This window comes from Oryx dammah, unplaced genomic scaffold, assembly GCF_014754425.2.
Source record: "Oryx dammah isolate SB20612 unplaced genomic scaffold, SCBI_Odam_1.1 HiC_scaffold_2, whole genome shotgun sequence".
Taxonomy (NCBI): Eukaryota; Metazoa; Chordata; class Mammalia; order Artiodactyla; family Bovidae; genus Oryx; species Oryx dammah.
The window spans coordinates 57,497,242-57,569,330 of record NW_024070186.1 but is presented as its reverse complement, the minus strand read 5'-3'; positions in this window follow the sequence as shown (position 1 = coordinate 57,569,330).

Sequence of the window (72,089 nt, the reverse complement as noted above, 5' to 3'; positions counted from 1 at the left end):
GTGGACATGGAACAACAGACTGGTTCCAAATAGGAAAAGGAGTATGTCAAGGGTGTATATTGTCACCCTGCTTATTTAACTTATATGCAGAGTACATCATGAGAAACGCTGGACTGGAAGAAGCACAAGCTGGAATCAAGATTGCCAGGAGAAATATCAATAACCTCAGATATGCATATGACACCACCCTTATGGCAGAAAGTGAAGAGGAACTAAAAAGCCTCTTGATGAAAGTGAAAGAGGAGAGCAAAAAAGTTGGCCTAAAGCTCAACATCCAGAAAACGAAGATCATGGCATCCGGTCCCATCACTTCATGGGAAATAGATGGGGAAACAGTGGAAACAGTGTCAGACTTTATTTTTTTGTGCTCCAGAATCACTGCAGATGGTGACTGCAGCCATGAAATTAAAAGACGCTTACTCCTTGGAAGGAAAGTTATGACCAACCTAGATAGCATATTCAAAAGCAGAGACATTACTTTGCCAGCTAAGGTCCGTCTAGTCAAGGCTATGGTTTTTCCTGTGGTCATGTATGGATGTGAAAGTTGGACTGTGAAGAAGGCTGAGCGCTGAAGAATTGATGCTTTTGAATTGTGGTGTTGGAGAAGACTCCTGAGAGTCCCTTGGACTGCAAGGAGATCCAACCAGTCCATCCTGAAGGAGATCAACCCTGGGATTTCTTTGGAAGGAATGATGCTAAAGCTGAAACTCCAATACTTTGGCCACCTCATGTGAAGAGTTGACTCACTGGAAAAGACTCTGATGCTGGGAGGGATTGGGGGCAGGAGGAGAAGGGGACGACCAAGGATGAGATGGCTGGATGGCATCACGGACTTGATGGACATGAGTCTGAGTGAACTCCAGGAGATGGTGATGAACAGGGAGGCCTGGCGTGCTGCAATTCATGGGGTCGCAAAGAGTCGGACACGACTGAGTGACTGAACTGAACTGAAGTGAGTGACCATCATGGTTATCCAAGTCATTAAGACCTTTTTTGTATAGTTCTTCTGTGTATTCTTGCCACTTCTTAATCTCTTCTACTTTTGTTAGGTTCTTGCCATTTTGTCCTTTATTGTGCCCATCTTTGCATATGATTCCTTGTTATCTCAAATTTCCTGAAGAGATCTCTGGTATTTCACATTCTATTGTTTTCCTATATTTCTTTGCATTCTTCATTTAAGAAGGCTTTCTTATTTCTTCTTGCTATTCTCTGGAACTCTGCATTCAGTTCAGTATATCTCCCTTTTTCCTTTGCCTTTTGCTTCTCTTCTTTTTTCAGCTCTTTGTAAGACCTCCTCACACAACCTCTTTGCCTTCTTGCATTTCTTTTTCTTCAGGATGCTTTTGGTCACCGCCTTCTGTACAACATTATTAACCTCTGTCCATATTTCTTCAAGCACTCTGTCTACCAGATCTAATCCCTTGAATCTATGTATCTTTTCCACTGTATAATCTTAAGGGGTTTGATTTAGGTCATACCTGAATGGCATAGAAACGCTGGACTGGAAGAAACACAAGCTGGAATCAAGACTGCCGGGAGAAATATCAATCACCTCAGATATGCAGATGACACCACCCTTATGGCAGAAAGTGAAGAGGAACTAAAAAGCCTCTTGATGAAAGTAAAAGAGGAGAGTGAAAAAGTTGACTCAAAGCTCAACATTCAGAAAATGAAGATCATGGCATCCGGTCCCATCACTTCATGGCAAATAGATGGGGAAACAGTGGAAACAGTGTCAGACTTTAATTTTTTGTGCTCCAGAATCACTGCAGATGGTGACTGCAGCCATGAAATTAAAAGATACTTACTCCTTGGAAGAAAAGTTATGACCAACCTAGACAGTATATTCAAAAGCAGAGACATTATTTTGCTGACTAAGGTCCGTCTAGTCAAGGCTATGGTTTTTCCAGTGGTCATGTGTGGATGTGAGAGTTGGACTGTGAAGAAGGCTGAGTGCCAAAGAATTGATGCTTTTGAACTGTGGTGTTGGAGAAGACTCTTGAGGGTCCCTTGGACTGCAAGGAGATCCAACCAGTCCATTCTGAAGGAGATTAACCCTGGGATTTCTTTGGAAGGAATGATGCTAAAGCTGAAACTCCAGTACTTTGGCCACCTCATGCGAAGAGTTGACTCATTGGGAAAGACTATGATGCTGGGAGGGATTGGGAGCAGGAGGAGAAGGGGACAACAGAGGATGAGATGGCTGGATGGCATCACTGACTCAATGGACGTGAATCTGAGTGAACTCCGGGAGATGGTGATGGACAGGGAGGCCTGGCATGCTGCGATTCATGGGGTCGCAGAGTCGGACACGACTGAGCAACTGAACTGAACTGAACTGAATGGCATATATCTGGAATATTAAAATTATATGCAAAGAGAAGTAAAGCTAGCTTCTTCCATATTAAGTGAGGGGAGACCGTTGGACCTCTGTGGAACAGAATTTGAGTATCATTGTCTGTAGACAAAAATTATTCCACATTGTATCAGTTATTTACAAAGCACAGAGTTAATAGCTCCCATCAAATTGAAATTAGATAAGACGGGAAGATGTGTTTTAGATAAAGGCCAGCAACCTCCTGACCTCTGGTCAAATTTGCCCTACAGTTACTTTTGATAAGGCCTGTAGGTAAGAACCCTTTTTACATTTTTAAAGGGTTGTAAAAACAAACCAAAAACCAAGCAATAGCAAAAAAGAAAAATATGCTACAGAGGTATATGCGGTCCTTATAGAAATAGCTTGTTGATCCAAATTGCTGACCTTTGCTCTATTGCAGAGGCCAGCAAAACATGCCAGCCATCCAGATGGTTGCATGAGTTTTATGTCGGGTTTTATTGAAACATAGACACACACACACATGCATTTTTAAAAATTTACTCTCTATGGCTATTTTAGTACTACAGTGGCAGAATTTAAGTTACAACAGAGCAAAGCCAAAACATTGACTGTATGATCCTTGTTAAGAAAAGTTTGGCTATACCTCCTTAGACAATACATGGTTCTCCAATAAAACACGCGGTATTCCTCCTGGGAAGATCTTTTGTTTTTCCTGTTTCTATTTTTTCTTCTCTTTCTTTTACTTGGTTTACCCCATTTTTTCTTCCTGTCATCCACAGTTCTTTTTCTTATGTTTCCTCCCCTTTAACTCTTTCTTTCTCCATTAAATAGCTATAATGTGGAACTGAAATATAAAATTTTAAAAGTAATTTATGAAATGAATTTTTAGATTTCTTATTAAATCTAAAGTAAGAAGAGACCTTTTTCTCACCACATCTAATGCCCTAAGAGTCTAAAGTTAAGTGGAAGTTACTTTTCACTGTGATGTATACCTATGTCTATGGGTCAGTGATCCTTAAAGAAAAGGACCTCTTACTTGAGAAACAAGAATCGGGGGGTCCAGTTAGTTGCCTTCCCTTTTCCAGGCAAAACAAGGAACATTTATTGATGTTTCAGTGAGAAAGTGACTTAATAACATCTTTTTTGAATGGCTCTTTACTCCCACTGGTATGTACTCAAAGCAGTGTGAAGTTGAGATTGACTAATGATGGTATAATGTCTGCATTTTAAAATATAAATACATAAATATAATATAGATTATATCATAAATATACAGTGTAATGTCAGCATTTTTAAAACCACTATTCCCAAGCAGTGAAGAGATTTACAAGGAAAAGTTTTCTGTCCCTGTTGCCTCTGCTGATTCTTTTTTGTTTCCCTAATCTCTTCTAGATTTTCTTTTATTTTATCACTTAACTTCTATTAATGTCTTAAGTATCTTTTTTTCAAACTATCACCCTTGATCTTCTTTTATTTGTGCATATGTCTGAAAACTCACATTTACTCTTATTTTAACTACCAACTAATGATTCCCAGTCCGTATCTTTAACTGAGAAGAATAACTAAGAGAAACAGTGAGAGATATTATTCTCTTGGACTCCAAAAATCACTGCAGATGGTGACTGCAGCCATGAAATTAAAAAACACTTGCTTCTTGGAAGAAAAACTGTGACAAATCTAGACAGCATATTAAAGAGCAAAGACATCACTTTGCAGACAAAGGTCCATGTACAGATGTAAGAGTTGAACCATAAAGAATACTGAGTGCCAAAGAGTTGATGCTTTCAAACTGTGGTGTTGGAGAAGACTCTTGAGAGTCCCTTGGACTGCAGGGAGATCAAACCAGTCAATCCTAGAGGAAATCAGTTCTGAGCATTCGTTGAAAGTACTCATGCTGCAGCTGAAGCTACAATAACTTGGCCAGTTGATGTGAAGAGCCGATTCATTGGGAAATACCCTGATGCTGGGAAAGATTGAAGGCAAGAGGAGAAGGGGATGACAGAGGGTGAGGTGACTGGATGGCATCACCAACTCAATGGACATGAATTTGAGCAAACTCTGAGAGATGGTGAAGGGCAGGGATGCCTGGTGTGCTGCCGTCCATGGGATCGCAAAGAGCTGGAGACAACTGAGGGACTGAACAACAACAACAGATGCTACATGTATATATGCACGATGCTCATATTAAATGGTCGTCTCTAGTTCAGTGTTATTGGGTTGAGCTCAATACACCCCATAAACTTTTATTTATGCATTCTTCCTCATCAACATTAACTTAAGAAACAACCCAAACTCAATTTACCCACACTTTCAATTAATCTTAAATTTTCATTTTTATTGCAAGGGGATGTCTGCAACTTACATTGAAATACATTGAAAAAGGAACAACAGGTGAATGTACTGAGAGATGGATAGATGAATAGGTGTATGATAAAGAAGGTATAATGAAATGTTAATTGTAGAATTAGGTGATGGGTACATGAGAAGTGAAAGGCCAGGCAGGACGGGAAGGATATACCCAACAAAATGTGGAGTTCCAGAGAATAACAAGGGGAGATAAGAAAGCTTTCTTAAATGAACAAAGCAAAGAAATAGAGGAAAACAACAGAATGGAAAGACTAGAAATCTTTTCAAGAAAATTGGAGAGATCAAGGGGATATTTCATGCAAGGATGGGCACAATAAAGGACAGAAATGGTAAGGACATAACAGAAGCAGAAAAGATTAAGAGGCAGCAATAATACACAGAAGAACTATACAAGAAAAGTCATAATATGTCAACAAATTTGGAAAACTCAGCAGTGACCACAGGACTGGAAAAGGTCAGTTTTAATTCCAATCTCAAAGAAAGGCAATGCCAAAGAGTGACCACAGGACCGGAAAAGGTCAGTTTTAATTTCAATCTCAAAGAAAGGCAATGCCAAAGAATGTTCAAATTACTGTACAATTGCACTCATTTCACATGCTTGCAAGCTAATCCTCAAAATCCTTCAAGCTAGGCTTTACCAGTATGTAAACTGAGAAATTTCAGATGTACAATCTGGTTTTAGAAAAGGTGGAGGAACCAGAAATCAAATTGCCAGCATTCATTGGGTCATGGAGAAAACAAGAGAGTTCCAGAAAAACATCTACTTCTGCTTCATTGACTATGCTAAAGCCTTTGACTGTATGGATCACAACAAACTGTAGAAAATTCATGAAGCGACGGAAGTACCTGACCACCTTACCTGTCTCCTGAAAAACCTGTATGCGATTCAAAAACAACAATTAGAACTGAACATGTAACAATAGACTGGCTTCAGATTCAGAAAGGAGTATGACAAGGCTCTATATTGTCACTCTGCTTATTTAACATTTGCAGAGTATATCATGCGAAATATCAGGCTGGATGAATCACAAGCTGGAATCAAGATTGCCAGGAGAAATATCAACAGCCTCAGACATGCAGATGATACCACTCTGATGGCAGAAAGTGACGAGGAACCAAAGAGACTCTTAATGAAGGTGAAACAAGATTGGGTGAAAAAACTGACTTGAAACTCAACATTAAAAACAACTAAGGTCTTAGCATCCAGTCCCATCACTTCATGGCATGGCAACTGGGAGGGGAAAAAAGTGGAAGCAGAGACAGATTTTTCCCCCCTTGGGCTCCAAAATCACTGTGGATGGTGACTGCAGCCATGAAATTTAAAAACGCTTGCTCCTTGGAAGAAAAGCTGTGACAAAACCTAGACAGCATATTCAAAAGCAGAGACATCACTTTGCAGACAAGGGTCTGTATAGTCAAAGCTATGGTTTTCCAGTAGTCATGTAGAGATGTGAGAGTTAGACCATAAAGAAGGCCGAGCTGAGCATCCAAGGAAGAATTGATGCTTTCAGACTGTGGTGCTGGAGAAGACTCTTGAGAGTCCCTTGGACTGCAAGGAGATCAAATCAGTCAATCCAAAAAGAAATCAACCCTGAATATTCATTTTAAGGATTGATGCTGAAGCTGAAGCTCTAATACTTTGACCACCTGTTGGGAAGAGCAGTCTTATTGGAAAATACCCTGATGCTGGGAGAGATTGAAGGCAGAAGAAGAGGGCAGCAGAGGATAAGATGGCTGAGTAGCATCATTAACTGAATGGACATGAATCTGAGCAAACTCCAGGAGATAACGGAGGACAGAAGAGCCTGGAATGCTAAGTCTATGGGGTCACAAAGAGTCAAATAAGACTTAGCTACTGAACAACAACAAATATGGGTACTCACTGTAAGATACTAAACATTTTGTAAGTTTATTTTTATGATTGAATCTGTTAGAAAAGTCTTTCAATTTGCCCCAAGAAGTCTTTAGTTACCACCACTGCTTTACCTTAGACCCTCATCTCTTACCTAAACTATCATGTTTGCCCCTAGTGGGTACTCCTAAGGAAAGTCCCCTAAAATGCTGCTAATGAAAGAGAGGTTCACAGAGCAGTAATCACCCAGCACATCACCTGGGAGCTTGTAGTAAATGCAGGTCTCACCAGGCATATTAAATCAGAATTCACAGTTAGGAAGATATCCAAGTAATTTGTATAAACTTTGAAGTGTTGAGAAGCTCAGCTGTATATGATAACTTTAGCCTCCATCACTCATTGCCTGAAATGCTTCAGTGGGTTTCATTGTATACAGTGTGATATCTGAGAACTTCAGAGTGGTTGCCTATTTAGAACATTTCAAATATTAATATTTCCAAGGCACATGTGTTGTGTCTCATTCTAACTGCCCTTTCTCTAACACTCTCCACATACCTTAACACAACTTAATACTGTCCTCTTTGTCCTTCAAGATAGTTTAGTCCACATTGCTTTCTTATTATTTTGGCAATATCTTTATAGTACCCCTATATTTTAACTTTTTGGGGATAAGAAGATATCTGTTACTTTTCCCAATAAGCTGTGAACCTCAAAAACACAGAAAACGTATCTTATTCATGATTACATTCCCAAGTATTAGCACACTTCGTGTTGTGGATGTGAGTTATTTAAAAATGCTTATTGAACTTAACCCAGAAGGAGGTGACTGTTTCTGAAGCTGTGGAGAGTTGGTTCAGAAAGAGAGTGCTGAAAGGCGAGTAAACAAGGAAAACCAAATTTTACTACAGCTACATTCATTTAACTATATCTACCTATCTATATCTACTTTCCAGATCCTGAATTTATTCATAATAAAATAGCTATTTCATTAACTGTGTATATACTGAATTCAAATGATAAAGCCATATAAATGCTGTCGCCATATATTTACTGAATCTATTAGAACAAGGTTAGTCTTATTAAGATGTAATATTGCTTTTGTTGTACTTAAAGATATCTCCTAAATGCTTGTTTTCCAAAAGTTATAGCGATCATATTTATCAGTTTTCATGCATAATAGATGAAAATACAATGTCATATTTATCAACAAAGGCAATGAAGTGTTATTTAGATATTCATTAGGCAATCAGTCACCCATCAACAAAACATAATTCAAATCTCATTTTGACTTTTGCCTGTGAGAGTATTACAACTAAATAGAAAATTAAGTATTTTGTGTATATACCTTTGTAGTAGCGTAAATCAGAGCTTTAAGAAAAAAAAAAAGAGAGACTAATAATTCTTATCATGGACCATAAAACAAATTCTTGCAATTTAAACCCTAATTCCATTCACCCTCCAATCAAAAGCAATTTTAATCTTATTAGTAGAATAATAAAATATATTTTTTAAAAAAGTAAAGTATGTTGGCAGAATTAATCTAATTTTGAAATAATATTTTAGATGCCAATCACAAGAACTAAGTAAGCTATTTATTATTTTACACAGAACTAATAAACTGAGAAATGGAAATTCTTTTCCAATCTCCTTCCTTCCACAATGTTTATTGAATGGTTGCATTGAGCAAAACATTGTGCTATGCTAGGTTCCATGGATACAAAGATAAAGCATTCCTTTCTTCATTCCAGAAATATTCAGCACCTTCTCCATGCCAGACACTGTCCTAAGCCTTGACGATATAGCAGTGAATGGACAAAGACTTATGCTTTTGGAGTTTATATCCTAGTGGGTGAGACAGACAAGTAAACAAATGGTTAAGAGTACACTTACAGATAGGTGATCTGACAAACATAAGACGGGGTAATGGCATAGAGTATATAAGGTCGGGGAACAGGAGAGGATGCTATTTTAGGTACAATAGCCAGAAAAGACCATTCTGAGAAGACAGTATCTGAACAGAGAACTGAAAGAACTGAAAAAGTGAGCAATTTGAAGAATGGGACAGGAGAGGTATTCCAGGCAGAAGGAACAACAGATACAGAGACTCTAAGACGAGACTGAACTTGGGGTGTTTTCAGCAAAGAGAAAGGTGAAGCTACTGGAACTCAGGGACCCAGGTAGAGGCTGGTAGAACATAAGGTCAGGAGGGGAGACATGACCTGAGTGAGGATCACTTGATGAGTCTGGATTTTATTCAAAATATGCTGGGAAGCCACTCAAGAGATTTAAGCGGGGAAAGTTTGTGAAATGATTCTCTTTTTAGAAAGATCACCCCAGCTACCATGTGGAGAAATAATCACAGAGAAACAAATGGAAGCAAAGATCGGGCTAAGAGGCCATTACAGCAGTTCAGGAAATAAGTAGAAGTGTCTTAGTGTCTTAAATGTCTTTCCAAAGGTAGATGCACATGTGTGTGTCCTCAGTCATTTCAGACTTGTCCAGCTCTTTGCAACCCTATGGGCTGTAGCCCACCAGCCTCCTCTGTCCATGGGATTAGCCAGGGTGAGAATACTGGAGTGGGTTGCTGCACCCTCTTCCAGGGGATCTTCCCAACCCAGGGATCAAACTGGTGTCTCCTACCTTGCAGGAGGATTTTTTTTACCACTGAGCCACCAGGGAAGCCCCCAAGGGTAGATGAGTGAAGTTGCTCAGTCGTGTCCGACTCTTTGCGACCCCGTGGACTGTAGCCTGCCAGGCTCCTCCGTCCATGGGATTCTCCAGGCAAGAATACTGGAGTGGGTTGCCATTTCCTTCTCCAGGAGATCGTCCTGACCCAGGGATTGAACCCGGGTCTCTCGCCTTGTAGGCAGGTGTTTTATCATCTGAGCCACCAGGGAAGTGATTAAATTGGAGATATACTGTAAAGGTAAAGCTGATAGGAATTGTTTCTGATTTAGATTTAAGGGAATTGGAGGAGAATAATAATAATAGTAATAATAAAGACTTCTGTGTTTAAGTGATAAAGCGAATAGTGAATAGTGAGCTAAGATGGTAAGAGGAGGCAGAAGTCTGTGGAGAAATTGAGATGATATAAGAGGCTTCCTTCCCTGGTGGCTCAGTTGATAAAGAATCCGCCTGTAGTGCAGGAGACCTGGGTTCGATCCCTAGGTTGAGAAGATCCCCTGGAGGAAGGAAAGGCTATCCAGTCCAATATTCTGGCCTGGAGAATTTCATGGACTCTATAGTCCATGGGGTCACAAAGAGTCAGACAGGACCGAACGACTTTCACCCTCACCCTAGACATCAAAGTGGAAAGGCTAAGCAGGAAGTTTGATATGTACAATTGGAGCTCAGAGGACAGGTCAGGGTTGGGAGAACAAATTAAGGAGTAATCCTCACATAGATGACATTTGAAGCATAGGGGCTGGATGACATCACCTAAGGAAGAAATAAATGAAAGAAGAGGCTTAGCTCTGATGCAAGTCGTAATATCTAAAGCCAATGAGAGCCAAGATTGAGCCAAGATTGAGAAGGTGCAGCCAATGATATAGGAAGAAACCCAGGAAGCAGATCAAGCTTCTTGGGTGTGTAACCCATGCAGCACACAGCGATTTGCACTCAGAAGGGACCCATACTTGGTTGCTCAGCTGCCACAAATTCTTACTTATCTTTGATCTTATGTTTTGTAGGTGAAGTTTGATGGGACAATGGAGTGTTCAAGTGAGGAGAGAAGATACACACATTATGTATATAGGCCATTCCTTGACACCCCCATTAACATTCCTGATGTTGCATAAGCACAGAGTTCTAGGGGACCCATGATGCTTGGGTGTTCAGTGAGACTCAAATCAAGGACAGGTAAGCAAATTACACCCACAACAGAGCAAGTGGTGGTGCTGGTGCTGACAGCGTCTAGAGCGGTACTTTCTGTTCAAACCAAAAGTTGCTTTTAGAGCAGAAGATGGCAATGGTGACCTAAAAAGCATGAACAACCAAAGAAACCTATGCTGTCCTTTCTTACTTGTGTTACTGTTAACATTTGATGGGGTCCTGCTGTTCATCGCTTACAAAAGCAATTATTTTCTCACAAATGGTAGAAAGGAAAGGCTGAGGTAGACTCAGTGTTCCCTGCAAACCATCTCTGTAGATTCTGCTGGGCCATGAAAGTTTTAAAGGAATGGAAGGAAGTAATTTCAGCTAATCATTGAGATAGGGGGTCATCACCATCCCTCACTGTTGCAGACTTGTGTGCGGGCTTGTCACTCCTCAAGACATTCCTCTAGAAGTTATCTTGTTCACATGGTTTGGTCACACAATTTGTTAGGAAGATTACTGAAAGGGAAGCTAGGGAAGAGATCTAGTCATCTGTTCATTACTTATTCTTCATTTCTACTTTGATCTACAAAAAGAACCAACAGGTTAGGCAAGGCATAGTGTGAGTAAGAGATTTGAAAGGTGTGGTAGAGCCAGAGATGAGTAGAGGATGGTGGTGCTTGGTTTAAAAGTTAGTTACAGTATAGCTTTGTTAAAGTGACAAGAAAAGGCACCTCCTGCTGAGGGCTGTCTACTGCAAAGAGCTGCTTACATTACTTCTCTGTGTTAGCCAACCATTTACACTGGAAAGGGTAATGTAGCAAGAGTGGGAAAGACAGAAGAACCCATAGAGCCTTTTCCTTTCAGTCCTCCTTTTCTCATCTATTAGCCAAAGTAGAGAGTATTGATAGAATGAATGCATCACAAGAAGTGAAATAAAAATAATTGAATTAGTTCTGTGCAGCACTTCCACTGTTCTGGGAAAAATAAAAAATATATATGCATGCATGGGCTGCAAACTATGACCTGTGTAATTCATATGACTTAAATGCTCTTATATTTTCATTAACTCTGGCATTGCATATTGTAAAACTGGATGGTAAAATTCATGTTGATAATTTAAATTCTAAATTTTTCTTTATTTATGAACAACATTGAAAGGCCAAAAAAAAAAAAAATAAGTTGAGGGAGACACAGTGGAAGAAAGGAAAAAGCTTTTTTATGATTTATGACCTTTAGATATTTTTTTCCCTTGTTTTTTGAACAAGGAAGCCCACATTTTCATCTTGCTCTGGGCCCACAAATTATGTAGCTGGCGCCGCAGGAAGAATATGGTGTCCTGGAATCCAAGTGAAGAAAGTGTTTCCAGGAGGGAGGAGTCTGTCAACTACGTCTAGTGCTGCTGAGAACTGAATAAGGTAAGGACAGAAAATCGATCATTACTTTCATCATGCTGCTGCTGCTGCTAAGTCGCTTCAGTCGTGTCCAACTCTGTGTGACCCCATAGACAGCAGCCCACCAGGCTCCCCTGTCCCTGGGATTCTCCAGGCAAGAACACTGGAGTGGGTTGCCATTTCCTTCTCCAATGCATGAAAGTGAAAAGTGAAAGTGAGGTTGCTCAGTCATGTCCAACTCTTAGCGACCACGTGGACTGCAGCCTACCAGGCTCCTCTGTCCATGGGATTTTCCAGGCAGGAGTACTGGAGTGGGGTGCCATTTGCCTTCTCCGCTTTCATTATGGAGACTATCCAATTAAAGTCAGTTCTGTCAGAGATGGTAAAGTATTGCATATAATAGTTTGTGTGAGTAGCTAAGTCATGTCCGACTCTTTGTGACCACATGAACTGCAGCCTGCAAGGCTCCTCTGTCTATGGAATTCTCCAGGCAAGAATACTGAAGTGGGTAGCTATTCCCTTCTCTGAAGATCTTCCTGACCCAAGGATCGAACCCAGGTCTTCTGCATTGCAGGCAAATTCTTTACCATCTGTATAATAGGTTAACAATAGTAAAAATAAAGGGCAAGATTTATACACTCATTTTTATCTGTGATGTTTTTATTTAAATAGTCTATTTAGTTATGTTTCAAGAATAAATTAGCATTTGTTCAATGATAAAATGGAATCTTCCTAAAAGTGAAACAATTTAAGAAATATAGTTAAATTATTGCTGTTTATATCTTCTGTTGTGGCAGGTTAAAAAATGTTTATTTTTCTTTCTCTTCTTTTTATTTACTTTCTGCTTTTTTCCCCCTTTACTTTGAACATGCGTACACAAAGAAAGTAAATTGTTATTAGATCAAATTTGGCACACAAAAAAATAGTTTGTTAAAAATCTCTATGATACCAACAACAGAAAATGTAGACGAAATGCAATGACCAAAACCTTTGCCCTCCTCTATGTGCATGCTCAGTTGCTCCGCTGTGTCTGACTCTTTGTGAACCCATGGACTATAACCCACCAGGCTCCTCTGTCCATGGAATTTTCCAGCCAAGAATACTTGAGCTGGGTTCCCATTTCCTACTCTAGAGGATTTTTCCTGACCCAGGGATCAAACCCATGTTTCCTGTGTCTCCTGCATTGGCAGGAAGATTCTTTGATTCTTTACTGCTGGGCCACATGGGAAGCCACCCCATCCCCATATTATTTACATAAGAATAAAATTTTCTAGTTTGTTATGAAATTAAAAGACGGCTTGCTCTGTGGAAGAAATGTTATGACCAACCTAGACAGCATATTAAAAAGCAGAGATTATTTTGCCACAAAGATCCATCTAGTCAAAGCTTTGGTTTTTCCAGTAGTCATGTATGGATGTGAGAGTTGGACTATAAAGAAAGCTGAGCGCCAAAGAATTGATGCTTTTGAACTGTGGTATTGGAGAAGACTCTTGAGAGTCCCTTGGACTGCAAGGAGATCCAACCAGCCCATCCTAAAGGAAATCAGTCCTGAATATTCAGTGGAAGGACTGATGTTAAAGCTGAAACTCCAATACTTGGGCCACCTGATGCAAAGAACTGACTCATTTGAAAAGACCCTGATTCTGGGAATGATTGAAGGTGGGAAGAGAAGGTGACAACAGAGGATGAGATATTTGGATGGCATTGCCGGCTCGATGGACATGAGTTGAATAAGTTTCAGGAGTAGGTGATGGACAGGGAAGCCTGGCATGCTGCAGTCCATGGAGTCCCAAAGAGTCATATCCGACTAAGCGACTGAACTGAACTGAACTGAGTTCATTATGTAGTACTTCAATTCAGCCAGTAGATGGCAAATGTTACCATATTCAACAACTCGTTCTCTAAAGGAAACTGGTTATAAGATTACTCAAAATTATGAGTTGCAGAAACATAAAACCCTATTGATTCATCTCTCCACCCTCCCCGCTTTTGATGAACTCCTTTTGGGGGCTTGATTTCTGTGACAGTTTTCCTTGCATAGAGATGGAAGGATTAAAGCTTTCCCCTACATGTGTATAAGACAGATGATTCAGAAAGCAATTCTGGAATCCTATCAACTCCATAAAATATAAAATTAAATCACAAAACTGAGTAACAGATTGCATTTAAATGACTATGAAGATGAATGGCAATGTTGTACTGGAATGTTTTCAACCAAGGCCAAATGGATAACCACATTGATCTTGCATTTTATATCTCTACAAAGAAGGACATGACATAAACATCACAAAACAAGCCAATATATTTACTGCTACGCTAAACTAGTTATAGAACATTTTTTAAAAAAAGCTTTGATAAGGCGTTTGTTCTTTTGACTACTGTGCTGTTTATTATTCCTTATATGGCAGTTCCAGTTGAAGAGTAGGTGAGGAGGAAGAAACCAGAGCTGTTAAAATAATGTTATACTGCAGCATTTAATGTTGTCCCCCATATGCAAAAGTTGACTTTTAGAATCTGCTGAAACTGAAACTGAAGTCACTCAGTCGTATCTGACTCTTTGCAAGTCAGATACTGTAGCCTGTCAGGCTCCTCCGTCCACGGGATTTCCCAGGCAAGAGTGCTGGAGTGGGTTGCCATTTCCTTCTCCAGGGGATCTTCCCTATCCAGGGATCACACCAGGGTCTCCCACATTGCAGGCAGATGCTTTACCGTGAGCCACCATTTAGAATCTGATAGAGATTATAATTATAATTAACCAAATTCTTTTTGTGGAATTTCATATTACTTATGTTTTGACTGATAGCTTAAAATATATTTAAGCAAAATGTGCACCTTTGTTAGTTTGTAATTTTCCTAAGGTAACATACTAATATTTCCTTATGATAGGGGATTTTTTTTTTTTGAAGTTTTACAATTTTGTGAACATTTCATTAAGATGGCTGTAACTGTCCTACAATATTTCATACCAGCCAAGTATTCTTGCCTGGAAAATAATGAAAACAAACAAACAAACAAGAATTGATTAACATGGTGGAAAATTTTGGAACCTGAAAATAAAGAATCAGGGTCAGAAAATAAACCATATTCCCTACAAGAACTCTCCATCACTCCTGACTTTTTTCTAATTCCATGGTTTCTCTCTACCTGCCCCTTCTCACTGTCTCCCCTGGATTCCTCTTCTGCCTGCTTCTTTCATGCTTTGGCTCTCAGCACTTTTCTTATCACTCTTCACTATTGCTCTATACAATCTTAAGGATATAATGCATTCCCAGTGTTTCAGCTGCAATGAATAAACAGTTTCTCTCCAAATCCTATGAGTCAGCATCACATACATAGGAGTTATATTTAAGCTCTGACATTAGGCTGCCTGTATTCTAATACTAGTTTGACCACTTAATGGTTAGGTGATATTGATAAATTACTTAACCTCATTGTTTCAGTTTCCTCTCCTAGAATTTGAGAATGATAATAACTCTAATATCTTGTGATTAGGTTAGAATGAAACAATGCATGTAATGCATTTAGCACAGTATCTGGCAAAAAATAAGGACCTAAGGAGATCAACCCTGGGATTTCTTTGGAAGGAATGATGCTAAAGCTGAAGCTCCAGTACTTTGGCCACCTCATGCGAAGAGCGGACTCATTGGAAAAGACTCTGATGCTGGGAGGGATTGGGGGCAGGAGGAGAAGGGGATGACTGAGGATGAGATGGCTGGATGGCATCATGGACTCGATGGACATGAGTCTGAGTGAACTCCGGGAGTTGGTGATGGACAGGAAGGCCTGGTGTGCTGCGATTCATGGGGTTGCAAAGAGTCGGACACGACTGAGCGACTGAGATGAACTGAAATATCCCATCTAGAGCTTTTTCAAAAACAGCCATCCATATCCACTGGAGGTCCTCACTCTGATATCTTCTTACTGAAGCCTTAAGATGATAGATTTAAATCTTACAGATCAATATACAGTCCCTGAATTACAATCCCTGAATCAGTTTTCCCAAAGCTGAGGAAACTGATGTTTAATATTTAATGTCGTAGTGCTTTTCCTCTAAAGTCAAAAACAAAGATACCTACCATATCCATAACATTTAGCATCATATTGCAGATACTAACCAAAGCAGTTAGATGTGAGAAAGCAATTACTGGATTATGACAAGGAAACAAGTAGGTAAAACTCTATTAAGAGAAGATGTGATTATATATCTGGAAAATTCCAGAGGATCCATGGAAAAAATACAATAATCAGTAAGAGAATTTGGATAAAATAATAAGTTGTGTGTGTGTGTGTGTGTGTGTGTGTGTGTGTTAGTTGCTTAGTCGTGTCTGACTCTTTGCAGCCCCATGGACTGTAACCCGCCAGGCTCCTCTGTCTATGGAGTTCTCCAGGCAAGAATATGGAAGTGGGTTGCCATTCCCTTCTCCAGGGGATTTTCCCAGCTCACTGATCGAACCTGGGTCTCCTGCACTGAAGGTAGATTCTTTACTGTCCGAGCCACCAGGGAAGCCCCAGTTTATAAAGTAAGGATACAAAAATTAATAGGATATATATGTATGTATGTATGTTTATAAACATATATATGCATAAACAAAAATAGAAAGTGTAATTAAAGATCCCATTTATGATAGAAAATAAAGAAAAGAGAAAAAATAACATAAATTTAACATAAAAATAACATAAATATCCAAAACTTAAGTAAGCAAAACTGGGGATTGTTTTTGAAAAAAACCTGGATCTTAATGAGTGGAAAAACATATCAATTCTGGGAGAGAAAAAGACAGGCAACATCATAAAGATGTCAATTCTCCCTGACTTAAGGGCTGGGAGAAAAAGCCATGTCAGATTTTTTTCTTTTGTCTGCACCACTTGGCATGTGGGATCTTAGCTCCTGATTAGGGATTGAACCAGCACCCCTGCATTGGTAGCATGGAGTCTTAGCCACTGCACTGCCAGGGAAGTCCCATATCAGACTTTTTACAGTACTATAAAGCCTCCGTAAGTTAAACAATTTGTATTAGCACATGAATAGGCATATAAACCAAAGGGAAAAGTAGAAAATCCAGAAATAGATCCAATTGCATATGGAAATTAATATACATTATAGGTGCCATCACACATCATTGGGGAAAAGATGGACCTTTAAATAAATGTTATTTTGATTACAGCGTAGCCATATGGAGAAAAATTAAATTGGATCCATTTCTTACATCATAAGCTAGGATAAATTCCCAACAGATCAGATATTTAAATCAAAGATATAAAAAAGCACCATGCAGAAAAAGCTTCAATGAATTCCTTTATAGTCAGGAGATAAGAAAACATTTCTAAATATGACTGAAAATCTAGAGGCAATGAGAAAAAAGATTGACAGATTTTTACCTTGTAAAAGTTAAATTTTTTTCATTATAAAAATATAGCATACCATTCACAAAATAAAAAAAATACAAGTAGCAGCCTGGGAAAAATATTTACAAAATATACAATGAAAGGTATACTGATATATAAATTGAGATGAAAAAGGCCAAGAAGTGGTCTACAGAAAATTCATAGAAAAAGATATATAAACTGCTCTTAACAGTATGAAAAGTTGTCCAACCTCACACATGAGTTGATATAATTGTTTACTGCGTGATGAGTTTGCTAGTGTTCACTACATCCATGTATGTCCAAATTTGATTGTGTCATTCATTTGACTGAGAACTTCAGATGGCTTCTCATAGCCTGTAGGATGAAGTCCACTTCATAGCATGGCATTTAAGACTTTTTAGACAGAGTTCTGCCTAATTGTTTAGCCAAATTCCTTACCACTGTTGTCCTTGTTAAGTCGCTTCCGTTGTATCTGACTCTTGGTGACCCTATGGATTGCAGCCTGCCAAGCTCCTTTGTCCATGGGATTCTCCAGGAAAGAATACTGGAGTGGGTTGCCATTTCCTTCTCCCTTACCATTATCCAACTCTAAAACATTATGCTGTATTTGCATCAAAGGTTTTGTTATTCCCCAAACATGACATGTATCTTTTTCATATGTCCACGACCTAGCAACTTGTTATTTCCTCTGTCCATAGTGCCCTTTTCTCTGTTCTCTGCTTGGTAAAATTTTACTCTTCTTCAAAATACACTCAAGAGTTCAAGTATTTGAACTTGCTTGCTCCTTTGAGTTCCCATGATACTTTCCACAGATGTTTATTAAAGCCGTTTTGGGATTTCCCGGGTGGTCCATTGGTTGGAACTCCACACTTCCAACATGGGGCACTCCAGTTCAATCCTTGGTCAGGGAACTGAGATCCCATGTGCTGTTCAGCTCTGCCAAAAAGCTAAGAAGAAACAAAGCCTTTCTTACACAGTTCTGTAGTAACTGACTTTCATGTATGCTTCTGCCATAGACACAGGGTACTTTCTTGCTTCAGTTTCTTTAGTATTTTAAGTGCTTAGTTGCACAATGCCTGGCCCTAAAGAGGCATGGAATAAGTTTGGTGAATAATATGATTTTTATGCTGTTGCCAAAAAGACTTCAACATTTCCTATATAAATCTTTCAAGACAGATGTCAAGGGGAATAGAAGCTAGAAAATAGATGTCTTGCAGATTTTGTTTATTTAGCACCCTGAGTTTTGGCTATTAGTCAGGACTTTTAGTTAAATGACAAAAACTTAGCTTGAACTTGCTCTGCAAGTGGGCAAATTGTTTGCTCTGAAAGGCAAAAAGGCAAAGCTTGGAAAGTAGATTTAGCCTCAGGGACACTGGATTTCTGTCTCTCTCTCTCTCTCACACACACACACAAACACACACACACATACGCACACTTCTTTCCATTTTTGATTGATGTCTTCATCCTCTTAGGCTTGTGACCTCCATGAGGCAAGAACTGGTAGCAGAAAGCTCTGGGCTTGTATTCTGAAGGCTTGTAACTAACAAGAAACAGCGCTATTTCCTGCCAGGAAATAGCATGAAAAATTCCATGCAGGTACTCAGATTGGCTCAAGTCCTATTGACACATCTGTCCCTTAGCTAATTTCCATGACTAGAAAGGTAACATATGTGATTGATCCCAGTCTGGCACCCGTGCCCCATCCTGGGGCCGAGATGGGGGAAGAATAAAGTGATAAACAGCCCCCATGAGGACCATATTTTGGAAAGTGAAAGGAGCAGCTCCCCAAGACAACAAAGATCTTGTCTGGACATATTAATACAAAGGAATGACTCTCCAACATGCATGTGAAGAAAATAGTAAGATCAAATGTTGAAAGAATGTAATATAATTTTATGATTAAAATTTTCTTCTTCCTGATAAATACTGTAGCTCAAATGCATGATAAAATATATCCATCAAAAGAAACAGCTGACCAGGAATCTTATTTGAATGCTTTCATCTTTGGGTTCCTGTTTCTAATTATTTTTTAAATAAGGACTCACCTAAAGAGTAAAATTCCCTAACCTAAACTTTCTAAGTTTGATACATACATTTTATTATCTTATTCTTTGTCAACCATATTCTCTTGTTCTTTCTTTCACTGAGCACATTTCCTGCAAAATCAAGTACAGTATTCAAAAATAAGAGAAAACTGAAGATTAAAAAAATGTTCTTGTCTGTGAATGTTACCACTCAAAGATGTTTTGAGAGTATAAAATTATGGAGCAAGCACTTCCATGATCTTCACTCTTAGCCAGATTTTCTGATAGCACTTGTGAAGGTATCATAGCATCACAGTGCTCTGTATCCAGGAAATTGAGTTGTCTGGGCAAGTATCATCACCCAACTCTAGAAACTACAGTTTAAAAAATGTGACCTCATGCTGGTGTGACAGCCCCAACAAGCAACTTTCTCTTGGACTTATTTGGTCCACATACATATGATTGCCCATAATGGGTAAAAGAACTATCCCAGGAATAGTGGGTAGACAAAAGAAAACCCTCAAAAAATTAACCCACCTGAGGAAGAGAAGTGTGCCAAACTGCTGAGTAAGATTTTGAAATAACTTAAGCTTATTAAACCCTTTAATGTAAAGATATATTTATTTTGCCTATCTGTATTTTGTTTATTACAATGAACATATATTTCAAAGATAAAACAAAATGAAAAGTTATTGTAAAATATAAAAGGCTGTGTTCACCGTCAAGTATAGCATCAAATAATTACAAATCCCATTTCTACCAGTCACCAGCTGTGTGAATATGAACAAGTTAATTAATCTCTCTAAGCTTTGGTTTCTTGGGCTATACAATGGAGCTAATAATTCCACCTGCTCAATATTAAATAAGATAAAATGTAATAAAGTGGTTAATACCGTGTCTGGACTATAAGAGCTGCACAAAACATTGTGTTCATTATTCTTGATACGAATATGAAAAAAATCTCATTTGCAGGTTGGAAAAACATAAAGTCTAGGAACAAGTAGTGTCTAACCTAGTTTATTCTTTCCCAATAATTGCTCAAATATGAATTCTCTAGACCCTTCCAACTCCACACCGAACCCTCTCAGGAGCCACTCTAAGGATCTCCGTGTCTTGGGCCACTGTTGCCACTTACTTTATTTCTAGCAGCAGACACTGCCTTCAACTTCAGAGAGCCACAGAACCAAGCAAATCTTGCCACCAAGAGAACACAACCTGAGATTATTGGTATCTGCATCTTTTTTTTTTTCTAATTGAATCACAATGGGGGGATAAAATGCTGACTTTTTTCTTTCTCCTCATTTCTACTACTTTATTTTTCAAAATTATTCAGGTGGAAGTGGTGAATGATCACAGCCTCATCTTTCGCCTTCCCTCCATCCTCCCTCCTGCCTCTCAACTCTTGGATGGGCTCTTAGTGTTTCTTCCCCACAATGAGAAAGCTAGTTACTGGCTCGCATTCTACTCAGCTGTCCCTACAGTTTTCTCACTGTCAAACTGGGCTTTCTTTTGAGAGGGACCCTTCATTTCTTTCTCTTGTTCAAAATCTTTTTAAACAACAACATCCCAAAAAAGGCATGCAGTTTTATCTTCCTTAGAGGTTATTAGCCAATTGAGACAGACTCTTGACAAATAGATTTTCTCCTGACTTGCTATTTGAATAACCTTAAAGATGGAAGTTACCATTCTTGTATACAGCAATGCAACTGAAACAAAACAAAATGTAATTCTCACTAGCAGAATTCTTGGAAAACAGAATTGATGGCTGTCTAAGTATGGTAGCCACTACTCTTGGTTCTTCTACTAATGAATATTTAACGTATAACTTACTACTTGTCAGGTAAGGCACAGGCATCATTTAATCCTTTTAGCAACACTAAAACAATCATTGTTATGATTTTTTACCCTTTATAGTTAAGGAAACTGTAGCTGAGATTGGTTAAGTAATTGGACCAAAGCCACCCATTTGGTGAGTGATGGAGTTTGAGACATCCCAAGTAAATTGCCAACCTTAATAGATTCTATGAGGTACTCAGAGAGGACTATAACCATTGAATTAAATGTTTTAATGTATGCAAAAGTCCATTCACAAAACCATGAATTTAGCTCTAAAACTTGTTTGCATTAAATGAACAATAGTCATTTATCAATGAATTATAGTATATTACTCTTTAAGCTTAATCTGTATGACCTACTGTTCCAAGTTTGAGGTCTTCTCAGACCACTGTAGCACTTTAGCACTGGAAAAGAATTTAGAATCTGTCTACTTCAGTGTTTTTCCAACAATACTCTGGAGATGCCCAGTCCCTTGGGGACCATTTTGGAAGAAGGGGCAGGCTTATCAGGCATACCTGGTATTTTCTGGATGCACGGTTACTTGATCCTCGTCATAATAACAACGCATATATCGTTTTAGACCATGGCTGTTCTGTAACTGGTTTATAAGTACCTGGTAGTTTAAAAATTTGGCGAAGCATCCACCAAACTGATCATCTGAATGTTTACATTTTCAGTCAGTTTTGGTAGAAGTGTGACTTTGGTTGCATGACTTGACAAGGAAAGAAAATATATCATTCTTCATGAGATTTATGTCAAAGATGTACAAACACCATGATTTTCTCAGGTACTTCCAACTTCAAATATTCAGTTCTGGATTTTCCCATATATTAGGAAGTGTCCCCCCACCCCAATTCTAGGTTATAGAAAATAATAACTGACTGAAGTCAGTCAGCATTATAAAATAAACTAATCACAAAATCTGTTGCCCCACAAAAGATGTGGGAACACAAACTTTAAATGCCTGAGTGTGTAACATTTATGAGGCATAACTTTATGAATATGGTACTTTAGTCGTAAAGTTTTGTAAAACCACAATAGTGAAAAAGCAGGGTAGTTCAAGTTGAAAAAAAAATAACGCAGTACAAAGTGTGTGGTGGGATAATCATGTCTGTTATGAGCCATTACTTTGTCTATGGTCAGAAGTTTGAATTAAATTCAAAAAGATTAGTTATAATTTAATGTCTCATGCACCCAGGCAGAAAGAAGTTTTCATTTACTTATGCAGTAAATATATACAGATATGAATAGATGCATAATCATTAGAGGTTATTGGCTGGAGTAAGAGTGGTAGGGCGGAGAAGGCAATGGCACCCCACTCCAGTACTCTTGCCTGGAAAATCCCATGGACGGAGGAGCCTGGTAGGCGGTAGTCCATGGGGTCGCGAAGAGTCGGACATGACTGAGCAACTTCACTTTCACTTTTCACTTTCATGCATTGGAGAAGGAAATGGCAACCCACTCCAGTGTTCTTGCCTGGAGAATCCCAGGGACCGGGGAGCCTGGTGAGCTGCCCTCTATGGGGTTGCACAGGGTCGGACACGACTGAAGCAACTTAGCAGCAGCAAGAGTGGTTTGGGACTGCCTGCCTGAGTTCAGATCCTGATTCTGCCTCTTACCAGCTCCTAAGTTAGACAAATGACTTCATTTTTCTGTTCTTAAATTTACCCATCTGTAAATGGGGCTAATAATAGACCCTACATCATATCACTGATATAAGGATTAAATAACTTAGAATAGCACCTGGTATATATTGTAGTACAGATACTTGGTGCCTGCTCTGTGTCAAGTATTGTTATTTATTCTGGGGACATGAAGGTGAACAAGACAGAGAAGGCCTCTGTTGTAGTCTGCAGTTACATTCTAGTGCAGAAGAGAAAATATCAGGAAGCATACACCATAAATAAATGAGATAATTGAAGGCTCAATTTAGGACTTCCCAAGTAGTCCAGTGGTCCAGTGGTTAGGAATCTGCCTGACAGGGCAGGAAACACAAGAGCCGCAGGTTCGATCCCTGGTCTGGGAAGATTCCGCATGCTGCAGGGCCACTAAACCCATGTTCCACAACTACTGAGCTTGAGCTCTAGAGCTGACGAGCCACAGCTACTGACGCCCATGTACCCTAGAGCCCACAATAAGAGAATCCGAATGAGAAACCCACGCACCGCAAGTAGAGAGTAGCTACTACTCACTGCAACTAAAGAAAGCCTGTGTGCAGCAACAATAAATAAATAAACAAACATATTTTAAAAAGACTATATTTAAGTTCTAAGAAGGCAACAACAGCATTTTTTTCAGTAGCTGAACTTACAGTGTATCTTGAAAATTATACTTTGGTTTTAATCATGCGATACAAGCATGCACATGTACAAGACACTTGGGTTTTGGTACCCCTTCGGTGAAGAACTGTTAAAACTACTTTGCTAGATTTATCCAATTAATGTATTGACCTCTGTTCAATCCAGGCTGGTCTCTCTGTCTTCCTCATGCTCTCCATGTTCAGCTGCACTTTCTCTTCTATGAATACCCACTGATTTCCAGGGCTGTGACTTTCTTACCCCGTTGCCCTCACATGAATTGCCACACACAAATTGCTGTGAGGGCAGTGGAGTGCTGCTAAGGAAGCTTTGCTTTTTCCCCATCTGTTCTGTACAAAATTCCTACAGATAAGAGCTTTTATTAATAAGACTTGTCTTTTTTCCCTGGGTTCGCATGTTGCTGCAGCTCTTAGAGTTTCTCTCTGCTGGTGGTACTGCCTTTCTTTTGCAGGCTTCCTCTGGTTTTTGCCCATTGTCTTTTGTGCCATGATGGGTTTTTTAGCTTAGTTGGTCCAGACCAACAATAAGAGTAACTTTCTTACTGGGGTTTGAATTGAAAGCAGATTTCCCTCACTAAACAGAAATGCAAATGAGAATGCCATGACACTTCAGAAAGTTTACTGTTTAACCCTTTCATGTCCAACCTGAAATAGCCAATGTAAGCTGTGAGAAAAGCACAACATAAAAAAGTTCTGAATTAAGCTCTGTTTGGGGATTATACTGAGGATTATAGCCCAGGAGACAGCCTCTCAGATAGCTCTGAAAAACTGTCCCAAAGAAGGAAAAGAGGAGCCAGGATACAAAGGAATTTTTAGCTGGAAAAAAACATGTAGTCAAATATCAAAGATTATTGCTAATCACAAAGCATAGACATTTCAATTTGTGAATTTAGTGCTTTTTTATCTATGAAAAGATGTAAGACTATGGGCTCGTGGAAATTGTTCCTTAGCTATGCATCTAAATTATTGAGGGCTTCCCTTCTGGCTCAGCTGGTAAAGAATCCACCTGCAGTGTGGGAGACCTGGGTTCGATCCCTGGGTTGGGAAGATCCCCTGGAGAAGGGAAAGGCTACCCACTCCAGTATTCTGGCCTGGAAAATTCCATGGACTATACAGTCCATGGGGTTGCAAAGAGTTGGACATGACTGAGTGACTTTCACTCACTATCCAAAGCACAGATTCTTACTGTTTTTCTCTGTCCTGAACTCACCTCAGGGTACAACTTTGGGAGGCGCTTCCAAGGGTGGCACAGCGGTAAGGAATCCACCTGCCAATGCAAGAGACTCAAGAGATGCAGGAGACACAAGAGATGAGGGTTGGATCCCTGGGTCAGGAAGATTCCCTGGAGGAGGAAATGGTAACCCATTCCAATATTCTTGCCTAGAAAATCCCATAGACAGAGGAGCTTAGCAGGCTGCAGTCCACTGGGTCGCTAAAAGTTGCACACAACTGAGCGCGCGCATGCACACACACACACACACACACACACACACCCTCATGGGTATGTAGGGAGGGTAGGATGGGTAAGGAGGGGGCTGTATGTGCAGTAGCTGAAGCTTTACTCCTGGTAGGCAGGCAGCATTACTTGTTAACTTGTAATTGCCAGGCAACAGTCCCTTTCCACAGCGGCAATAAAATATAGTGCAGTTGCTAGTGCAGAGTGGGGGCAACAAATCAGATCGCAATGTCTATTACTGGAAAAAGAATTCTTTGTTAGATCGTTTATGCTGGATTTGGGGTGAAACATATTTGCTCATGGCATAGAAGTCTCTGATACTGAAATATTGTTATTCATGTAGGATGCATTTTAAGAACTGTTTGTTAAAATAACTCATGAGTATTTTTTTTAAATCTATGGTGAACTGTAAAGACTGGGTCAGTGAGAATGGAAGTAGGCCCTATTAGCTGGCCCTATTTTAATGTCTACAATATTGAAGCATCAGATGAACAGAGGGAACAGTCAGGAATTTGCTCTTTATGGACAACCCCTCTGAAGAGGGCACAACCCCTCATCACAGCTTCCTCTTTTATGTAAGCTAGTCCTTTAAAGAGGAGCATTTCTTAAAATTCGTTCTTCCTTTGTTTTTTCCAGCATTGACACATTTTTATAAAGACAGTTGTGAGACTACAGTATGAGAACTGTATCTCAAAAGGCAGTACTAAGGGCCGAGTTATTTGTGCAGAGATCTTTTGAGTAATCTAGGCTACTTTCACAGCAAATAAAATATTTTTCAATTATTCATAATAAAGTAATACAAATAGTACCCTCAAATTATGACTGAAAAATTAGCTAGTATTTATTTTATCACTCTCCATTGTTAAAAAAACAAAATTCAGCTGAGTCAATTTGAAGATATAATTGGCTTTGTTCAGTGATTCACGAGTTGGGCAGCATCCTGTCTAACAAATAGGAGGGATCTCCAGGGAACTGTACGCAATCAAAGCCTTTTATAGGCAGGAGGGTGTGAAAAAGGAAGTTTCTGACAAAGAGTAGACTGTTTCAGGCACGGTCCCCATCCTTTAGGGGAGAGGCAGGAGTCTATCAAGCTGATTGATTAATTCTGATCAGGTAATCCCAGATTAACTGATGAAAAGTCACATTCTTGGGAGAGGCTGAAAGTGAAGTTAGTTTGGGTATTAAGCTTTGTTTCCTGTACTGGAGGAAGAGAATCCATCTGAGCCCTGTTCCTTTTTTTTTTTTTTTTTTTAAGGCACATGTTAGCTGTATTATTTTATTTTATTCTCACAGTCCCTATGAACTGGGTATTATCCTGTCAGTTCTTGTGCTGATTTAGCTGAGGCCTGGAAAGGCTTCACCAACAAAATTCTTAACCATCATACTCATCATTGGCATCACATGGCTTTCTGAAGGGGTTAGAGTTCAGGGGGGAAAAAATGAATTAATAAATGTGTATATGATGATTTATTGTAACTAGAATTGTCTTCAGTGCAAAGTTTAAAATAGAGCTCCCTAACTTTGTAAAGACATGATTGAGTGGGAAAGGTATTTCTCATTTGGATAAGAGGATACTGCAGTTGTTCATGATGTGGTGAATGAATAGTCACAATGAAAGTGTCCTTATTGACAACCATCACAGTTTGCTGTAATATATTCTTTTTCATTTTGGATCAGTTGTGCTAGTAAAGGATATTTGTTCCACTTCAAGGACAGATGATGTATTAGCGTTCCTGGCTTGCATTGACAGGGAAGGAGCTTTTCAGCTCTGACTGGCAAGTCCGAAACCACCAAGGAGACAGACAAAAAACATAGTTGGAACTTGAGAAAATATTTGTTTTGAATCTCAATAATGTCTTTCTTTTACATTAAAAATTCAACTGTTAAGTTTGAGTTGCTCTTTTCCCCCAGGGATTGTTGTATCCATCCTTCCTGAAATAACAGCAAAGGGATGCAAGAAAGCAAAGAAGCTCGAGGACTGTCATTGATTGCAGTTTTACAAAGTAAAAAACAAAATGTGGGCTTAGGGAAAAAAGATACTTAAAAAGTTTACATCAATCTTTTTTTTTTTATTGTATTGGTTTTGCCACACATCAACATGAATCCGCCACAGGAGTACACGTGTTCCCAATCCCGAACCCCTCTCCCACCTCCCTCCCCATACCATCCCTCTGGGTCATCCCAGGGCACCAGCCCCAAGCATCCTGCACCCTGCATCGAACCTAGACTGGCGATTCGTTTCTTATATGATAGTATACATGTTTCAATGCCATTCTCCCAAATCATCCCACCTTCTCCCTCTCCCACAGAGTCCAAAAGACTGTTCTATACATCTGTGTCTCTTTTGCTGTCTCGCATACAGGGTTACAGTTACCATCTTTCTAAATTCCATATATATGCGTTATTATACTGTATTGGTGTTTTTCTTTCTGGCTTACATCAATCTTTATGACCCAGAGTAAGTAATTAGCAATTACTTTTAACTGCCTTTGTTAAAAGGGTTTTTTTTTAATTACTTCAAAATTTCCTAAATTGCAAATGTTAAAAACTTCAGTGCAGTTAAATATCATATGTTTCACACTGACTATATTTAAGAATAATTTAGGAAAATATTATCAGAAGACTTGTTAAATTCTCATATGGGTAAATATGAGTATCTAATCTCTATGGGTACCAGAAATACTTCTGCTCTCTAGTGACAGATCTACTTGTCTGGATTGCTAAAATAACATGTTTGAATAATTCTATGCTCTGCAGTCACCATGGAATACAACTCAAAACACAGTTTTGTCATTTACTAAATATCTGCTCTTAGGAACAAAATGAAGGGTGAGAGTCTAACCAGCTGATGCTTGGCCACATCCACACCTCAATTCTTTCCAGCATCTTAATGAAAAACAATTTCTTGTGACCCGGAAGAAGAGGTGAATGATTTTAAAACTCAGGCTGGCACTGTAATACTCTGGGTAGAGAGAGGATACTTTGCTATGAAGCAGGAAGTTGTTGAAGGACCTTATATTTATAAAACAGCACACTTCAAAAATACTATTTGAAGTATGTGTATTGACAGTGTACATTTGAAAGAGGTTCCATTTTTGTTTTATTTGGTCCAGTGGAATATTAAGGACCTATCCTTTTATAGAAAACCCAATGCTTTTTCTCTAAAAAGCAGGGTAAAGGAAGCATTTTCCATCTAATATTTGGTGTCTTCTTAATCATTAACCTCTTCTAAAGCTTAAGAGTTCATGTTTACACTGTAAAGCTGCAAAAAAAGTTTGTCACTAACATTTTAATTTATTAATAATCTAAAAAATAAAACTTGATTATATCCTAAATGTTAGTTTAGTAGAAGGGAAGATATATGTAAAATGAATAATTTACACATGAATAAATAAGCATAAATGCAGAGACTTGGGAAAGTACCAGAAGTTTCACCATGATGTACCTTGTACATCTTACTTATTAGTATGTGCCTGAATCAACCCTATGTGTAGCTATAAAAATGAAGAGAGATTACACTTAAAATGTCAAATAAATTGTGATACATTTAATGCTGTTTTCTGTTTCTGGAAATTTCTCTCATGTTCCTCCCAAACTCCAGCCCACTGGAAAGAATTCATATCTTACAGCACTAGTTCATAATTTCTCATTTATATCATTTTATTTGGGGATATTTTAGCAATGAAATATACTTAAAATTTTACCTCCATAAGGTAAAATCTAGTCTTGATTATAATATGTTGGTTTAGAAAGCTTGTTGGATTTTAATTTTTTTTAATTGATTTTTGATAGTCGCTTTACTATTTTGTATTTGTTTCTGCCATACAACAGCATGAACCAGCCATTTTGTTTTGTTTTGTTTTGTTTTGTTTTGTTTTGTTTTGTTTTGTTTTGTCGCTAAGTCGTGTCCAACTCTTCTGTGACCCCGTGGACAGACCCCCGGGCCCCGGCCCCAATTCCACCCTTCTAGGTTGTCACAGAGCACCAAACTGAGCTCCTCATGCTGTACAGCCGCTTCCCACTAGCTATCTGTTTTTACACATGTGGACTTTAATTTTAATTATAAGAGTGATATATAACTTTACCAGAAAGTGTTGCATACTAGTAGTGATAGCAAACATCCTTGTTGCTACTTCAAATGGGAATGAATTTTAAATGTCAGCATTCAAAAAAGTCAATGACTCTTTTGTTTCTCCTTTTCGTTTTGCAAAAGTTAAGGTGCCAGTATCCACATTTTTATGCTCTTTAAGATATCTCCCCTATTTTTCTCATGTTTATCCTATTTTAATCTCTTCTCTTTTTCATTGGAATATGAGTGTGTTATTCATTTCAGATGAGTCAATATTGAGTGAAGGGAGGAACATGAGAAGCAGGAAATAATAAAGAAGAAAAGAAGCAAAAAATACTGGCAGCCATTCATAAAAAAATGCCCACAGTATAATCATTATGGTCAAAGTAGTCCCCATTCCTGTGAAAAACAGCACCAATAAAGTTCTAGATCACAGCCTTCCATTTCCCACATACTGTATTTATAAATGTATACATAGACTTTCTCTAATTAGACATATTTCTCTATATATTTACACCTTTTCAAGTAGTATATTGTGGGTATTATTAATGTTAATATACAGCAATCTATGCCAGTCCAGGTTTGATGCATGAGACAGGATGCTCAGGGCTGGTGCATTGGGATGACCTTGAGGGATGGGATGGGGAGGGAGGTGGGAGGGACGTCCAGGATGGGGAACACATGTATACCCATGGCTAACTGATGTCAATGTATGGCAAAAACCACTACAATATTGTAAAGTAATTAGCCTCCAATTAAAATAAAAAAAAATATATATATATAGCGATCTAAATGGCCATTTTATTAATAAATTGCTGAATATATACGATATATTATTTAACCAGGCCCTTCTTAATAGATGTCTGTAAAATTTTTTCAGTTACTTTTCTATTGAGAACAATGAATGAACCTACTTTTACATACATTTTGGCCCAACCTCCTAAATAGTTCCTTAAGTTTTAAATTTAGTTTTTAAATTAAGTTTTTTAAAGTATGAAATTAAAGTTTTTAAAAGTGTATGCACCAGGAACTCAGCTCGGTCCTCTGTGAATACTTAGTTGGGTAGGATGGGGGAGCGGAGGGAGGTTTAAGAGGGAGTGGATACATGTGTACATATAGCTGATTCACTTTGTTGTACAGTAAAATCTAATGCAACATTGTAAAGCAATTATATACCAAAACAAAGTACAGATGATCCCCAAGTTATAGTAGTTTAAACTTATTTTTTTATTTTTATGATGGTACAAAAGCTATATGCATTTTGTAGGAACTGTACTTTGAATTTTTGCATTTTGGTCTTTTTCTGGTTTAGCAGTATGTAGTGTGATAGTCTCTTGTGATGCCTGGCAACAGCAGCAGCCACAGTTCCTAGTGAGCCAGGGGACAATGAGGGTAAACAACCATTTAAAACCACTCTATTTTCGATTTTCAGTACAGTACTCAATAACTTACGTGAGATACTCAACACTTCATTATAAAATAGGCTTCACGTTAGACAATTTTACCCATTACCGAACTAATTCAAGTGTTTAAGCATGTTTAAAGTAGGCTAGGCTATGTTAGGCTAGGCTATGACATTCAGTAGTTTACATGTAAACAAATTTTCAACTTACAGTATTTTCAACTTTCGATGGGTTTATGGTTATGTAACCCTATCGTAGTAAGTTGAGAAAGATCTGTATATACATTTCAGTCTTCCTGAAAGTCTATGCTAATTTACACCTTTACCATTAGTGAAGAGAATTTCTTTATACATATCTTTAGCATCACTAAAATTTATTTATCTTTTTATTACTCTTAGCAGATCTCTTTGTAGAAGTCTGGGAAAGTAGGAAAAGAAGAAAAGAAAAATGTCCACAAAACCATTGTGATCCTTCAGTCTATTCATTTAGGAGTGAATTCATGACATACATCAGTTTTCAGTTTATACATTTACTATATCCTAGGGACGTTCTTCAGCCACTTCAAAGTTTAATCTTAATTTCTATTTGTCTACATCCTTTCATATGTGACAGGGGCAAACTACTGAATATAATCAAAGAAATTTCTCTTCCCTTGATCTGTTTCATAGTTCTTATTTTAACAGCAGAAGATAGTCAAGAAATAATGATTCAGCTATTTTCTACAGATTTCACGATTCTATATTAAATAAAGGAAATGTGAATTCCTGGATGGTATGGTATTTGTGAAGTATTTAAGGTCAGTTCTCATGGAGGGCCTGGACACATCCACACCCTAAAGCTCATAGAATACCATGTTTCAGAATCTGCTAGTTTGGTGATTTGCCAAATGAGATTTAAGCATCACTGTGTGAGTTGCAGGTTCATTTAGTGTTAGAATATTTTGTAGTAAAGATTAACTGTTGACTAAAATGGCAGCAATGTTTTTTCTGTTTGGCAGAGTAATGAAGGGGAGCCTTGATGGATAAAATCTTGCCTATCTCATGATCTGGATTATGAATGTGAAAGGATACCACTAAAACCAAAAGCATAAAAAAGCAATATGATGTTCTACTTTTTAATTTGTTTACTTAATAAATCATAGTGATGAATTTTCTAATGCTGAACCATGAGATGGATTTTAAAATATAGAGATAAAAAATGGTAAGATAATATGCATGGAATGTATTTAAGTTATGAGTAGTTACTCCTGAACCAAGGAAAATGCTGTCTGAGAATATTTAGCCAGGATATAAAACATTAAAAATATGAAACTGTTACTAAAAACCAAAGCATTCGCTGTTGGCAAGGGTGGGGATTGGCTCAGAATGGAGGGGTGGGGACAAGTAGAAATGTTTCCTCTGAAAGGGAGTGAGGGGAGGAAGGGGCAGGAGATGGTGGGCAAATAAAATATTAATTTTTATGTGTTAGTGAAGACATATACAAGGCTGTGATCCCTGTGATCATTTTGGTTAGCTTTCCATGATTGTGGTTGAACAGTTCTAAGAAGACCTATAAGACCTCCTAGAACTAACACCAAAAAAGGATGTCCTTTTCATCATGGGGACTGGAATGCAAAAGTAGGAAGTCAAGAGATACCTGGAGTGATGAGCAAGTTTGGCCTTGGAGTACAAAATGAAGCAGGAAAAAGTTAACAGAGTTTTGCCAAGAGAATGCACTGGTCATAGCAAACACCCTCTTGCAACAACATAAGAGAACTCTACACAGGGACATCACCAGATGATCAATACAGAAATCAGATGGATTATATTTTTTGGAGGTGAAGATACATGCGTGGATGCTAAGTTGCTTCAGTCATGTCTGACTCTTTACAACTCTATGGACAGTAGCACACCAGGCTCCTCTGTCATGGGATTCTCTAGGCAAGAACACTAGAGTGGGTCACCATTTCCTTCTCCAGGGGATCTTCCCAACTCAGGGATCAAACCCACATCTCTTACATCTCATGCTTTATACAGTCAGAGAAAAACAAGACCTGGAACTGACTGTGGCTCAGAACATCATCTTCCTATTGCAAAATTCAGGCTTAGATCTAAGAAAGTAGGGAAAACAGCTAGATATTCAGGTATGACCTAAATTAAGTCCTTATGATTATACAGTAGAGGTAACAAATAGATTCAAAGGATTAGATCTGGTAGATAGAGTGCCACCCTGCTTATAGAACTTATATGCAAAGTACATCTTGAGAAACACTGGGCTGGAAGGAGCACAAGCTGAAATCAAGATTGCTGGGAGAAATATCAATAACCTCAGATATGCAGATGACACCACTCTTATGGCAGAAAGTGAAGAGGAACTAAAGAGCCTCTTGATGAAAGCAAAAGAGGAGAGTGAAAAAGTTGACTTAAAGTTCAATATTCAGAAAACTCAGATCATGGCATCCGGTCCCATCACTTCATGGGAAATAGATGGGGAAACAGTGGAAACAGTGACAGACTTTATTTGGGGGGCCTCCAAAATCACTGCAGATGGTGACTGCAGCCATGAAATTAAAAGATGCTTACTCCTTAGAAGAAAAGTAATGACCAACCTAGACAACATATTAAAAAGCAGAGACGTTACCTTGCTAACAAAGGTCCATCTAATCAAGGCTATGGTTTTTCCAGTAGTCATGTATGGATGTGAGAGTTGGACCATAAAGAAAGCTGAGTGCTGAAGAATTGATGCTTTTGAACTATGGTGTTGCAGAAGACTCTTGAGAGTCCCTTGGACTGCAAGGAGATCCAACCAGTCCATTCTAAAGGAAATCAGTTCTGAACATTCATTGGAAGGACTGATGTTGAAGCTGAAACTCCAATACTTCGGCCACCTGATGCAAAGGACTGACTCATTTGAAAAGACCCTGATGCTGGGAAAGATTGAGGGCAGGAGGAGAGGGGAACGACAGAGGATGAGATGGCTGGATAGCATCACCAACTCAATGGACGTGAGTTTGAGTAAACTCCAGGAGTTGTTGATGGATAGGGAGACCTGGAGTGCTGCAGTCCATGTGGTCGCAGAGTTGGACACGACTGAGAACTGAGTGACTGAACTAAATTGAACTGAATAACTACAGAGGGAGCAGATGCTGTAACATTGTGTAAAAGGCTATGACCAACACCATCCGCAGGAAAAAGAAGTGCAAAAAGGCAAAGTGGTTGTCTGAGGAGACCTTACAAATACCTGAAAAAAGAAAAGAAATAAAAGGCAAAGGAGAAACGGAAAGATATATCCAACTGAATGCAGAGTTCCAGAGAAGAACAAGCCGAGATTAAAAAAAAAAAAAAAAATCCTTCTAAAGTGGACAATGCAAGGAAATAGAGGAAAACAATAGAATGGGAAAGACTAGAGTTCTCTTCAAGAAAATTAGAGATACCAAAGGAACATTTCATGCAAAAATGGGCACAATGAAGGACAGAAACAGTGAGGACCTAAGGGAAGCAGAAAATATTAAGAAGAGGTGGCAAGAATACACAGAAGAACTATACAAAAAAAATTCTTAATGACTTAGATAACCACTAAGGTGTGGTTGCTTGTCTAGAGCCAGACATCCCGGAGTGTGAGGTTAAGTGGGCCTTAGGAAGCATCACTATGAAAAAAGCTAGTGGAGGTAGTGGAATTCTAGCTCAGTTGTTTAAAAACCTAAAAGACGATGCTGTGAAAGTGCTGCACTCAATATGCCAGCAAATTTGGAAAACTCAGCAGTGACCACAGGACTGGAAAAGGTCAGTTTTCTTTCCAATCCCAAAGAAGGGCAATGCCAAAGAATGTTCAAACTACTGTACAATTGCACTCATTTTACATGGTAGCAAGATAATGATAAAAATCCTTCAAGCTAGGCCTCAGCAGTATGTGAATTGAGAACTTACAGATGCACAAGCTGGATTTAGAAAAGGCAGAGGAACCAGAGATCAAATTGCCAACATTCGCTGGATCATAGAAAAAGCAAGGGAATGCCAGGAAAAAAAAAACACATCTATTTCTGCTTCATTGACTATGCTAAAGCCTTTGTGTGGATCACAGCAAACTATGGAAAATTCTTAAATAGATGGGAATACCAGACCACCCTACCTGCCTCCTGAGAAACCTTTATGCAGGACAAGAAGCAACAATTAGAATCAGACATGGAACAATGGACTGGTTCAAAATTGGGAAAGGAGTATATCAAGGCTGTATATTGTCACCCTGCTTATTTAACTTATATACAGAGTACATCATGCAAAATCACAATCTGGTATCAAGATCACCGGGAGACAAATTAATACCCTCATGTATGCAAATGACACCACTCTAATGGCAGAAGGAGAAGAGGAACTGAAGAGCCTCTTGATATGGGTGAAAGAAGATAGTGAAAAAGCCAGCTTAAAACTCCACGTTCAAAAAATGAGGATCATGGCATTGGATCCCATCATTCCATGGCAAATAGATGGGGAAAAGTTGGAAACAGTGACAGATCTGATTTTCTTGGGCTCTGAAATCACCATGAATGGTGACTTCAGCCACAAAATTAAAAGACATTTGTTCCTTGGAAGGAAAGCTACGACAAACCTACACAGCATATGAAAGAGCAGAGACATCACTTTGCTGATAAACGGCTGTATAGCAAAAGCTCTGGTTTTTCCAGTAGTCATGTATAGATGTTAGAGTTGGACCATAAAGAAGGCTGAGCACTGAAGAATTGATACTTTCAAGTTGTGCTGCTGGAAAAGACTCCTGAGAGTCCCTTGGACTGCAAGGAGATCCAACAAGACCATCCTAAAAGAAATCAACCCTATTCATTGGAAAGAATGATGCTAAAGCTGAAGCTCCAATACTTTGGCCACCTGATGCAAAGAGTTGGCTCATCAGAAAAGACCCTGATGCTGGGAAAGATTGAGGACAGGAGGAGTAGGGGGCAACAGAGGATGAGGTGGTTGGATGGCATCACTGACTCAATGGACATGAGTTTGAGCAAACTCCAACAGAGAGTGAAGGACAGGGAAGGCTGGTTTGCTGCAGTCCGTGGGGTTGCAAAGAGTCATACATGACTTAGCAATTCAACAACAAAGACACATAAATTAAAGTAGTATTCTTACATTCGTAAGGTAATATTTAGAGGTATGGAGAATCATCAAACACCATTAATTTAATGATTAATGTTTGCCATAAAAAAGGTTAATATGATTTGAAAAAATATAAGGAGAGATAAAAATAGAAAAATTAATAAATAGTAGAAGTAGAAAAAATTAATGAAGATTAAATATGATGAGACTAAAAAAACTATTAATCTTCACAATAAATTCCCTATCATGAAACAGTGAATATCAAATTGAATTTTAAAATATATACTGATGTATACTGATATATACTATCTATTAGAAACATACCTGAAATAAAAATGAAGATAAAAACTGAGAAAAGGATGTGCAGATCACAGAGGCAAATACAAATAAAAATGCAAGAAGGGCTGGCAATATAGATATGTGAAATGAAGTAAGATATATAAGAGCATTAAATGAGACAAAGGGTTTCTTTTATCATGGTAAAAGCTAAAGTACAAAACAAAGTTGATATCTTTATTTGCCAGGCACACAGCATCAAAAATACATAAAACAAAATCTTTCACAAATACAAAGATAATTTAATCGACTAAAGATACAATGCATTAAAAATAAGTTCAGTGACTCTTTTTCAAATATTTACAATTACACATACATATATTTAAAACATTCATATTTTACTGAAAGGGAATATGCTTTCTTTTCCCATATTTTAGAGCATATTCAATTGTGAGTCATATACTTCATCTCACAAAGAGCAATAGAAGCTATATATTCTTTAGTCAATCCAGTAAAACTAGGATTCAATGACAAAATCATGAATAAATAACCAAAAGTACTCTTCTGAACAGCCATCAGATCAGAGTGGAAATCAGATGCTAATTAATGGCAAATTAATTAACCTTCTGAGCATTTCACTTCAAAATCTATAGAATTGTGGCCTTGAACATTTTTACAACAACAAGGAAAGCCTACAATTTAACAATTAATAATTCAACTTAAGGAAGGAGAAGAAGGCTAAATTCTGTTACTCTAAGAGTTGAACTATTTTAGGCTTCCGGCTTATCTAGGCTATTTAAGGTCATAGTACACAGAATCCATGGCGATGCAGACCTGGCAAGGATTCAGGCCTATTTCTGATCATTTTTTCTGGCACAAGCAGCAAAATGAGTCAGGCTGTTCTGGCCCTGCAGGGCCCAGGGCAGATTCACCACTAGGGTTGCAGGAGAGGCATTTCAGTCCAATGAGGGGAGTGTTAAGGCATCTCCCCCAGGCTGTTGGCTCCTGAACCACCAGCAGTCTTGGCCTCCTTCTGGGTTCTCCTCGAGGCCTCCTCCAGGCTCTGCTGGTTGGCAGAAAGGGTTCTGAGAGAAGTGGCCTCACCCAAAGGTGGAGCCCAATGTGAGCCAAGAAAGGCAGGATGCTGCTGGGATTGGGGGATGAGGGCTCTTTGGCAGAGCTCCAAGCACTTTTTCCCCGCAAATCATCATCTACTCGCTGGCAGCTAGACACACTCTCAAGGATCTGGGTGGTTCTCAGCAGGCTGCTGGTTCTGTGTTAGGGAGCTGCCAGAGGAAAGGCACTGATGCAGTCGTACAGGTTGTGCCTTGCAAGTGCCCGCCCAGGACCAGCCCTGCTCCACACACACATGGTCCCTCAGTTGGCCCACATCTTTCTCCCCACATGAAGGGTCATTTTCTGATCTGTACAAATGTGTCTTGGGCTGAAGGGTGGCTGTTGTTATTCAGTCACTAAGTCCTGTCCAACTCTTTGTGATCCCATGGCTTACAGCACACCAGGCTCTTCTGTGCTTCACTATCTCATGGAGTTTGCTCAAACTCATGTGCATTGAGTCAGTGATACCATCCAGCCATCTCATCCTCAGTCTCCTCCTTCTCTTTTGCCTTCAATCTTTCCCAGCATCAGGGTCTTTTCCAATGAGTCAGCTCTTTGCATCAGGTGGCCAAAGTATTGGAGCTTCAGCTCCAACATCAGTCCTTCCAATGAATATTCAGGGTTGATTTCCTTTAGAATTGACTAGTTTGATCTCCTTGAAGTCCAAAGGACTCTCAAGACTCTAGCACCACAATTTGAAAGCATCAATTCTTAGGCACTCAGCCTTCTTTATGGTCCAACTTTCACATCCATACATGACTACTGGGAAAACCATAGCTTTGATTATATGGACGTTTGTCAGCTAAGTGATGTTTCTACTTTTTAATATGCTGTCTAGGTTTGTCATAGTTTTTCTTCCAAGGAGCAAGCATCTTTAAATTTGTTGGTGCAGTGACCGTCCATAGTGATTTTGGAGCCCAAGAAAGTAAAATCTGTCACTGCTTCAACTTTTTCCTTTTCTCTTTGCCATGAAGTGATAGAACTGGGTGCCATGATCTTTGTTTTTGAATGCTGAGTTTTAAGCCAGTTTTTTTACTCTCCTCTTTCACCCTCACCAAGGAGCTCTTCAGTTCCTCTTCAATTTCTGCCACTCAGTGGTTAGAGTGGAACCATCTGCATATCTGAGATTGTGGCTATTTCTCCCAGCAATCTTGATTCCAGCTTGTGATTCATACAGCCTGGCATCTTGCCTGATGTACAGGTCAGATGCTGCCACATTTCTGGTCCCAGAGAGAAATTTGGGGAGCCCTGCAGATGTTTCAGTGATGAACTGAGGCAAAGGTCTAGCTAAACATCACCAGGAGATGGGGACAGAAGGAAGGGACACAGTTTCTTCTGGAAAGTTGGATTCTGGGAAGCCAGAAGGGCAGAGGTTTAGTGTTCTCTCCCGCGCTCCACCTTGCTTCCTCTAAAAGAGGACACTGTCATTTATGTCATGATGCTCTGACTCTAGATATGATACTGTGGCAGCAGGTGACCTCCGCTGTCTAAACTGTGATCCTGGGAGCTGTCAGTCTCCAGCCCCACAAGGAATGAAGCTGGCCTCTCCTTGAACATCACATGCATCTGATGGGGCCTGAGCAAGTGCAGAATTCAGGTCAGGCTTGGAGCTTCCCATCACATCAGGGGCTGCCTCTACCCCACCCAGTGCCACCTGATTTAGATGGCTGGCTTTGAAAAAAGGCAGAACTTTTCTAGTCCTTCATAACCCAACAGATTCAGTGTACCATGCAGGACTCTATGGTACTCTAGGTGCTTGCTACCCAGTCCTGAGTTCAGGAGCATCAGCATCTTGGGAGACAAGACCTCCAGTTGACCAGTGTGCACGTTTTGATTTGAGAAACACTGCCTACCAGGCCATCTCCTTTCTAAGTTAGAGTTAAGCCAAGAAAAAGTATGAAATTGTTTTAAAGTTAAGATCTTTGAGTGGTGTGTGGTTCCCCACCTTTTTCTCTGGTTTAAGTTGCTAAAGTCTTGAACTAAGGAAGAGAGAACTGTAGCCATTTTCTTCTCCAGGAGATCTTCCCAACCCAGGGATCAAACCTGGGTCTCCCACATTACAGGTAGATTCTTTACTCTCTGAGCCACCAGGGAAGCCCCAAGGATTACCGAGAATTGCTGTCAGTATACATGGCTTGTCTCTTTCATGCCTGCAGCCCTGAATCTGATTCTAATGTCTAGCTCTCCAGGTCCTCCGGGGCCCTACTGTTTGAAGAATGTAATGTAAATGCCACTCAGTTGGACAGCAAAGGACTGCCTCCTGATGAATGTATCCTTTTCAGAACCCTGAACCAGTTAATTCTCATCTCACAAAATGTCAGGGTTTCATTTTCTAAATTCATTAGGAAATACCATCTTACATTCTCTACTTCTGTCTCCTACACGACAGTCACCCGTCAGGTATGTGAACTGTTTAACTCATTTTTTCCAAACGAAACAATTTCCTGTAAGCAAGCCAAGATTTGTCAAAAATGCAGAAATTAACTGCCCAGGAAGGGGCACTTTTATTTGTTTTCTTATGTTCCTAGGTTTGCTTTAGACAGCCTATTGTATTTCTAATGTATGATTTCAACAATAACTGCATACACGTTGTCATTTTATTTACAGTGAAGTATGGATTGGTAATTAGTTCATTCATTATGAGGAAGATTTCCAAATATCTATTATAACATGTGTTTGGTGAGGCCATTTTTTAAAAGGAGCAAAAAATATATTTTTTAAACATCACATTTTCAAATTCCCCAGGGCACTCAACTTTCCCACCACAATACAGAAGAAGTGAGTAGGGTATTCTATTTAAACCAGCTGAATTCTCATCTCTGTGGAGTTACAAAAGGAAAAAGAAAGCCTCTCTCAAAGAGTTTACAGTCTAGAAGCACATCCATAAAATAGAGAAAACTGAATATTGTTTCATGGTTGTACTGAGTACCTTGAAGGTCAAAGAAGAATCTGTTGCTTGCTGTAATAATCTGCATACATAATGTGTAACTTGAACATTCCACATAAGCAGAGTCAGGGTTTACAGTGAATGTGAGAATAAGAATAAAATATTTTATGTCAACCAGCATTTGTGTGCAGATTAACTCCAAAATGCCTCTCCCAGGATTTTTAATTTCAAATGCCCTCTTTCTCTTCAAGCTAAAAAATTTTCATGAGGATGTCCTCAGTTCAGTTCAGTTCAGTTCAGTCACTCAGTTGTGTCCAACTCTTTGCAACCCCATGAACTGAAGCATGCCAGGCCTCCTTGTCCATCACAAACTCCTGGAGTTTACTCAAACTCATGTCCATTGAGTCAGTGATGCCATCCAACCATCTCATCCTCTGTCCTTCCCTTCTCCTCCCACCTTGAATCTTTTGCAGCATCAGGGTCTTTTCAAATGAGTCAGTTCTTCTCATCAGGTGGCCAAAGTATTGGAGTTTCAATCTCAGCATCAGTCCTTTCAATAAATATTCAGGACTGATTTCTTTTAGGATGGACTGGTTGGATCTCCTTGCAGTCCAAGGGACTCTCAAGAGTCTTCTCCAACACCACAGGATGTCCTACTCATGACAAATATACTGGTCAGAGACCAGGGTCCACGTCATGGGACTTTGGAGAGAGAGGAAATCGCAGGCCGAATCAGGACACTCATCATATACACAGAGTGAGAGAAGCTAGGATTCAAATTTTAATGGTATAGTAGATCCTCTGGTTATCAATGTAATATGTATCCACTGACAAAAGAAAAAAGAAAAAAAAGAACAATAATAAAAGAAGCTATTTGATTCTAACATACCAATCGGAGATAATTGCTGTAAGCATTTAGGGCTGTATTGACCAGGATTTTGTATGCATTTATACTCAAATATATACACATTATATATACCACCGTTGTGTGGTATCCTGATATGAATTCCTGGGACTGACCACAGAGGAGAGAGAAGAGGGATAAGGAGGCTACAGCTCAATCATCAGTCTCTTTCAGTTGATATTGCTTTGTCTTGCATTGCTTTTCAATGCTATCATTTTGATGTATGGTGTGACAGGTTACCTTCTTTAGCACCATCAGTGCTAAAGGGACGGTTAATTCAGTATTCAGTTATGCTGTCTACACTGTTCTAGGCTCACAAATTGACAAATGCACACACTGCACAAAATGGAAATGATACTTTAGAGTTGTTTTCATGGCCTTTGATGTAGTAACCAAATGAAAACTGAGTTATTCAGTTATTTCTTAAAAGGTTTCAGATGTCTATATCTGCTTTCATATGAGAAAAATGTCAAGTCTTGCAAGATGTAGTTCTGATCTAATCAACATAAACCTTTTTGCTAAGCTTGTAGATCTCTTAATCCCAAATCACCTGTGTACTGCAGAATGGGACTGTTTGAGAATTGATGTTAAAGACATCATTCTAGGCCCAGTGAAAAAAAAATTTGTGCCAGATATGGGCCTTGACTCATAGAACTCACTGTCTAGAATGGGAGGTTTGCCATATGGAATGTACTAATCATGAGCACACGATGAGTATACATTCCAGAAAAATGCAGGGGCGATTTGCCTTCGTGCCTAACTGAGGAATCCCAGTTGCTCTTTTGGATTCTCTTGGGCATCATTCCCCAGTTCCCCGAGGACACCTTCTCTCTGAGTCCTAGTTAGACTAGAGACCATTTCATGATACTTCTGTTAGGATATGCCTGTCTCTATCACTATGCCAAATCCATTTTTTTTTCTTATATCTCTTTTTTTTCCAGGTTATGAGTAAATTGAAAGCAAGTAGCAAAACAGTTATTTTTGCATCTCTGGGAAATAGCATCTGGCATGTAAAATTATTGAATAAATGCTATTGGGATGTATGAAATCAAGAGAAGTTCAGGAAGGGAAGGTATCATTTTGATGTTGAGGTACCAGCAAATTCTTTAAGAAACCAACATTTGGGAAAGCAGTTATAATATAGAGTGAAACTGAGGAGCTCAGAATGCCATGGCACTGAGGATATCCATTATCTCATTCACAAATGGGGTGCCCTGGCTTGCCTCAGTGCACAGTGAAACTTGATGGGTAGTTTAAGAGAAAACAGAGTTATTTAATTTTCTTAAAGTTGTGATTCAAATTTCAAAGACAAGTTAATTTTAGAAATTAGCCTGTCAGTGAGGCCAGAACAAGAGCACATCTTTCAGAATTTTTAAAACAAATGGTTTTTTAAAAAATGACAAGTGATTTTAAAAAATAATTGAATGGTCTCTAATATTTAAGAGATTGTCTTTCCCAACTCCTTCTCAATATTACTTTTCCCCTCTACCACCTTTTTTTAAGTTAATTTTTTGTTTGTTTCATTTCTTTATTTATCTGGCTGCGTTGGATCTTGGTTGCAGCGTGGGGGATTTTCATGCATCATGTGGGATCTTTCATTGTGGCACACAGACTCTCTAGTTGTGGCTCAAGGATTCAGTAGTAGCTGTGCACGGGCTTAGCTACTCCAGGCACGTGGGGATCTTAGTTCCTGACTAGGGACTAAACCTCTGTTCCCTGCATTGCAAGGTGAATTCTTAGCCACTGGACCACCAGGGAAGTCCTTTGCGGTCTGATATTTTAAAGTGAATATGTTAGTTGCTCAGTTGTGTCCAACTCTTTGCAACCCCATGGACCATAGCCTGCCAGGCTCCTCTGTCCATGGACTTCTCCAGGCAAAAATACTAGAGTGGGTAGCCATTCCCTTCTCCAGGAGATCTTCCCAACCCAGGAAGTGAACCCAGGTCTCTCTCATTACAAACAGATTCTTTACTATCTGAGCCACCTTTTAAAACATAAATATATTTGTTTCGGGCCTTCAAGAGTAATATAAAGCAGTCCAACTGTTGGAGGCTTTCAGGTGAAGGGAGAAGGTGATATTTGAGGAGGGCACTCATGAAATCCATACATATGATTTATAAGAAAACAACTGAATCTTAGTCTGAGAAACACATTTTGGAACAATTCTGGAAGTGTGGGTGGTAATATATTTGAATATCAAATAGAATGGTTCCAGTTTACCATATGATTTATGTCATATTAGTCAAATTTATAAAGATATGCCTGTACTGCCCTTTTATGCTTAAGTTTTTCATAAATTTCCCTTGTAGAAACTCTTTAGGTGTGGGTCATTTTCTCAGTATTATCTTTAGACTTATTATATTCACTTTCAAATTGATATCCACATTTTTTAAAATTTAATTTGCATTACAATATTTTATTACAGAGCTAGAAAAAAAAGTCTTGGAGTTGGAAGAGATCTTGTAGTTTTATTAACCTAATCCTGAACTAATTGAATAGAAAGACAAGTACTTGTCACAGTACTGTGAAGAGAACATACATTTTAAAATCAAATAATCTTGATCGTTGTCCTGGTTCTACTACCTACCTTTTGGATTTTCTGTTTTGTAAGATGAATTAAATCATTACATACTGGAATTAAATGAAAATAGTTGATTAAATTAAATGTTTTAAATATCTTAACTGAGTACCTATTGAATTAAGTATTCCAATAGATTATAAGCTTGCTTAAAGCAGGAATTTTTATCTATTGTCCAGATCTGGAAATAATGCCTGGAAGAGAATAGATATTCTATATAATCTTTTAAAATCAATGAATTTAATAAATTAATAGCTTTGGAGAAATAAAATCCTTTTAGCATTAAAACTACACTGAGTATAATTCAGTATTGAATAACTGGAAGTCAATATTGTATTGACTTCCACATATCCTGACATCATTAAAGTATTTTGATTTTGAGGTGCCAGAAGTTCATTTAGGGGGTTCTAGTTTTATGGGTTGATGGAAATGGAGTTTATTGGGCTTTAACTTCCTTTAAAATTTTCAGAGACCAGGATCTTACTCTGTATTTATACAGACTTAGGCTTTTTATTAATATAAGTGAAGGTATTCTCCTTGTGATTCATGGCAGAAGACGAAGAAATATGATTTAATTATAGGTAGCAAAATTTTGGCAGCAAACTATCAAATAAATTCTCTCATTAATCTATCCAACCACCCATCTATTCATAATGATTCTGCCCTGGAAGCTGGCATGATGGATGAACTAGGAAGTGTATGGTATAGAGTGGTTCAATAAAGTCTTCCTGTTTAATATTTATTGGGCACCCTCTGTGTGCTAGGTAACCTATAGAATACAGATTAGACCACAGTTCTCACCTTCAAAAATCTAAGACATAAGTATACCTCATAAAGTCTGTGTGGAATGAGGCAAGCTGCCAAACCAAAAAAAAAAACAGGAAAAAAAAATCTGAAAAGTAATGACTTCAATTTTACCTCTGATTTTTGATTCTTTCTTGCTGTCTGAAGAAATAAATCTGAAACAGAACAGATGGGGCATATCCAGCCTGTGTTCGATTACCTGAGCATTGAAGTAGACCCATCCATCTGCAAAGAGCTATATTGAGCTGCCTTCATGGAAGAAAAGCTTGATTTGTGTTTTAAGAGATAATAAATTTCATCAGTTTCTTTCTAAAAGTTGTGATACGAAGTTCAAAGAAAACTTATTCTAGATATTTTTCTCTGTTTAATTGAGCAATAACCTGAGTTAGAAAAAAAATTTTTTTACAGGATATTTTAAAACAGCTGAGTTTCTATATAATTGATTAATAGGTAAAGACATATTAAGAGGGTGAAATCTCCAAGCCTGTGGTAAGGGAAGGTGCCTGCCCCTTCACCCTTCAGAAAAATTGTCTAAATCACAAACATGTTTGTAACAGAAAGCTGGATTTATTCTATGAGTGATAAAAAAAAACATTGTTAAGTTTCCTCACAAGATAATCTATATCAGAATTGTCTAAAAGAGATCCTGGGCACTGAAATGAGTCTAACCCAAATTCAAATGGTCCTGTAACTATAAAACACACACTAGATTTTGAAGACAGTATGAAAAATGAAAACTATATAAATTAATATTTTATATGATCACATGTTGAAATATATTTTGGATAAGCTGGGGTGAAGTATGTTATAAAATTAATTCCAAACTCTTTCTCTTCACCTTTTTAATATGGCTGCTAGAAAAATTTAGAATTGCCTAAGAGGCTTACTTTATATTTCTTTTGGGAAACAATGTTGAATGTTGAGTGAAACTTTTCTTATTGCCCTGAAATTGGCTTCTAGGACCTATACATAAGGACAAGTGCTATCTAGCCCCACATTCCAAAAACAGCAGAAACCGGGCTAAACAACCCTCTGAATTAGAATGTGGGGGAACTATTTCTTCTACAACCCCAACTTCAACCAAACAGTACACTCCCAAGGACAATGTTGGTAGAAAAGGGCTTTCAGCCTCTCCTTCCTGCATGCATATCTCATCCACTTTCAAGCCAAGTGATAAGGTTTGAAAGTAGGAGGTGAAAATTAGAGCTTGAAGGTCACTGCAAGATGAGCAGTGATGGAGCTATGTATTTTGCTTCTATCCCTGGCTGAATGTCTGATCAGTTGCAGGATCTGGGCACCACACTGGTGGGGCATCAGAATGCAGTGGAGAGTGTGGTGAAAGAATCATTGGGAAAGCTTGAAGGTGGCTTTTGGATTGAAACATGGAAACTGGTCTCTCCTTTCAGTCTAGAAATGCATGAAAGCAGGATACCTAGAAGAAGAGACTGTTCTGTAATTTTCCTGTATAGAAAAGTCAAAGGGAAGAAGCCATTCCCAAGTCCCATAACCCTCAGCAAGAATATAAGAAGATCACTTTTATTCTCATGGCTTCCTATAAAGGGGCATAGAGGCTACAGGAGGGAGCAGAGGCTATAGGTTTACCCAGGCATCCTGGCCAAGGGAGGGGACATTCCATCTCACCAAGAATGCTGTACTCCCTCTTCATTTTCCCAGTGCTGCTTGTATGCATGTGTGGGAAGGGAGGTGATTAAGGGAGGTCAAGGTAAAACCTGTTGCCCGAATCACTGACTGTTCTTTTTATAATGTGAAGTACCTAACGTTGGTTCTCAGTTATGAACTCTAGTCCCAAGCACACAGCGCTAATCCCAACATTCTACTCCAGACTCACTGTGTCATTGTCCTACTCAAAGGCTATTAATGGTATCTCACTGTCTGGAAGACAAAATTGTAATTCCTTAGAAGATCATAGTTATTAGGAGACCATGGTTATAGAATTTCGTCCATACCCAACTTTTTAGCCTCTCATCTATTAACACCAATCTTTCTGCTTTAACCAGATAGAACCACCAGGAACTGCTCATTTTTGTTTAAAATCATGTTTTCATTCATTCAACAAATGTATATCACCTCTTATGCATCCAAGCACTCTTCTAGGCATTAAGGATGTAGTAGATAAATTAGATATATTTCCTTTCAACACAGAGCTAACAGTCTAGTAAATAAGATACTTTTGTCTTGGTAAAATTCTGTCCCTACTTCTTGACTATGTGTCTCTTGCATCACAGCTTAAATATTACCTCCACTGTGAAGCTTTTCTTCAGATAGGACAAAGGCTGTTGGGCTCTGTAGTTTGTATTTAGTATTTGGTGAAATCTTCTGTTGCTTGATTATCTCCCCACCTAATCTGAGATCTCATTGACAGGAACTGTGTTCAATCTATCTTTGAATCTGCAACATCTGGCACATTATGTGTGCTTTAAAAATGCATATGCTGAAATGCTTCAACATTATTGTCTTTCATTTAATTCTCTCTTTATTTCTTACTTTTGTATTGAATATTTTCTCAGAGGTTACATAACAGTCAGAGACTTGGCAAGCCAAGTTTAGTTCGGAACAGTTACACAATCAAAATACGCTTTAAAAAAGTCTATTCCAAGTAGCATTGGTTGAATATTTCTTTCTGCATCTAAACAGTGAGGTCATTCCTGTCTTTTGGGCAAAAGGTAGAGTACATAGCTCCCCAAATTATTCTCAAAATTAAGGATAAGCAGCTGCTATCATTTTTAAAACATAAACTATTTTGACCATCAGAGGCTCATTTCAATGCATACAAAAATAAAGCTAAATATAGTTAACACAGACTTGCATGTTGCTAAGTTATAATCACTGAGTCACTGATTAAGGGTGGCTTACATCTGGGATTTGTCTTGAAAACAAGATTTTTCACCATCAAAATGGTTATTTTCTTTTCTTTAGTATTTGATAAAAACTAAAAGTAATTCAAGATTTCAAATAGCAATCTGTGACACTGAATATTAGCAGTTGAACTTTATTAATCTACTTTATTAGTGGGACTCAAATAAGTAGTTATGTAGTCGATTAGATCCCCAGATAACCTCAGAATTTATGAGACACAGAAACATCAGAACGTCCCAAGCATCTGAAAGTAGCATCAAAGGAATGAGGGTCCTAGCCTCCCAAAAGTGTCTGGCATCTTGTATGGGGGTTGTAGAAACAGCAGGCAGGATGGGACCACAAGGAGGAAATCTTGTGATAAGGGAGTAGACATCTGTGTATAAAATCTACCAAGTACCAATACAAAGATGGCCAAGTCAAAAGATGACAGCATGGTTGGATTATGACAAAAAGCCAAGTATCTACACGTACCCCAACCCCTCTTTTCTCTGCATGCCTCCTGGTTCTCAGATGCAATTCCAGAAAAATGTCAGGAAATGAATCCTGAAATGAATTAGATTTATTTTTACCACATGGTGCAATGGGCTTGAAGTATACATCAAGTTGACTTAGAGGGGGAAAAAATTACATTTCTTGAGTTTAGAAGCTGTTGTGCAAATATGTTGCACAATATTCTTGTGCATTCATGTGTCTTTCTGAAGGATATATTTCTAGAAGTGAAATGCTGGATCAAAAGATACACATCTTTCACATTTTGGTAGATACTACCGAATCAACTTCTAAAATTACAGGCATTTTTTTTCTACTAATGATGTGTAAGAATGTCCTTTGTCTGATGCCCTTGCCAATATTTATTAATAGCTTCTAAAGATTCATTTACTTAAAATATCTTCTTTGGTTTCTTTCCACAGAAATATCTCTTTTGGTTTGCTTCCAGAAAAGCCTAGCCCAAAGATAATTGCATTTAGCTCAATTTCATTCAAATCCAATGTCATTAATTCATTTTTATCATCTATTTCCTTTGCTTTGAGGACATGTAGAGGTGGAGGACAGGAGGGTAACATTCACGAGGTGGTTACTTTGAATCAAGCGCTTTATAAACAGTATTTCTCATCCTAATGACATTATTTCAGTGATTTTCAAAGTGTGAGATCTAGAACGCAGCATCAGCCTCACTTGGGACCTTTGTGGAAATGCATATTCTCAGGCCTGGCCCCGGACCTACTGAATCAGAATCTCTGTGGAGGGCCCAACACTCTGTTTTCTCTTTTTCAAGCCCTCTAGGTAATGCTAAGGTACCCTACATTTTGAGAACCACTGCATATGCCCATTTCATAGGGGAGGAACTAAAGGACTAAGTAGCTTGTTCAAGGTCATCAGCCATGACTTCAAAGTCAGCACTGTGCTTCCTCCGTGAGTGGAGATAAATGTTAATAGGATTCAAGGTATGAGATGTGCTGTTGGGGAGAAAATATGATAAAGTGAGACAGAGAAGGACTCAGAAAATCCAGCGGTAGCAGAAGCCTGTGGATAATCATTATGGCCAGGTGATTACCAGCAGAGTAAGCAGGGTTCCAAAACTAGGAGAGGGAGACAGACTTTCACAATATACCCACTGGGCCTGAAATTGACCCTGTATCTATGATTCCTTTTATTCTCACAAAATATGCTGGAAAGGTGGAGAATAGCTAGTACACAAAGCGTAAGCCCATTACTTATGGGTTAGGATTCTCGTGGTCTTGAAAATATGGCAAAAGAATGGAAAAGTTGGAAGAAGACAAATTTATCTTGTGCTCAAATTAGAGCGTCTTCGTCAGAGATGATTATTAGTCCCTGAAATGTTTTTGTTTTTTTAAGAAGCAGAAAACATTGCAAGTTGGGGTAAAAAGTTAGGGTCACAGAAGAATATGAAAACTAGAAAGTAAAGGGCTTTCATTTTATCAGAGGAGAGAGTTTTTTTTCTTTTTTCCCCCAGATAATTACAATACCTTTAATCAAGATAATAAGTTAATAATACAAGTTCTTTTAAAGGAGGATATTATGGATTTTTTTATTAAAAATTTTTAATTTTGTGTTGGGGTATAGCCAATTAACAATGTCATGATGGTTTCAGGTGAATGGTAAAGGGTCTCAGCCATACATCTACATGTATCCATTCTCCCCCAAACTCCCTGCCATCCAGTCTGGTACATAACATTGAACAGTTACGTGCTGTACAATTGGTTGTTGTTGGTTATCCATTTTAAATAAAGCAATGTGCACCTAACCTTCCCAAAGTTCTTAATTATCCCTTCTGCAGCTGGCAATCATAAGTACATTTTCTAAGTCTGTGAGTCCCTTTGTTTTGTAAGTAAGTTCATTTGTATCATTTCTTTTTAGATTCCACATAGAAGGGATGTCATACAATATTTCTCCTTATCTGGCAGAGGAGAGAGTTTAATGTTGCTCATTGTTAAGTAAAAGAAAATAAGTTCTCTGAGACATTTTCCCTAGCTCTCCTTGTCTGCTCACATAAAAATTTAACTTGAGCTATCTATGGGAAATAACTGGCCACTAGTCATTTAATTCAGGAATGTAACCTTGGGAAAGGAGTCTATTGGATAGATTCATAATTTCAAGAGCCCTTTGAATCTGAAAGTAGGGTAAATACAACTTTGGTTTCCTATGATGTACCCTACTGTCCATATCAAGATCTCTTGCGTTCATCTCCAAGAATAGCAGTGTTTTTCTTCTTCAAATCATAAAATAACTATAAAAAAATTTGATCAACTTGAGAGGAGGAAATGTGGGCAGCAGGGCATTGTAAGTGATTCTCAAACTTAAGCGTGCATCAGAATCCTCTGGAAGGCTTGTTAAATACAGGTTGCTGTGCTGGACTCCCAGAGTTTCTGATTCTTTAGATGGGGGTGGTACACAAGGATTTGATTTACAAAGTAAGTTGCTTGGTGAGGCTGATACTGAGAACCACTGGTGTAGGGAAAAGAGTCTAGATTTGGGAATAAGATCAACTGTGTCCCTCTTTAAGTTGTAGCATCTAATTGCCAAATTCCCTTGGACAAATCACCGAATGCTCCTGATTTGAGACTTCTCTTTTATAAATTCCATGGAGAAGGAAATGACAACCCACTCCAGTATTCTTACCTGGAGAATTCCATGGACAGAGGAGCCTGGTGGGCTGTAGTTCATACAGAGTTCACAAAGAGTCAAACATGACTGAGTGATTTTCACTTTTTATAAATTAGGCATAATAGTAATAATACCAAGTTAATGAACTTGTCCAGAATTATTGGGAGCACCAAATTCAGTGATGCAAGAAAATGTTTGTGAATACTGGTTAATAATTCATGTGTGCTGGTTAACTTTATGTGTCCACTTGACTGGATTAAGCGATGCCTTCAGTCCCTTTTTGACTGGACAAAAGGCATAAGAAGGGCAAATTCTCTCTCCTTCTTCTTGAGTTAGGATATCCATATTCTCCTGTTCTTGGACATCACAGCTCCTGGTTCTGAGGCCTTCAAACACTAATTGTATTATGTCATCAACTTTCCTGGTTCTCCAGTTTGCAGATAGCAGACTGTGGGACTTCTCGGGCTCCATGGCCACATGAGTCAATTCTTATGATAGATCTCTTTATGTATCTTTATATATCCTATTGGTTTTGTGTCTTTGGCGAACCCTGACAAAAATAGTATTTCTTCCTCTTTATTTTTACAGCTCAAAACAAAAACTCCTCCATCCACAAATTTATCTCCAGATGGCTCTCCTTTGTTTTTCTCAGTGCTGATGTAAGCCAAAGTAGGTGAGCAGTCTATCACAATGTAAATTGGAAATTCTATTAGATGATATTTGTGGCCTACCCAATAGCCACCTCTTTTCTCTTTTTCGCCTTTGCAGAACATTAATTTTCTTCAAGAATGGAATAGGTTTGTGCTCAAGGAAGAAGAGTCTGTTCCCTAGCCCAGGGATGTCAATTGATCTAATCCGATCATAGCAACCTTGACTTTTTCTCATTATTTCTCGTTATTCTCTTGAATAACACTAAGAGGGTCAAATTCACACATTCAGTATTTATTTATTCACTGCTAAACACTGTTATTGAGGCCAGAAAATAAAGATGAACAAGAATGAAAGGCCTAGGACTTCCCTGGTCATTCAGTGGTTGAGTCTCTGCGCTCCCAGTGCAGAGGTTGGGTTCCATTGATGGGTTCCATCGCTGGTTGGGGAAGTAAGATTCCCACATGCTGTGCAGTGCCTGTCAAAACAAACAAACACACAAAAAGAATGGGAGGCCTACTTTGAACAATTAATAACATAAATCATTTCTGCCATAAAATAAAAGTACTATATGTAGTAAGGCTATGTAATTGGAATTCAAAATTGTTCTGGGGGAAGCAAAAGGAAAGTGGTATCAAAGAAAGTTTCTGTAAGTTATGCTTTAAGAATTAAGGATGATAGGAGCAAAAATAGGGGACTGGAATGCAAAAGTAGGAAGTCAAGAAACACCTGAGGTAACAGGCAAATTTGGCCTTGGAATACAGAATGAAACAGGGCAAAGACTAACAGAGTTTTACCAAGAGAACTCACTGGTCATAGCAAACACCCTCTTCCAACAACACAAGAGAAGACTCTATACATGGACATCACCAGATAGTCAACACCGAAATCAGATTGATTATATTCTTTGCAGCCAAAGGTGGAGAAGCTCTATATAGTCAGCAAAAACAAGACCGAGCGCCTGACTGTGGCTCAGATCAAGAGCTCCTTATTGCCAAATTCAGACTTAAATTGAAGAAAGTAGGGAAAACCACTAGACCATTCAGGTATGACCTAAATCAAATCCCTTATGATTATACAGTGGAAGTGAGAAATAGACTTAAGGGACTAGATCTGATAGATACAGTGCCTGATAAACTATGGACAGACGTTCATGACATTGTACAGGAGACAGGGATCAAGACGATCCCCATGGAAAAGAAATGCAAAAAAAGCAAAATAGCTCTCTGAGGAGGTCTTACAAATAGCTGTGAAAAGAAGAGAGGTGAAAAGCAAAGGAGAAAAGGAAAGATATAAGCATCTAAATGCAGAGTTCCAAAGAATACCAAAGAGAGATAAGAAAGCCTTCCTCAGTGATCAATGCAAAGAAATAGAGGAAAAGAACAGAATGGGAAAGACTAGAGATCTCTTCAAGAAAATTAGAGATACCAAGGGAACATTTCATGCAAAGGTGGGCTCGATAAAGGACAGAAATGGTATGGACCTAACAGAAGCAAAAGATATTAAGAAGAGGTGGCAAGAATACACAGAAGAACTGTACAAAAAAGATTTTCATGACCCAGATAATCATGATGGTATGATCACTCACCTAGAGCCAGACATCTTGGAATGTGAAGTCAAGTGGGCCTTAGAAAGCATCACTATGAACAAAGCTAGTGGAGGTGATGGAATTCCAATGGAGCTGTTTCAAATCCTGAAAGATGATGCTGTGAAAGTGCTGCACTCAAAATGCCAGCAAATTTGGAAAACTCAGCAGTGGCCACAGGACTGGAAAAGGTCAGTTTTCATTCCAATCCCAAAGAAAAGAAATGCCAAAGAATGTGCAAACTACTACATAATTGCACTCATCTCACACGCTAGTAAAGTAATGCTCAAAATTCTCCAAGCCAGGCTTCAGCAATATATGAACTGTGACCTTCCAGATGTTCAAGCTGGATTTAGAAAAGGCAGAGGAACCAGAGATCAAATTGCCAACATCCGCTGGATCATGGAAAAAGCAAGAGAGTTCCAGAAAAACATCTATTTCTGCTTTATTGACTATGCCAAAGCCTTTGACTGTGTGGATCACAATAAACTGTGCAAAATTCTGAAAGAGATGGGAATACCAGACCACCTGACCTGCCTCTTGAGAAACCTGTATGCAGGTCAGGAAGCAACAGTTAGAAGTGTACATGGAACAACAGACTGGTTCCAAATAGGAAAAGGAGTGTCAAGGCTGTATATTGTCACCCTGCTTATTTAACTTATATGCAGAGAACATCATGAGAAACGCTGGGCTGGAAGAAGCACAAGCTGGAATCAAGATTGCCGGGAGAAATATCAATAATCTCAGATATGCAGATGACACCACTCTTTACGGCAGAAAGTGAAGGGGGACTAAAAAGCCTCTTGATTAAAGTGAAAGAGGAGAGTGAAAAAGTTGGCTTAAAGCTCAACATCCAGAAAATGAAGATCATGGCATCTGGTCCCATTACTTCATGGCAAATAGATGGGGAAACAGTGGAAACAGTGTCGGACTTTATTTTTTGGGCTCCCAAATCACTGCAGATGGTGATTACAGCCATGAAATTAAAAGATGCTTACTCCTTGGAAGGAAAGTTATGACCAACCTAGGTAGTATATTCAAAAGCAGAGACATTACTTTGCCAACAAAGGTCTGTCTTGTCAAGGCTATTGTTTTCCCAGTAGTCATGTATGGATGTGGAAGTTGGTTGGACTCTGAAGAAGGCTGAGCACCGAAGAATTGATGCTTTTGAACTGTCGTGTTGGAGAAGACTCTTGAGAATCCCTTGGATTGCAAGGAGATCCAACTAGTCCATCCTAAAGGAGATCAGTCCTGGGTGTTCATTTGAAGGACTGATGCTAAAGTTGAATCTCCAGAACTTTGGTCACCTCATGCGAAGAATTGACTCATTGGAAAAGACTCTGATGCTGGGAAGGATTAGGGGCAGGAGGAGAAGGGGACAAGAGAGGATGAGATGGCTGGATGGCATCACTGACTCGATGGACATGAGTTTGAGTGAACTCCAGGAGTTGGTGATGGACAGGGAGGCCTGGTGTGCTGCAGTTCATGGGGTCACAAAGAGTTGGACACGACTGAGCAACTGAACTGAACTGAGTGAACTGAGGAGCAAAAACATTTCAAACTTCTATGAAGGCTATGATATGAAAAAAAAAATCTTTGAAATACACAGATTGGAGATATCAGATGGGATCAGATTGTAGAAAGTGTGGTGGGCTATGTTGAGAGTGTCAAACTTCAGCCAAAGGGAAAAATGGCAAGTCTCTAAGGGATTTAAGCTTACTCATAAAAGCAGTTTTGCATTGAGAAAAAATTACTCTGGCTTCCCATGAAGAATGAACTTAAAGGGTACCAGGTGGGCATGGTTGAAGCTCATTAACAGACCCCACAAAAAGAGATGGTCAGAGGTTGGACTAGAGTTGCTCAGTCTGATATGGGAGGCATTAGCCACAGGGGGCTACTGAGCACATGTGAAATGTGATTTGTCCAAATGACAGTGTGCTGTAAGTATAAAGTACACATCAGATTCCAAAGAACTAGTAAGGAAAAAGAAATGTAAATACTGCATTAACAATATTTTATATTCATTATATGTTAAAATGGTAATACTTTGGATACATTGAGTTAATATAGCTTATGAAATTTAATTTCATCAATTTCTTTTTACCTTTCTAACTAAAAAATATAAAATTATATGGGTGACTTACAAGTATGGATTACATTATATTTCATCAGACAGTGTTCATTGTGTTGACAATGGAGACGGAAAGAAGTAGACATATTTGAAAAGTGTTTAGGAGACTGGATTCAGTAATTTGATAATTTATTGTGAAAGAGGATTATTAAGAATCATATCTCTGATTATGGAATAAATAATTAGATGGGTATATAAAGGAGAATATGAAAGATGATGTATTATATTCAGTCACACTGAGTTTAGTATTCTCCCTCACAGATATCTGAGCCAGACATATGAGTTTAGGAGTTGGTAAATAAAGCTATGGGAGTGGTTGCATGTAGGAGGAAACTAACAATTTAAAGAAAAGACTGAGAAGCATCTCCCAGAGGAGTAAGAAGCAAAGTAGGAGAACGTGTTATCTGAAGAAAAGGAGGGAGGTGTTGAGACAGACATCACAAAACTATTGAGACAGAAATCACAAAATGTTGATAGTTCCTGAAATTCAGTGATGGACACATGGTAGCTTATTATTCTCTCTCAAGTTTGGTATAAAATAAATGGTACTGATGAACCTATTTGCAGGGCAGAGGCACAGATGTCAGGGATGAACTTGAGGAGTGGGAAGGAGCGGGTGGGACAAATTGAGAGAGTAGTATTAACATGCATACACTCAGTTCACTTCAGTTCAGTTCACTCAGTCGTGTCCGACTCTTTGTGACCCCATGAATCACAGCATGCCAGGCCTCCCTGTCCATCACCAACACCCGGAGTTCACACAGACTCACATCCATCGAGTCAGTGATGCCATCCAGCCATCTCATCCTCTGTCGTCCCCTTCTCCTCCTGCCCCCAATCCCTCCCAGCATCAGTCTTTTCCAATGAGTCAACTCTTCGCATGAGGTGGCCAAAGTACTGGAGTTTCAGCTTTAGCATCATTCCTTCCAAAGAAATCCCAGGGCTGATCTCCTTCAGAATGGACTGGCTGGATCTCCTTGCAGTCCAAGGGACTCTCAAGAGTCTTCTCCAACACCACATTTCAAAACCATCAATTCTTCAGCGCTAAGCCTTCTTCACAGTCCTACCATGTGTAAAACAGATACCTAGTGAGAAGCTACTTTGTAGCACAAGGAGCTAAGCTCTGTGCTCTGTGATGTCCTAGTGGGGTGGGGTCGAGCAGGTGGGAGGGAAGTTCAGGAAGGAGGAGATACCTGTATACATATGGCACAGTAGAATCCCACACAACATTGTAAGGGATTATACTCCAATTACAAAAATTTCGAATACAGCAAAATTAACTTTTCTAGAAACCTAGAAGGCAATGGCACCCCACCAGTACTCTTGCCTGGAAAATCCCATGGACGGAGGAGCCTGGAAGGCTGCAGTCCATGGGGTCGCTGAGGTTCGGACACAACTGAGCGACTTCACTTTCACTTTTTATGCATTGGAGAAGGAAATGGTAACCCACTCCAGTGTTCTTGCCTGGAGAATCTCAAGGACGGGGGAGCCTGCTGGGCTGCTTCTCTGGGGTTGCACAGAGTTGGACACGACTGAAGTGACTTAGCAGCAGCAGCAGAAACCTAGAAAGATAAGGTCTGAAATGTATTCTTTGGAGCAGATTCAGCCTAATCATCCATAAATTTTTATCAGTTAAATTGTACACATTGCTTCCCTGGTGGTTCAGGTGGTAAAGAAGAATCTGCCTGCAATGAGAGAGACCCAGGTTCAATTCCTGGGTCAGGAAGATCTTCTGGAGAAGGGAATGGCTACCCATGCCAGTATTCTTGCCTGGAGAACTCCATGGACAGAGGAGCCTGGCAGGCTGCAGTCCATGGCGCCACGAAGAGTCGGACGTGATTGAGTGACTAACACATACACACAGTACAATTAATGAAAAACCAAACAGTTATAGATTTTAAGGCTGAGGGACACTTGTCCAAAGAAGAAATACCTTATGAGCATTCTTTCTTCCATGGTCATAGCAGTGTATTCCATGTAATTTGAGAAGAGGTAATGTATGAGTGCAGTCCAAGGGACTCTCAAGAGTCTTCTCCAACACCACAGTTCAAAAGCATCAATTCTTCGGCACTCAGGCTTCTTCACAGTCCAACTCTCACATCCATACAGACTACTGGAAAAACCATAGCCTTGACTAGATGGACCTTAGTCGGCAAAGTAATACCAGTCCATTCTGAAGGAGATCAACCCTGGGATTTCTTTGGAAGGAATGATGCTAAAGCTGAAACTCCGGTACTTTGGCCACCTCATGCGAAGAGTTGACTCATTGGAAAAGACTTTGATGCTGGGAGGTATTGGGGGCAGGAGGAGAAGGGGACGACAGAGGATGAGATGGCTGGATGGCATCAGGGACTCGATGAACTCGAGTCTGAGTGAACTCCGGGAGTAGGTGATGGACAGGGAGGCCTGGCGTGCTGCGATTCATGGGGTCGCAAAGAGTCGGACACGACTGAGTGACTGAACTGAACTGAACTGAATGTATGAATGCAGGTACTCCTTGTATGTGGGCTGGGCGAGAAAGAGGATAAGAATAAGAACGTTCAGATCATGTCCTGTGAATTTTCATTCTGTCCACTGACCCAAAGGAGAAACAAATCACAGAGATGTAAAACTTAGATAATCTCTTAAATGATAATATACAGTAGCTTAAGTCAAGGCTAATATATTCCAGCTTTGTGATTTCCTGTTACTAATATTTAAGCCAGTATTGTCTATCTTTGTGCTTGGTATATTTTAATTATTTTCATTATGAATTCAAATTCCTAGGATTTTGAGTATAATGGTTCTAGGTGTCAGTAACCAATAGATCGTGTTTCAATACATTTTTGTTCTCTAGGCATGAGTAAGACTAGAATTCTAAGATCAGTGAAAGTAAGAAAAACCAATAATTTAAGTTATATAGATGCATTAAAAATTTTACCACAATGAGTTTGTGTTAAAAATTTTATTTTTTTTCAGCCAGTTTTTTTTAACTTTAAATTTATTTGTTTTAATTGGAGGCTATTTTACAATATTGTATTGGTTTTGCCATACACAAACTTATTCTTAAAGTTCTTTCAAAACTGTAATAGAAATATATCTTTTTGTAGACTGATATTTTGTCTGAATATGGGAAGAAAATACAGAATTCAGAAAAAGGAAATATAAAAATTAAGTATTGAAAAAAGTTTAAGTTTGCAGGTTAAGGCTGAATTATTCAATGAATGCTTTTGAAACAGTTGATCAATTATTTGTGATAATCTATAATAAAATAGATCCTAGCACCATATGTCCAAATATGCTAAAATAAACTCCATATGGGTTGAATATCAAAATGAAACAGAAATCGTAACAATTACATAAGTGATCTTATATATATATATATATATATATATATATATATACACACACACATATATATGCAAAAACATAAAGAGAAGTATTGATAGATATAACTTTACAAAATATGGGACATTAAAAAAACTCTAAACCTAAAGAAAAGGCAAAACATAACATGGAGGAAATATTTAAAACATATGAGAAAATATTAATGTATTTAATACCAAAATCTTACAGAACTATTAAAAAACAGATAAATGTCTAGTTAAGATATAGACAAAAGACATGAAATACTTTCCAAAAGAGTAAAATTCCACTTTATGTAACTATTGGAGATTTTTGAAAAATAATAGATGCTACTCTGAGAGCATGGGCTGTCACATAGTCTATTGATATAACTTAATATAATCTTTTTGGAAAGCAATTTTAAAATGTGATTAATCCCATAAATTTTACTTATAAGACCATATTCAAGGATATTATCACAGTTATGAATAAAAAATATACATCCAAGAATATTCATTAAAACATTATTTAAAATTATGAAAATTAAAACAGCCTACATTTTCAGGCAGGGAGGATTGATTAAATAAAGCATGTTATAGACATATAATGAAATGCCATTCAGAAAAGATGTAAGAATAAGTATTTAATGTTCTGAAAATATATGTATAACATAACTTTTTAAATGGTAACGAAAAGCATGGTGTCATTTCCCATACATATGACTACAGAATACAGTAGCAGTGGTTATTTCTAGATGGTAGACTTATGGTGGTAGCATAATGAAAATTCGTTTTTCCTTTGGCTTGTCAGAAAGTTTTTAAATGTTCTCTTATTTCTATCTTAAACTATAAAATTATGACATAGTCCAAACCTACAGAAAAGTGTGGAGTATAACATAATAACCATCCCAGAACTGGAAACTCAAAGTGCCAAGTCTTAACAACTGTTTTACTATGTCAACTTTATTCCTTCCCTTCCTTTCCCTCCTTCTTTCAGGTTATTTTTCAGAATTAATTAATAGTTGCACTTCAAACCATAAGGAAATAAGAGGATTAAACAACTTAAAAATTTAAATTATAGGAAACAACCACTTCTTGACATTGGACTACAGACAGCACTGGGATGTTTAAGGAAAGGCAGATGAGCCCTAAAATCACTTCTACTTACTGGTAAACTGTTGGACTGTAGGACACATACATTTGATATCTTCCTCCCTTGGATACCCTTGTTTGATCTCATTTCTTATCTTTTTGATCAAAACAGGGTTTTATATTTTTACTATGTACATCCATTTAGTACTGTATGGTACCGTTTTGTGTGGCTTAAAATTTTATAGAAATTTTGTTCAATGCTATGTTTTTGAGATTTTTTTCATATGCCTCCATGATATATAGTGTTAAATTGTATGAATCTAAAATAATCCATTCCTGTTTTGATGGACCCAGTTCATATTTTATACAAATAAATAGATATTATCTTTTAAAAATCACAGAAGTATTGAGATTATTAAGCACTACTAAAAAATATTACATGATGAAATTCAAATAATACATTGGCTGTGATATCTTGCAGGGATTATCTGATTTTGCCACTAAAATGCAAATATTCCTGTATAAATTCCCCTTATATAAAGGTAAATTCTGTTTAAACTTATAATGACTTATGATTTTTTCATTTAAAAATTTTAAAAACCATTTACTCTGAAATACTAAAAAGAATATAGAAGAAAAAAGCTATTTTAACTTCTTTGTAATGGAAGCTTCCTAGGCAGTCACACATCCAGCAGAAAGAGACAGTTTTAGCCTTTTCTAAAGATCAACTGAATTTTAATGTACAATTTACCATCAAGTTGACATAAAGCTACCTATTTTTCTGAACCTAAGGGTAGGACTAATTCTCACTCCTTTCTTCTTGAGGCCTGGCTTATAATAGATGGCCAGTAAATATTCGTTAAATAAGTTGATATTGAATCTATTGATTTTTGGCTTTGAGAAAATGTCTGGGAGAGGGCATATTGTCATCAAAACTTGGAAACTTCAGAAACACTTGAGTATTTTATAAAAAGTAGTGTGGGCAGAATATCTCTTTTAAATTGATATTTTCCTAGAAAGTCTGAGACATAATTTTGGTAGATTACAACAGATTCTTGTATGCTTTGCTGTCCCTTTCATTCAATATCTGCTAGATGACATTAAAGCTTCAATAAAGAAGTATCAGATGGCACTATTTTAGAATAGAAATCAGCTCCCATTTAGGGAAATATGGATATAATTTACATAAATAATATTATTATATTCTACATAGTTTTTTTTTAGAAATTTCAAAAAATTGATGTTTTATTAATTCTTTTAAAATATTAGAGCTTCAGTTTTATCATTGATAATTTCTTTACATTTATTCTTATTTTCTTCAGGACACACTCAGATATCTCAGCCATGTTCTCAACAGATAACACATATTTCCCCTCTCTGAACTACCTTATATTTTAGTTTCTGTCAACATAGTGATTGTAATGTACAAGTAATTTTTGAAAGATGATCTTGAAACTGATATCTAACTAATTATATGTATGGAACCACTTCTTCAAATGTGTTGGTGAAAATTTGCCACAGATAAATTTGTGATGACAAAGCACTATGTTTAATTTTCATTCATTCATTTGCTCAACAGCATCTTTGAATGTCTAAAATGTGGCAAGTTGTTTAATAACTATACCAACTACACTTGGTAGTCCCGAGGCTTGGATTCTGTGGTTCCACAACCAACAAGCAGTTGGTGCAATGATTCAGAATGCTGGCTCTGAAGAAAGAAGCCCATGACTGACATTTTAGCTGTGTGATTCTGAGCACAGTATACAATGCTTCGGGCATCAGTTTCCTTATTAATAAATGGAAATGAAAATAGCACCCAGGAGTAAGCAGATGATATGGTGCAATATATAAAGCATAGTGGCCAGCGCAGAGAGTGCAAGTGTCAACACAATGGTGAAGTTGATAATAATGGTTAAGTCCAGCAAGAACTGCACTTGTTTGGGTCTCTGTTTCTTCAACTATAAAATGCAGAGTTGAACCAGGTTCTCTTTAAATGCAAATAATTGATTATATGGGGGCCATGGGCGGGGAAGAACTACTAGCAGAAAATGTTTGTACTTCCATTCCCTTAGAATAAATTAGGCATCCCGGGAGGCCTTTAAGGGCTAGTTGGAAGTGCAAAACACACAAAGATAAAAATTCTGTTCCTGAGGTGTGCACAGGCTAAGTGTCCATAATGCTTACGTTGCCATATCTGTGTCTCATGCCAAGACCTAGCTGTGGTCATACTTTCTTTAAAACAGTGAAATAAAAAGTGTTCTTGGTCAGGATCAAAGCTGAATAGTCACCATTAGAGGAACTCTGATTATATTCTTTTCATACTTGCAAAACTTTTAAGGTCTACCTTGTAAATATGCACAGTCTTAATACCAGGTAAATTATTACTTGATAATTATATTTACTAAATGTGTCATGATTTTAGAGCTTAAAGAATAGAACTATTTTTAAAAATCAATTTTAAAATATGTTTCAAAGGTCATATTCAGTGATCTATTATTTTCCTATACTTTTATTAAAAATCACTCTGTTTTTATCATTGCCACTTATACTATTTTGGGCAGATCATTTGTTTTAGGCTATTGCTTTTATTTGTTTTTGCTTGACATTTGGGGTTTTGGGATTTCATCATTTCTATTTTGATTTTGAAACTTAAGAATTCAGAGCTGAGTTCTTATATTGATAGCTTGAACTCTGTCTCTTAGTGGAGAAAGGCACACAAAACTACTAATTGCCTGCAACTCTTTCCTCATCTGCTCTGTTATCACTTGGAGCTTCCACTGCATGTTAAAGTATCTTAGCACTGTTTTAATTTGTGTTATGCCTGTGAAATGAGAATGCCATAAATACTCCCAAAGTAGGTTAGTTTATAAAAGATCAGTAAACATCTTGATTTTTAAGGGAAAATAAAGACCCAAACTAAAAATCAAAATAACAGGAAAATATGTTTAAATAAATGCAGCATGAAAATGAATCTAAAGGAAGTGTTTCTTACAGCAGAAGGCTAATAACAAATGCTATTTTAAAAAATGCTTTAATAGGCTCCTTTTTAGACAATGTTTTTTAAATGTCTTACATTGTATGCAATAAAACGCACAAATCTAAAGTTTGCATGACCTCATTTTAACAGATACCCACTCCTGAGCTTCCCTCTATCACATATCTCTTAAGGCTTTTAACTGCCTTAGTGGACATTTGTCTCTACCTCCTTCTGTAAGAGTGTAAGCTCTCTGAGGGTAAGGTCTGAGGCAAGCTCTCTGGCTTCTCTGTGACCTCACAGAGCTGGAAGGTGCTCAGTGAAAGATGAATAAATTGATAAGTGAATAAATATTCATGTATAGGATATCTTATTATCCTGCCTGGCTGCTTTTCTTGGTGGCTCGGGCCTGATAAGAGATGGGAGGAGAATAAGGGTTGTCAATACCTGTGGCAGCCTTGGCTTAAGGGTGCTGGAAGGTGATCTACCAGTCAGGTCTCTTCAGTGCAGTTTGAAGTTTCTGAGAAAGATAATCAGGCAAAAGACACAGTGTCGTGGGGCTGAAGAGTTCAAGAAACGAAGAGCTATTTCAAATACTTGGCTCTTAGAATCAAAAGCAGAAGTGGTAAAAATCCTATCAATAGTTATTAGTTGACACAGTAGGCTTGTGCAAGGGTGCTGTACAAGCTGCCAGCATTTGAAAATCCTTCCTGAAAATAGTGTCCTGCATTGTTCAACAGTTTGTTTTACCATCTGAGCCACCAGGGGAACTCTGTTCAGTTTCTAATGAAAGCAATCTCATAATGATCAAACATTAATGTAAAATAAATATGTTGATTGGAGACCACATTGGTATCTGGAGTAAGTATACTACGTAGTGTATTATTTTGACAAAATGTCAAGGAAAAGAAAAATGGAAAAAAGTGTAAAGGTATACAGCATGCTTATAAGAATAAATCAGTCATATGTATGCCTAGAAAAGTCACAGTAGGCAAACTGCTATAATAAACAAACTCAAATTTAGTGACTCAACTATACATATTTTAGCTTTTGCTCCTGCACAGGTCAAATGCATCTTCCTGGTCTCACGGCCCTTCTAGACATCTCTTCTACAAGTGGCAGCTCAGGAAACCAAGCTCCATCCCTCTTGGGGTTCTTCCAGCTCTGAAGGCTTGAGCGCCATTAGAGATATTCTGCACCCAGTCAACAGATAAGGGGAGAGAAAGAGCTGGTCAAAATTTAGTTACTTGACTGCACATAACTGGGGCAAACTGGGATTTGTTGGGTTTGGAGTGTTAAGCAGGAAGTTAGCTACGAGCAAAGAGAGGTGATCCCACTGGCTAAACATTCAATGGCCACCTAATCCTACCAAGCTATTTACCAACCCCACCCCAGATATGCCCCCATCAGTACTCCAAAATAGGGGACTGGAAAAAAATCCCCCACTGACTGACTGGCAGGACTTTCCTTACTCTAGTATATGCACACACCTCACACTACCATGTACTTAGGTAATCTTTGGCGGCCATTGTACTCATTAAATGTTCATAAATATTCCATGAATGCATGCATCTAAGTATAACAGACTGAATTATGGGAAGGACAGAAAGAGCCTCTTGTTACATAACCTGCAGCTGTCAATCAAGACTGTCAGTCAATGACCTCCTGGATTAGGCAAATAACCTTGCCTTAAAAACTCTGCACTCCAGCTCTCCAGGGCCATTGCCTCCCTTGGCCAGGCCCATCTCTCTCTTGAGGTGTTGTCTCTGTTCTCTCTTTCCTTATCTTCAGTAAATTCTCTTACAGTGGATAAGACCTCAGATTCTCCTTTGCCTCCTTAACAAGAATGGAGGCCTATGGGAGGCGTAGTCTCCAGACCCTCCTCTGCTAACACCAGAAAATAAAACAGTGGTGAAAAGTAGTCATTTTTTATCACAGAGCCAGTCATATCTTTTCCTATGAAATGTTAGCTTTGAGGATGTCTTTTGACCACCCTCAACCTCCACTCCCCCAAACCCTGGCCTCCGGCAGCAACCAATCTATTCTCTGTTTCTAAGAGTTCAATTTTTTTAGATTCCATGTATAACTGATATCATATAGTATCTCAGTTAGCATAATGCCATCAAGGTCCATCCGTGTTGTAGCAAATGACAGGATTTCCTGGATTTTTATGGCTAAATAATATATCACCTTTTCTTTATTCAGTCATCCATCCATGGGTACTTAAGGTTGTCTCCATGTTTTGGCTATGGTAAATAATGGTACAGTGAATATGGGGGTGCAGATATCTCTTTGCGATAGTGAGTTCATTTCCTTTGGATATATGCCCAGAAGTGGACTTGCTGAATCATGTAGTAGTTCTAATTTTAATTTTTTGAGGAACCTCCATATTGTTTTCCACTGTGGCTGCACAAGTTTACATTCCTATGAAGGCACAACATTCCGTTTTCTCTATATCCTTGCCAATGCTTGTTACTTCTTGTCTTTCTGATGACAGCCATTCTAAAAGGTTTTGACTTGCATTTCCCTAGGGATTAGTGATGTTAAATATTTTTTTTTCATGCACCTGTTGGCCATCTGAATATCTTCTCTGGAAAAAATATCTACTTTGGTCCTCTGCTTATTTTATAATCAGATGGTTTGGGTTTTGTTTTTGTTTTTTTTGGGTTTTTTTTTTTTTGCTATTGAGGCATTTTGTTTTGCCAATTGTTTTTAATTTTTAAAAATCTAATTCTCTGAAGAAAATATCTTCTGTTTGAGAGTAGCTGACATTTTTACTCTAAGAAAAGCCATAGACAACCTGGATGGGAGGGGAGTTGAGGAGAGAGTGGATCCATGTATTAATATATGTATGACTGAGTCTCTTTGTTCTTCACCTGAAACTGATAAAACTGTTAATGGGCTATGCGTGCTGTGCTTAATTACTCAGCATGTCTGACTTTTTCGACCCATGGACTGTAGCCCACCAGGCTCCTCTGTCCATGGGATTCTCCAGGCAAGAATACTGGTGTGGGTTGTTATGCCCTTCTCCAGGGGATCTTCCCAACCCAGGGATTGAACTTCAATACGCTGTTTTGCAGGTGGATTCTTTACTGTCTATACTCCAATACAAAATAAAAAGTTAAAAACAAACAAAACACACACTTAAAGACTGATAAAACATTTACATTCAACTTTGTAAATACAAATATTTAAAAGTTTTTTTTAAGTCAAAAAAAGAAGTGATAGGAGATGCTAGGTCATATCAAGGAAGATAGTTGGGGTTGCAGGATGGATATGGAAATAACTCAGACCTAGTTTAGGTTGCCTATACTTAAGTTTTTCCCCCATATAGCAAAGAAGCTGTTCAAAAGATGCAAATGCCAGATGTGAGTAGGTGGGTACTGTACTCAATGGCTCCCTTATAGGGGTTGCCCAGGAATTGGTGGTTTTGGTGACATTTTTGGAAAGGGATTGCCCCAAAGTTGGAAGACCATAAGAATAAACTTGTTCTTGTTTATTTCCAACCAGGTCATTGCTCAGAAACAGCTCATGTATCTGTTGTTGTTATTCAATTGCTACGTTGTGTCTGACTCTTTGCAACCCCATGGGCAACAGGACATCAAGCTTCCCTGTCCTTCACTCACTCTCTCCCAGAGTTTGCTCAAATTCATGTCCATTAAGTCAGTGATGCTGTCTAACCATTTCATCCTTTCCCACCCTCTTCTTTTGCCTTCAGTCTTTCTGAGCATCAGGGTCTTTGCCAATGAGTCGGCTCTTCACATCAGGTGGCCAAAGTATTGGAGTTTCAGCTACAGCATCAGTCCTGCCAATGAATATTCAGAATTGATTTCCTTTAGGATTGACTAGTTTGATCTTTTTGTAGTCCAAGGGACTCTCAGGAGTCTTCTTCAGCATCACAGTTCGAAAGCATCAATTCTCTGGTGCTCAGCCTTCTTTATGGACCAGGTGATGACTACTGGGAAAACCATAGGTTTGACTATACAGATCTTTGTTGACAAAATAATGTCTTTGCTTTTTAATATGCGGTCCATGGCTCTAAATCTGTTGGGGGCCAAACTTCGGCCATGACAGGCTCAGCAAGGTATATTAGGCTCAAGACCTGAGTCATGTTTCCCTAACAGAGCATTCCTTGACCAAATTGGGAAAACTCCTCACACACCAACCAAAAAGAGACAGGATGTGCGTTCATCCTGCCTAGCCAATCATGGGACACCAGCTACCCCTGTGACTGAGACAAAGAACTGCCTGTATATAAACGGCCATGCTACTTTGTTCAGGGCTCTTGTCGGATTCCACTGTGTGGAATGAGACTTGGGCCCTAGCGCACTAGAAATAAACTCCCTTCTTGCCTTTGCATTACTGTGGTGGACTTGTTCTCTCGGTCGGTTTGGAGATACCGACGCGGTGCATAACAAAATCTACCTACCGCTTAGGAACTTTTGTCACCTTGTAATGATATACAAACTCTGACCACAGAGATCTTTCTGTGCCAGCACTGGAATAATCTTTGTTACATGACCCTGAATGTCAAGGCCAATGGGGATGTTTATGCCTGTGCTGGGGCTTTCCAAGCTGCTAGCTGCTGCTAAGTTGCTTCAGTCGTGTCCGACTCTGTGCGACCCCATAGACGGCAGCCCACCAGGCTCCGCCGTCCCTGGGATTCTGCAGGCAAGAACACAAGGGAAGGTCTAACTGTGACTATTACAGAAGAGAACTTGTTTTTCTAACTCCAGAGACTAGGTTTGGGGATCAAAACATGCTTTACTAATAAGGAGAGAACTTCTAGCTGACAAGATAAGCTCCTAAGCTCCTAAGCTTTGCTGTATATCTATTCTCCATTAATTTTTTTCACCTTTTCCTTTTTTACAGACCAGGAGATCAATAGACAAGCACTTTTTTTTTTTTTTTTGCAGTAAGTTATGGGCAGAAGCAAGCAAGTGTGGCATTCAGGATGGTTATGCAGCCACATGAGCATTGCTTCAGAGAACTTCTCTTTAGCAATATTTTCTATCTCCAAGTAAACAATCTCTTACATTTCTTTCACATTAACAATGGTTTGATGAGTTAAGTAGATTTATCAAGCCAGAAAGAAAGTTGAAATGATGCATTTTGGCAGGTTTTTTTTTCATCATAGAGGAAAATAAATCAGCATATGTCGTGAACAAAAAGCAGTCATCTAAAGGTCTATGTTGCCTCCTGCTTCAGATTTATATAGACTGGACTTCTTTACTCTGCCTCTTGGGGAACTCACTTTTTCATCTCTGCCCCAGCTGCACCCAGTATGAACTCTTACCCCAACATCATCTGCTAATAGAGTTGCTTTCTTCAGCTGGATATCAAAAACCTTAAGAGTCTGGCGGCTCTGTGTCTTATTCATCTTTGTAGCTCTCTGTAGTTTGATAAATTAGTAATTAAGTGAATACATATGGAAAAAAATTCAGTAAAAGAAAAGTGATGACCAAAGTTACTGGTGGAAAGGCTTTCGTATAACTGCTTATGAGTTGCTTTTATAACTTTTAAAATTAAAGTATAATTATTTACAGTATTTTACTAGTTTCAGGTGTACAGAAGAATGTTTTTCAAAATGTATCTGATGAGACACTCCTTTTATTTATTTAGTTTTAAGTTTTTTATTATTTTGAATAACTTGTTGAAAACTGATAAAATGATCAAAATAAAAATTTCTTGTTTATTTGACAAACAGGATTATATCATACGTGGGAAGAAATTTATAACATCTTCTTTCATGATATAAATAACACCAATTCTTAGAATCCCAGGTGTTAACTTTTTTGTCTTTACATTTTTCCCCTTAAAGTGACTAGTAGATCTAAAATAGTGATTTTTTTCCTTTATGAAAGAGTGCTAATAAAGAAAGGCAATAAGCACTATTTCCATGATTCCCTTGTAATAAAATTAATGTTTATGCATAAGATACTTTTAATAAGACTAAAAATGATATTTTTATATATGACACATTGTAGTATAAACTTTCTATAATGAATGGATTTTATATACTAACATTATTACTGGAGTATTAGTCAGTCATCAAAAAGAATATATTTGAATCAGTTCTAATGAGGTGGATGAAACTGGAGCCGATTATACAGAGTGAAGTAAGCCAGAAAGAAAAACACCAATACAGTATACTAACGGATATATATGGAATTTAGAAAGATGGTAACGATAACCCTGTATGCGAGACAGCAAAAGAGATGTAGACGTACAGAACAGAATTTTGGACTCTGTGGGAGAGGGAGAGGGCGGGATGATTTGGGAGAATGGCATTGAAACATGTACAATATCATATAAGAAATGAATCACCAGTCTAGGTTCGATGCAGGATACATGATGCTTGGGGCTGGTGCACTGGGATAACCCAGTGGGATGGTGTGGGAGGGGAGTTCAGGAGTGGGAACTTATGCACATCCGTGGCGGATTCATATTGATGTATGGCAAAACCAATACAGTATTGTAAAGGAGACACTCCTTTTAAAAACGGGACAACTTTTTAAAAAAATGCCTCCAAAGCAATATACACAAAACAATCAGTTCCTTTTAACTACAGCATAAAACTGAATGTAGTATCATTTTACACGCTCAGAGCATTAAAAGGACTTTCTTTAATAAGTGACAAGTTGTTCTATCAGTAAAATAACTAACTGAACTCACTTTTCCCCATGAGTTTGTCACTATAGTTGAAACAGAGGTTCATAGATGCCCTTTTAATCTGTGTGCTTTGACTATAGGATGTGAATCAGAAGGAGATTTTCTACAGGGAAGTTAACAAGAATGAGTAGTTCATTTATGATTTTTGTCTCAAGTATATTACGAAGAGAGATTTTTTCCTTTTTTTAAATGGCCCACACTGTTTTTCTCACAATTTTATCTCCATTCTGGCTGGCAATGGAGTCTTCCATAGAGATCAAAAGCATCATAGAACTGGTGAGAGCTTTCAGTGGATCTTAAACTTGGAGTTTTTATTTCCTATCAGTCCAAAGTATATTCTACTTGAAATCTGAATCAGAAATAGGCTAGATAGAATTTTGTCATAAAAATGAAGATGATTTTATTTCAAAAGAATGAAAGATTCATATTCTATTCTATGAAAGTCGTCATTGAATAACGGAGGCTCATTCCAAGGTGTACTTTTTAGAGTTGTGTATAGATTTGAAAAGATAGATTGTAACATTACCGACTGCTTTGTGCCTATTGTGAGTTTTTTCTCACTTAACTTCTTTTAATGTTGAAATAAAAGCAGGTACTACCCTTATTGGTTTATTAGGATTACAGTGACATCTTGTGGCATGTCATTTTCCCTTTTAAAACTTGCCCAGGTCAAAATTTAAGACTTTAGTTCTTGCTAAAGAGTTTTAGTTTTATTGATGGAATAGATATTAATGAAAAAACTCAGTAACTACTATTTGAAGTATAAGTCACATGAATAAAATGCAATCCATTTTATTTGGTTCAAGTAAATACTTCCGGATAATTTCAATTAGCAAAATATTTGTTTTCGAAAATACCAAGATCTAGCATTCATTTAAAATTTTCTTCCATTGGCATCATTATGACATAGGAAATGCCCTAGAAATTGATCCATGCAAAGGCAATGAAATTAAAAATTAAAATTCCATTGCCAACGAAGTATTGTGTGATTATAGCTTCTGTGAATTGTCAAGACCAGCTAATTAAAAACAGTTTTATTGGAAGAAAGGTTTTTATTGGAAGGAAAAAAAATTCAGGACAAAATTAAACCTCTGCCATTTAATCTGATACTTATCAGCTTCCTCATGGACTGCCTCTAATTAGTATATAGAGTATGTAAGGTGAGAATGTCATTAAACTACATTAAGAGGTGTAAATTAAAAACAAATAAAAACTAGATTCAAGACTCCCACCCTCCCACTCTGCTCTCCTCACAAGTATTCCAGTCATCAACATTCACTTCTGTGTGATGAATGCCAGAAAAACTCTTCTTTCAGATGTTTTTTAATGACCAAGTTCAGTCTACTTTAGATACTGTAGAGTCATTTTGCTGGAAATAATTACCATTTGCAGGTAGCTTGTGAATATTTGCTGTTCTCCTCCCATTTTCCTTTTCTTGCTCACACACTGCCTCCCTGCTCTTTTTTAAAAGTATGGAAAAGCAATCTCTTTTGAAAATTATATATAACAACATTTCCACTCACTATGTACTTTAACAAATATGCTTCTTTCACAAATCTTGCTGTGAATAATATATTTCATCCAATTCAAGACATCAGTTTTAGGACACCCCTTTGTTTTATGTAAGCTTAGAAGGAAAAACCTGCTTGCAGTTAAACTATGACACATTAAACAGAAGGTGTATTTCAAATTCATTTGAAACATTAAGTATATCTTTTAGACTTATTTAAATACATTTTATTATGGATCATGCTGCTGCTGCTAAGTCACTTCAGTCGTGTCTGACTCTGTGCGACCCCACAGACGGCAGCCTACCAGGCTCCCCCGTCCCTGGGATTCTCCAGGCAAGAACACTGGAGTGGGTTGCCATTTGCTTTTCCAATGCATGAAAGTGAAAAGTGGAAGTGAAGTTGCTCAGTCGTGTCCAACCCTCAGCGACCCCATGGACTGCAGCCTTCCAGGCTTCTCCGTCCATGGGAGTTTCCAGGCAAGAGTACCAGGAGTGGGGTGCCATTGCCTTCTCTATTATGGATCATACTTATGGGCAAACACAGACCTCAGTCACAGCATAGGAAGGGACTTGGAGCTGGACTCTGCTGAAGAAACATTAAAGTGAAAATATGGGCAAAATGCAATGTTTCTTCAGCAGAGTCCAGCTCCAAGTCCCTTCCTATGCTGTGACTGAGGTCTGTGTTTGCCCACGCCATTGTCCTCCATGCTATTAAGAGCCGGGGCATGACACAGACATTCCCAGAGCGCAACTTTTGCCTCTAGGTCTTGCCCTTAAGCTATTGACATCTGTTTCACAAGTTTTGAAACTGGTTCTTTATCTGACAGAAAAATCAATGAAAAGTTTTTAGACAATTCACAGTGCTTCCTCAGACAGTCATTATGATTCTTTCTAAGTGGTTTGTGGACTGAGAAGTCAAGAGTTAGGCCGCCATCATGTAACAAGATTGCTGCGTATATAAGCAATACCATCTAAGTCATGGCTGTTACCTTCACCAGCAATTGTAAGACACCATTGATCGATCACTCCATTCTCTTAATGTTAAATCTGAAAAATGATGTGCCTTAGAAGTGCTGAAATATGGTCATGTTAATGCTAACAACTAGCCTTTCGTGACTGACTGCTATGTGTCAAGCACTTATTGTATTCCTCATACACATTATATCATTTAATCCTCAGATTACCCTACGAAGTTGATGTTACTAGTTGAATACACATATGAAAATTAAACAACTGGTTCCAAGGACAGACATCCAGTAAATGGCAGATCTGGTGTTTAAATTTGGTTTTCTCTCTTGCCACACAGTCTGTGTTTTTCCATAGGAATCTGGTTATAAATACTTAAGCAGAAAATTGTTGAAGCAGGGGTGACTCAATCATGTGGAAAAGAATATGCTCTTCATTGGCAATTTTCCTTAAATAACAGACAAAGAGCAATTGTGTGAACGAATATCAGATTTGTATGTTTGTGAATTATCACAAAACTTTCAGAAGAGGGGAGAGATGAAACATTGTCTTCTATTTGAGGAAGAGAAAAAATTGCTATATCAGCCAGTAGCTATGATGACTGCTAAAGAAACATTTTCTGGAACATGCCATATGTCACAAATAATAATGCAATTTTCCCTCAAATAGAGAAAGATCTCTGCAATTTTCAACAAGAGGAAAAGTTTATCTATATTTCACTTATAATAAGGCCCAGATTTGGACAAAGGACAGTATGTATCTTATTTGCAATTGGTTTTATTTTCATTAATTAAACACCTTTTTCACAACTCTGTGCATTTTTGTCTCATCAAAATCAGAAGCCAGTGTATTTAGGATGCACCTTTAGTTTTTCTCTTATTAATGTTAAACTATATTCTGTCTGTAAACTGATTATTTTGTGGAAATATCTCTTTCAGTTTTCATAAGATGGAGTTCTTTACATGAGGTATTTTTATGTTCATGTAGAGACTTCAGAATTCCATCAGGAATAACTTAGTTGGCAGACATGAAACAAAGAAGCTAAGTTAAGTTTCATATTCTCTATGTTTGTTTTCTTAGGGCAAAACATAGGGGGAAAGATCCTGATTTCGGTCTTGGCCATCATTTTTTGGATATGACACCAAAATCATAGGCAATAAAAGCAAAAACAACAGATGGGATTGCATCAAACTAAAAAGCTTTTGTAGAACAAAAGTAACTATCAACAAAATGAAAAGGGAATCTAAAAAATGGGAGAAAATATTATTTGCAAACCATATATGACAAGGACTTAATATCTAAAGTA